Here is a 71,340-nt window from a genome sequence, read left to right as displayed (position 1 = left end):
CACAAGCAGTACGTTATAATTAATATAAGCTAAAGGAATCAATTCCACAAGACAAATACTAAATTATAAGCCAAAATCTGAAATAGGCTCGACCAAGCACCCGGTCCCACGCCTAGAAATCCGACAAAAATCATAAAACCCGAAAGACCATTCACTCACGAGTCTAACGATACCAAATTTATCAAAATCCGACACCATTTGGTCATCCAAATCCCCAAAATCCACTTTCCAATTCTCAAGCCCTAAACCCCCAAATTTCACTTCAAAATCTCCCTAATTAGGTGGGGAAATCAGTGGGGAAACAAGTTTTAAAATCCAAAACGAGTACAAGAACCTAGTATAATCCCACTAGTGGGGTCTGGGAAGGGTAGTGTGTACGGAGACCTTACCCCTACCATGAGGTAGAGAGGCTGTTTCCAATAGACCCCCGGCATCCTTCCCTCCAAGAACTCTCCGCCTTACTCTTGGGGTGACTCGAACTCACAACCTCTTGGTTGGAAGTGGAGGTTGCTTACCATCAGAGCAACCCCTCTTGTCAGAGTCCAAAATGCTGAAATAAGACTAAAATCTCTTTAGCTGCTTCATCAACTCAAAATTCAAGTCTGTTAACCACCCGAAATCTATTTGAAGCCCCCGGAACCTCAACCAAACATACCAATAAGTCATATAACCAAATACGAACTTAGTCAAACCTTCGAATCACTCAAAACAACACCAAACACCGATTACACCCGGATTCAAGCCTAAAGAACTTCCAAACTTTTGAATTCTACAAACGATGTTGAATCATACCAAAACACACCTGATTGACCTCAAATTTTGCACACAAGTCATAATTGATATTATGGACCTACTCAAGCTTCGGGAATCAGAATCCGACCCCGATAGCAAAAAGTCCACTCCCGGTCAAACTTTTCAAAAACCTTCAAATTTTTATTTTTCGCCAAATGACCCCGAAATGACCTACGTACCTCCAAATCTACTTCCGGATGCACTCCCAATAAAAGAATCACCATACGGAGCTATTCGCAGACTCGGAATCCCAAACAAACATTGATAACATTTGAAATACACCTCAACCCAATTTTTTTGAAATTCTTCCAAAATGCCAATTTCCAATATAGGCGCTGAAACGCTCCCGAGTTATCCAAAACTCGATCCGGACATACGATCAAGTCCAAAATTATCATACGAACCTGTTGGAACCTTCAATTCTCGATTCCGAGATCGTTTACTAAAAAATCCTAGTTTGGTCGATTCCTCTAACTTAAGACTTCCGAAATTTGAATTTTCTTACCAAATCAACTGTGAACTTTCCGAAATTAAATTCCGACCACGCGTACAAGTCATAATACCTGAAGTAAAACTGCTCGGGGACTCAAACCACTGAACGACGCGCTAAAGCACAAAATGACCGGTCGGGTCATTACATTGTGATGAGTATGTACTCGGGTTTATTTGTGGAAATTTGACCGTTTAGGGCTCTTAGGTTCTTATGTCCATTAGATGTAAAGGTGTTTTAGCATGTTAAATCCTTCATTTACGAAATTTTCCCTTACGCGTCTTATTTGGAATTGATTGATTAATGTTCTACCCTTGTTGCCAATTAAACCCTTATGTGACTTAATTAAAGTTATTGCTTCTTTATTGCCTTGTTGTCTTTTTTGTAGTTGTTTAACCTTAATTGAAGTTATTATTATTTCTTCCGTAATCACTTAACCTTAATTGAAGTTATTATTATTTCTTTCATAATCGCTTAACCTTAATTAAAGTTATTATTATTTTTTCAGTAATTGCTTAACCTTAATTGAAGTTTTGTTATCCCGTTTATTGTTGACATATTCTTATTTGGGGTCATTGATTCATGCTATCTCTCTTATCATCGAATTGCACCTTTTGTGGAATTATTTTTACACATTATCTCTCTCTTGTTGAGCTATTCATGTTGAGACTATTATTCCATGTTGTGTCTTTCTTTGTGAACTCGTTCTTCCATTTCGTTGTGTTCTGAAGTTCTTGTGGTGGTTTACTTGTCGTACTCTTGTGTTATCATAGTAGTTGTTATTGTACTCAATGTTGTTGAGCCGATGGCTATGCATGGTTGTAGTATTGAAACTGTTTTGTGGAAATATTGTGACATATGGGCACATGTTGTGAAAGTCATTTTTTTGTTTTGTTATGTTTTAGCACACATGGTATTGTTGAGAGAATTTTGTCGAGGTGTTCGTACGTGAGTTGTCCGTACTATTATTTATTATTAATATTTGCACATGTGGCATGACAAGACAGGCTGTATATGTGGGTTTGCACATGTGGCGAGACAATGTGAGAATATTATTATGCATGTGTGGCGATACAAGGCGGGCATTTACTTTATTGTTGCGCACGTGGCGAGACAAGGTGGGCTATGTCAAAAAATAATTTGTGATGACTTGTGATGGCCTGGGGGCATTGTTATTGTTGATATTTGTATAGGGGTGTGCCTATCTTGTGTGAGTTATACCTTGTACATTTTGTGGTGATCGTTTCTTATGTGCCATTTATTGTCTCTACTCTTACTTATTGACTTGAATTGGGATAGAACACTTGCACATGCAAACACATAGTTAATCACCCATATCAATTTAAGAAGATGAATCCTGATGGTATTGACCATTTATATGTACTCATGTTTACTTCCCTACTATGCGAGAGTTATTCTATTGGCACGTGAGTTGTCCGTGTGGTTATGAATCGTTATTATTGTTGGCACTTGAATTGTCCGTGCATATATTTGATATGTCACTCCCTTGTCACGTGAGTCGTTCGTACAGTTATGAATTGTAATGTGGGCACTAAATGCCAAGTGATTAGGGTTCATGAGTTGGGACCCGTAAAATGTGACTATGAGGTGAAGTATCTTGGGAAAGTCCTTGAATAAATCTTGTGAGAAAGTGGTTGCTCTTATTGAGTGTTACTTGTTTTTCCTTACTTGGTTTCATCGGACTTAAACCGTATTCAACTTACTCCACGACATTATTACCTGTTGTGTCTTGTTGATAATTTTTGCTTTTAGTTTCCTATTACGAGCATTGTTTCAATATTGTTATCATGCTTATCTTTAGATTAATATTGTTCACTATTAGGTTCACATTCATACTTGTACAGGTTATTAAGTCTAGTAGGTATCTTGATTGTCCCTCGTCACTACTCTACTGAAATTAGTCTTGATACTGACTGGGTACCACCGTGGTATACTTATGCTACACATTATGCACATTTCTGTGCATATCCAGGTACTCGGAGTTTGTTGATCATTAGCTAGCTGATCGTGCATTGTTGTGGAGACTCAAGGTATACCTGTTGATGCGTTCGCAGACCTCAGAGTTACCTTCTGAAATTTTACTTTGTACTGTTTATTTCTATTCCGAAATAATTGTACATAAAGATCTTCTAGTAAACTCAGTAGAGCTTATGACTTGTACTACCGGTTTTGGGATTGTAAGCTTTGTATACAAAAAATTTATGTTCATGTTTAATAGTTTTAAGTTGAGCTTGCCATTAATTCAGTAAGTGTTAGGCTTACCTAGTCCCAAAGACTAGGTGTATCACGACATCCTATGGAGGGAATTGGAGTCGTGACACACATGTAATTTGTGATCGCACATCTTTTAAAAATTAACTTTACTAGTAAATTTAGAAGTTTTTATCCTTTCCACTCCACTTCTTCCCCTTCACCGCAGCTACCTCCACCGACACCCTCCCTACTGATTCATCTACACAATCTCCCTCAACTGTAAATTCTCAATAGACACACATCACATAATACCATCTTACTACCACTTTTCTCTATAAAACTGTTCTACGAAGAGGAATAAAAAGATAAACTAGCAAAAAATTTGTGGCCGATAAAAAGGACCACCGATAAAAAACAGACTAAAATATTCTCATCTATGATTTTTTATGAATAGAGATGGGTTTTTTGGATATTTTCTTGGTGAGCATTGTAAGACGAAAGTGGCAATCTTGTATTTTTTCCTGAAGCTTTGTGAAAACATGAATGGTAATTTTTTGTATGTGAGACGAAAATGATTTAACAAGTGCAGTTTTGCATGAAGGGTGAAGGATTTGAAATAGAGCATTTTCTGGGTTTGATTTAATAGATAGGAAAAAAGGGGGAAAAGCAAGAATTAGCGAAATGAAGGGGTTGAGAGTGGTCTCCGGACAAGAAGAAAGGAGAAGATGAAGAAAGTCAATTGTTTCTTTCTTCTTTTTTGGACCTTTTTCTTTTAATTTTTTTTTATTTCAATCCTTTCTTTATAAATGAATATTACCACTTTCACGCTCTTTAGAAATTTGGACTACACGCACTTTAGCCACATCATCTAAGTAAAGGCCACGTAAGCATGATCAACGGTCAAAGGGATTTATTAGTATTCAATTCATCAAGTATAGGTGTTAAACTGGGAAAAGTTTATATACCGGGATGACAAACAAGTGCAAGTATAAGTGGCCCTTAGGCCATTTCGCCATAAACAAAGGCAAAAAGTACAAAGGCCACCTAAGCTTGCATCCATTTGTTAAGCCGGTAAATAAACTCTTGGGTTTTTTATTTTAACACCTCAACTTAACAAATTAAATACTAATAAACACTTTGGACCTAACGTGTGTCTTAATTGCGGTGACTTGGATAATATGTCAGATGCTCAGCTTTTTATTATTTGACACATGTAATTTGTAGTCCCACATCTTTCAAAAATTAATTTTACTAGTAAATTTAGAAGTTTTTGTCTTTTCCACTCCACTCCTTCCCCTTCACCGCAGCTACCTCTACCAACACCCCATTTACTGCCTCATCTCCACCGTTTTCCTTAACATTAAATTCTCAATAGACACTCGACACATAATACCATCTTACTACCACTTTCCTCTGTAAAACTGCTCGACGAAGAGGAATAAAAAAATAAACTAGCAAAAAATTAGTGGCCGATAAAAAGGACCCAAATCAGAAACAGACTAAAATATTCTCATCAAATACAAGTTAGATACAATTATAATACAAGTATGATGCATTTATGATATAGTTATGTTTTAGGTATTGATGTATGAGTTATAATTATGATATAGTTATTATACAAGTATCATACAATTCCTACAACGTCTTCTTTTTCGAGTTTCAATATGAATTTTCACCTAAAACCAACTATATACTTAACCAATCTCCTTCAAAATTGAGATATAAATTCCAAAGTATATTCTCAATCACTTGCAAGAACATCCAATCCGAACAAATCATAAAATCTTAAAACCCAGAATTGTATGTATGTATGCTCGAGAATCATATGTATTTTTGATTTTGGAATGGACTAATTTATGGATTAGTGTGTTAGGCACAAACTGAGGAAATTAGGGAAAGAAAAAAAGGAGAGGGGAGAGGGAAGGGGGAAAAAGGAAGAGATTTAATTAAATTCCTTAATTGAATGCACTACTAATGAGGTGTGAGTCTTTTAAGGGGAAATATATACTATTTGTAAGAAAAATCTAGGTACTTATTGAAAACTACAAAACTTAAAGAAAATAGGTAAATAAATTTCTATTATTGTATATTTAAAAAAAATTCAAAACCAATCATCAGAGGTAACTAGAGCTTACATGAATGTATGTGGGCCGAGAGTCTCCCAAGAATACAATGGAGATTTTGCATCTATATCCGACTTTGGAGTCACAATTGAACCTATACCCACTTTGCAAAAATATTTACAAGACTACTCACTTTACAATCAACTTCAGACTTATGGGGTCTGAAGTTAAAAAAAATTAGTCTGAAGTGAAAAAATTGCACTTCAAATACACTTAAGGCCAAATAGGTTTGAAGTGCAACCAATGGTTTCATGCACTTAAGGCCAATAAGTTTGAAGTAAAAAAATTACACTTCAGATGCACTTAAGGCCCAAAAGTTCGAAGTGCAGCCAACATTTTCATGCACTTAAGGCCAAATAAACCTCAAGTACAAATTTTTACGAAATAGAAATTTGTTCTTCGAATTTTAACAATCCAATATACGATGTAATACCTAAATCTACTCCAAATAATTTCAAATTTGAAACATAACCTCCAAATATCATCAAGAACAAAAGCCAGTCATTAATTTGTTAAAACAACAATAAATCTAACGAACCCATTTTACAATTAAGAAAAAGAAAAAGAAGAAACCCGAAGCAATAGTAAAAAAATAAAGCGTCACAACAGCTCACCACTGTAAAACATCATAAACTATCTTAAAATATGTTCACATATACCATATAAAATCATTGTTACCCAAAGAAGAAGAAGAAAGAAAAAAAAACCCTGAAGTTGTGGGTACAAGTTAAAAAAAAATTAAAAAGTGAGTACATGATAAATGGGGCGACCAAATAGAGCGCCCGTGCAATTTTTAGGAAGGGATTTTTATCTTACTATACACTATTTGAAACCTTATTATCCTCCCTACTCAAGTTTTAATTTAATTACATGGTCATATATAATTTACCAATTATATACAAATAAGTTTTAAATTAGTATCACTTTATATTAGGAATGGAATAAGGAATATAAGTTATTTCCTTATCCCTTTATACTTGCCCACTCCGTCTCTCCCTCTCTCTCTCTCTCTCTCTCTCTCTCTCTCTCTCTCTCTCTCTCTCTCTCTCTCTCTCTCTCTCTATCTCCGTCTCTCTACTCTCTTTCTCTATTTTTTCCCTATTTTTCTTCATTTGATATTCTCTGTTTTTTATGCCGTCTTGTTGTTTTAATGGAATTCATCATTGGAGATTTCAATCGTTTTAACTTAGCAATTTTCTTTCATGTTGCACAATTGGTGTTTAAATTGAAATTGTCAATCAATAAATTTTTAAGGCGTTTGACTCTCCACCATTGACAACAATTAAAAAGTTTTGAAGTTTTGAAATCGAATTTGGGTTTTTAAAAACCATTATTTATTTGGATTGGTTGTTGTTGCAAATAATAGGGCATATTTTTTGGAGTTTCTATCTCAATTTTGAGAGTGTTTTGGTGAAAATTAGACTTGATTTTGACTAAATTTCAGATTGAAACTAAAAGAAGAATAAGAAGAAGAATAAGAAGACATGTCATACAATATGTAACGACTCGGCCGGTCGTTTAGAGAATTTAAGTCCCGATTGGCGGCATAAGGTCCTAAGCAGCTTCGTATTATATGTATTGATTTACGTGCATGATTGAATTCAGTTACCGGATGATTCAGAGTCAAATCAGAAGAAGGATGCAAGTTTCAGAAGCTTAAGTCTTAGGATTTTGACCCTAATTGGAACTGCATGAAAAGGAATCCAAAATGGAGTTCCAGCTATTCCGTTAGATCCGTTGAGTGATATTGGACTTAGGAGCGTGTCCGGACTGTGAATTTGAAGTCTGTAGCTGATTTAGGCTTGAAATGACAAAAGTCGAATTTTTGGAGATTTTGACCTGTAGTGGACTTTTTGATATCGGGGTCGGAATCCGATTACAGAAGTTGGAGTAGGTCCATAATGTTGAATATGACTTGTGTGCAAAAGTTGGGGTTAATCAGACATGGTTTGATAGGTTTCGGCATTAGTTGTAGAAATTTGAAGTTTCAAGTTCTTTAAGTTTGAATCAAAGGATGATTCGTGATTTTAGCGTTGTTTGATGTGGTTTGAGGGCTCGACTAAGTTCGTATGGTGTTTTAGGATTGGTTGGTATGTTTGGTTGAGGTCCCGGTGTTTTAGGATTGGTTGGTATATTTGGTTGAGGTCCCGGGGGCCTCGGGTGTGTTTCGGAAACTTAACGGATGAGTAAGCGCAGAAGCGGATTTGGAGGGAGTGGTCAGGGGTCGCAGGTGCGAGGTGAGTTCTGCATCTGCGATGCACGCAGATGCGCTTGAGAGATCACAGGAGCAGTGGAGGACCGTAGAAGCGGACATAGGTCCGCAGGTGTGCACACGCAGGTGCGGCCTTTTGATCGCAGAAGCGGGCGATGAGTTTTAAATGAAAAACCGCACCTACGATGTAATTTCCACAGGTGCGGAACCGCAGATGCGGTTGAAGACCCACATAAGCGGTTTAACTGGCAAAAAAGGGGCAAGTGCGAGGTTTTGATTTCATTCTTCATTTTTGGACTTGAGAGCACGAAATTTGGCGATTTTTCGAGGGATTTTCAGAGAAAATTTTTGGGTAACGATTCTCAACTCCTTTACGGTTATATTCCACTAATCTATGGTTGATTTCATCAATTAATTTTGGATTTGGATTGAAATTTGGGGAAGAGTTGAGAAAAATTCTTAGGCCGAATTTTGGGATTTTGATCTAAATTTTAGTATCGAATTTGAGTAATTTTGGTACGAGTGAACTCGTGGTTGATTGGGTGTTCATATTTGTGACTTTTACTCGATTCCGAGACGTGGGCCCAGGTTAACTTTTTGGGCCGAATTTTTGATTCTTTGTTAAAGTTATAGATTTATTATTTAAATTAGTTTCTCATAATTTTATTCATGATATGTAATTTTGTTTGGCTAGATTTGGGTTATTCAGAGTCGGATAATCGAGGAAGGGGCATTCTTACTGATTGATTGAGCTTGGTTCGAGGTAAGTATCTTGTCTTCGTGTGGGGGAACTACCCCTTAGGATTTGAGTCTTCTATGCTAATTGTAGTCCGTGTACGCGAGGTGACGAGTACGTGCTCGGACTTAGTTGTGGAAAGTTGGCCTTTTAGGGTCCTTAGGTCCTTGTATTCGCTAAGTATGCAGTTGTTCTCGTTATGATTACGTTTCTTAATTACTAGTTTCACTTCTACCTTCTTTAATTAGAATTAATTGCTTCATGATCCGCCCTTGTTGCTTATTTGAGCCATATGTGCCCTAACTGAAATTGTTATCTCTTCTATCGCTATGTTGTCTTTTCCCTAGCTGTTTATCTTCATTTGAAGTTATAATTATTTCTTCTGTAATTGTTCATCCTTAACTAAGGCTATGATTTTCTTCATTCTGCTTATCCTTAATTGAAGTTGTTGTGTCTCTTTCGTACTTGCCCAACCTTAAAAGAAGTTTAGATATGTTATATCTTAGTTGACTTATCCTTATTAGAATTAATGACTCGTGATATCTCCCTCGTTGTTGAACTGTACTTTGTTGGACCGTTGTTATATATTATTTTCTCCTTTGTTGAGATGTTCTTATTATGACTAGCATTCTCTATTGTGGCTACTCCTTGTGAATTAGTTCCTTCATTCCTTTGAGTTCTGGAATTTCTGAGTTGATTTATTTTGTCGTACCCTTGTATTAGTGTTAGTGTTAGTGTTGTACTTGTTGTTCAGGCATATTTACTTTGGAACTACGAGGCGATACCTCGAGAGATCCCCCTATATTGCATATTTACTTTGGGACTACGAGGAGGTACCTCGGAAGATCCCCCCGTCTTGCATATTTACTTTGGGACTACGAGGAGGTACCTCGGGAGATCCCTCGGTCGTGCATGATACTACGAGGAGGTACCTCGGGAGATCCTTTGTTGAGCATTTACTTTTGGGACTACGAGACGGTATCTCGGAAGTGCCCTTTGTTGACATCTCTTTGTTATGGTGTTGCACGAGATTTCTATCATGCTATTATCACTATTGATATGGCACATGCGGCGTGACAAGGCGAGATATATATATGTGTGTGTGGGTTGCGCATGTGGCGATACAAGATGGGAACATTATTGTGCACGTATGACGAGACAAGGAAGGCATTTACTTTACTATTGCACACATGGCGAGACAAGGTGGGTTATGTCAGGGATTGATTTGTGATGATTTGTGATGGCCTAGGGGCATTCTTGTTGTTGATATTTGTGTAGTGGTACACTTATCTGTGTGAACTTTATCTTGTGAAAGTTGTGAGAAAATATTTTACGTCTTGCCCGTTCTTTTCCTTATGCTCACTAGCTAGTATGAACTTTGTTAGGACACTTGCACAAGTATACACATAGTTAAGAACTCTTATCGGATAAGAGGTTTCCTTGATATAGTTGAGTATAGATACACACCCTTGCTTGCTTGCCTTTTATGTGAGGATGGTTCTATTTGGCACGCGAGTCGTTAGTGCGGTTATGAGGTGTAATGAGGGCACATGATGCCAAGTGTTAGAATTCAGGTATTGAGACCCATGAGTTGTGATTTGTCCGAGGTTCGGTACCTCATGGAGTTTATTGACTAAAATCCGGCGTAAAAGCTATCTATTGTTGAGTTGTTACTTGTCCTTTCTTTATCTGTGATTATCGGACTTAGACTGTGTTCTCGTTCATTCTTCTATGTCATTATTATAGTGTTCCACTGATAGTTGTTATTTTTCTTCCTTATTGCAATTACCGTATTAATTGCCACTTCGCATGGTCTTTATATAGATATCATACTCTGTTGTTTCTATACTTATACTTGTTAAGGTTATTTAGTCTAGTAGGTGTCTTGACTGTACTTTGTCACTACTCCACTGAGGTTAGTCTTGATACTTGATGGGTACCGCCGTGGTGTACTCATACTACACTTTTGCACATTTTTGTACATATTCAGGTATCTCGAAGTCAGTTGATCATTATCTAGCTGTGTGGATTGTTGCTGTGGAGACTCAAGGTAAACTTGATGTTGCATTCGCAAGCTTCGGAGTCACCTTCTTATTTTGTATTCACACTATTTTACCTATTTCCAAACAGTTGTATTTAGAAATTTGTAGCAAGCTTTGTAGAGCTTATGACTTGTACTACCGGTTTGGCGAATTATAAATTTTATAGAGATTTCTATTTCAAAAGTTATTAGATATTATTATTATTGTTGTTATTTAGTAAATGTTAGGCATACCTAGTCCCTAAGACTCGGTGCCATCACGATACCCAGCGGAGGGAAAATTGGGTCGTGACAAGTGGTATCAGAGCTCTAGGTTCATAGTTGCTACGAGTCATAAGCGAGTTTAGTAGAGTCTTGTGGATCGGTACAGAGATGTCTGTACCTATCTTCGAGAGGCTACGGAACTATTAGGACAGCTTCACTCCCTTCATTTCTATCGTGCAAGTTCATTGATCTCGTAGTTTGAACTTTTATCATTCCATTCTCTCACAGATGGTGAGGACACGAGCTGCAGTTACTGATGACGTTACCCCCAGAGCTGATGTCGCTAGGGGCAGAGGCAGAGGCCGACGAGGAGCACATGCAGCAGCTAGGGCACCTACCAGAGCAGCAATTGAGAAGCCGCCAGTAGTTCCAGTTGGAAGGCAGGTACCGGAGGCGCCTGCTATTACCCCCGGACTTCATGAGACCTTAGCACACTTCCTAAGCATGTTTGGTACATTGGCTCAGACGGGGTTGATTCCGGTTGCACCAGCTATTTCACATACCGGGAGAGTATCTCATACTCTCGCTGCTCACACTCCAGAACAACGAGTTCATGTTGATCAGGTTCCAGGTGTCATGGCGACACAACCTGTGGTCCCAGTTCATCCCGTGGTTAGGGCAGCAGCATCTGAGGAAGAACATCTTAGACTTGAGAGGTATAAGAAGACCGCCCTCATACCTTCAGTGGATTGGTGAAAGACAATGCCTAGGGTTTCCTAGAGGAGTGTCACCGTATTCTTCATACTATGGGTATTGTGAAGACGAGCGGGGTTGCTTTTTTTACGTTCCAGCTCAGGGGAGCGGCTTATCAGTGGTGGCGGGCATATGAGTTGGGTAGCCCGGCCGATGCAGCTTCATTTAGATGGGTTCAGTTTTCAAAGATATTCATGAGAGAGTTTGTACCTCAGTCCCTTCGAGATGCATGGCGCGTAGAGTTTGAGCAGCTGCGCCAGGGCACTATGTTAGTGTCAGAATATGTCGTTAGATTTAGTGATTTGGCCAGACATGCGCCTGCTTTGGTCCCTATAGTTAGAGAGAGTGTCTGTAGATTCATTGAGGGGCTCATGCATGATATTCGGTTCAGCATGGCTCGGGAGTTAGAGTCGGATGTTTTATTTCAGTAGTGGTAGGGATCGCTCGCCGGATAGAGGACATGTGGGATCAGGAGGGATGAGACAGGAGAGAGAGAACATGCGAGGTCAGGAGAGAGAAGACAGGGAGGTGAGGAGGCCTCGTAGACCAGAGAGATCTACTGGTCCTTATTTTAGAGGCATGGTACGGCATGGTATAGGTTTTGTGGGTCAGCCAGTTCAGTTTCCACTTCAGGCTTCACATAGTATTTCAGGTGCTCATGGCTCTCAGAGTACTCGTACCGCACAGTTCCCATAGTCACTTCAGTAGAAAGGTTGCTTCGAGTGTGGATATACGAGCCACAAGGTGAGAGATTGTCCTAGACTCCGGACAAGTGTGTCATATCGGAGTATTCAAGCGAGTAGAGGGCGCCCAAGAGGGGAAGGCCCGGCCCGTTAATGTGTTTCGTATAGTAGGTTTGAGGCCACTGCGCCAGATGGTGTCATAAAGGTATGCTTTTGATTTGTTACAGAGAGGCACCATTCGTATTTTGATTCGGTTCTGCTTATCGGGGCAAGTTCCTCTATTTGTTGTCGCACCTATGGATGAGTTCATGACCTAGTATTATGTTTATATGTTTTCCCCTGTTGGGAGATTCTATGAGTGATAGCCGTGTCTATCGTTTGTTTTTACTGATTATTGAGAGTTACGAGGCTAGAAGTGAATTCTTGTTGTCTATTATGGTCAGTTTGATGTGATTCCTGAGTAATTTGGTTACGATTTGTGATTTGATACTCTATCAAGGTGAGAGTTTAGTAAGTGTTGTGATTTTATTAGCAGAATTGAGTTAGTGGAATATTTCCATTGGTATGATGTGTATTCGACTTGTGATTCCGAGTTGAGGGTGAGACCCTCGCGATTTCATGTGATTTGATATGTTTGAGCCGGGTTGCGTGCTGCGATGAAAGTTATATCAGGATGAGATCCTTGTGATTTGTTTATATACCTTGATTCTTCCTTTTTATATTGATTCGTAGTATGGTACTGATAGAGAGTTTTGCCTGTCGAGCTTGTTTGATATTTCTCGTATGTATTTCTCTTTACATATTCAGTCATTTTCATTCTGTTCTTCTTGAGTTTTAGCTTGCGGGGTATGTGCCCGATGGTGTTAGTTGTGACTTGTTGATTTGGGTATATAATTAAGAGGTATTCATGTTTCTTGCATCGTTGTCAATGTTGTGGAGCTTTGAAACAGGGTTCTAATGGATATGAGGCTAATTGTCGGTGCTAGTTTTGATTGCGGGCAACTATTGTGATCAGAAATGTTATTATGGGCCTATGTGTGGCGTGTCATGTTGAGTGGTCATACCTTGTGGGCGTAGGCATGAGTTGTTATAGCTGGTTGAGACTGATACTGGGTATGGATTTAGAATCGGTCTTTTGGAGATGAATGTAAGGTGAGAATTTTGACTCTAAGGCTTATCGGTGTTGGTAGAAAGGATAAATTACAGTTGAGATGGTGTCGTCAGGATTATATGGATTGGGGTGACGTGGGGTCACCCGCGGGTGTATGTTGGATATGTGCTTCTAGTGATTTAAAGACTTCAAGGCGATTCTTGGCACGTTCGAGGACGCACGTTTGTTTGAGAGGGGAAGGATGTAACGACCCGGCCGGTCGTTTTGAGAATTTATGTCCCGATCGGCGGCATAAGGTCTTGAGCAGCTTCGTATTAGGTGTATTGATTTGTGTGCGCAGTTGAATTCAGTTACCGGATGATTCAGAGTCAAATCGGAAAAATGATGCAAGTTTCGGAAGCTTAAGTCTTAAGATTTTGATCATAGTTGGAACAGTGTGAAGATAACTCCAGAATGGAGTTTCAGCGGTTCTGTTAGCTCTGTTGGGTATTTTGGACTGAAGAGCATGTTCAGACTGTGAATTTGAGGTCTATAGCTGATTTAGCCTTGAAATGGCAAAAGTCGAATTTTTGGGCATTTTGACCAGTAGTGGACTTTTTGATATCGGGTCGAAATCTGATTCCGGAAATTGGAGTAGGTCTGTAATGTTGAATATGACTTGTGTGCAAAATTTGGGGTCAATCGAACATGGTTTGATAAGTTTCAGCATCGGTTGTAGAAATTTGAAGTTTCAAGTTCTTTAAGTTTGAATCGAAGGATGGTTCATGATTTTAGCATTGTTTGATGTGGTTTGAGGGCTCGACTAAGTTTGCATGGTATTTTAGGATTGGTTGGTACGTTTGGTTGAGGTCCCGGGGGCCTCAGTGTGTTTTGGATGCTTAACAGAGGAACTATTGGACTTAGGAAATTTCTGAAGTTTGCTGGTTTCAGGTGTTTCGCACTTGCGGTGGGGGAACCGCAAGTGCGGGGCCGCACGTGCGGATGAGTAAGCGCAGAAGCGGATCTGGAGAGAGTGGTCAGGGGCTGCATGTGTGAGGTGAGTTCCGCATCTGCGATGCCCGCAGATGCGCTGGAGAGATCGTAGGAGCGGTGGAGGACTGCAGAAGCGGACATAGATCCGCATGTGCGGCCTTTTGATTGCAGAAGCGGGCGATGAGTTTTAAGTAAAAAACCGCACCTATGATGTAATTTCCGCAGGTGCGGAACCGTAAATGCGGTTGAAGGCCCGCAAAAGCGATTTGACTGGCAGAAAAAGGGCCAAGTGCAATGGTTTGATTTCATTCTTCTTTTTTGCACTTGAGAGCTCGGAATTTGGCGATTTTTCGAGAGATTTTCAGAGAAAGCTTTTGGGTAACGATTCATAACTCTTTTAAGGTTATATTCCACTAATCTATGGTTGATTTCATCATTTAATTTCAGATTTGGATTGAAATTTGGGGAAAAGTTGAGAAAACTTCTTAGGCCGAATTTTGGGATTTTGATCTAGATTTTGGTATCGGATTTGAGTAATTTTGGTACGAGTGAACTCGTGGTTGATTGGGTGTTCGTATTTTGTGATTTTTACCTGATTCCGAGACGTGGGCCCGAGTCAACTTTTTGGGCCGAATTTTTGATTCTTTGTTAAAGTCGTAGATTTATTATTTAAATTAGTTTCTCCTAATTTTATTCATGATATGTAATTGTGATTGGCTAGATTTGGGTCATTCAGAGTCAAATAATCGAGGAAGGGGCATTCTTACTGATTGATTGAGCTTGGTTCGAGGTAAGTATCTTGTCTTCGTGTGGGGAAACTACCCCTTAGGATTTGAGTCTTCTATGCTAATTGTAGTCCGTGTACGCGAGGTGACGAGTACGTGCTCGGACTTAGTTGTGGAAAGTTGGCCTTTTAGGGTCCTTAGGTCCTTGTATTCGCTGAGTATGCAGTTGTTCTCGTTATGATTACGTTTCTTAATTACTAGTTTCACTTCTACCTTCTTTAATTAGAATTAATTGCTTCATGATCCGCCCTTAGTGCTTATTTGAGCCATATGTGCCCTAAGTGAAATTGTTTTCTCTTCTATCGCCATGTTGTCTTTTCCCTAACTGCTTATCTTCATTTGAAGTTATAATTATTTCTTCTGTAATTGTTCATCCTTAACCAAGGCTATGATTTTCTTCATTCTGCTTATCCTTAATTGAAGTTGTTGTGTCTCTTTCGTACTTGCCCAACCTTAAAAGAAGTTTAGGTATCCTATATCTTAGTTGACTTATCCTTATTGGAATTAATGACTCGTGATATCTCCCTCGTTGTTGAATTGTACTTTGTGGGACCGTTGTTACTGTAACGACCCGGCCAGTCGTTTTAAAAGTTGTAGCCCCATTCCCCTATTTACTGCTCATTCTTTGCTTTATAACTATTATGTGACTTGCTGGGGTAGTCGATTCAGGTCCGAAAAGCTTTTAAAGTGAATTGGAACATTTAGTTCCAAAGTTTAAAACTTAAGTTAAAAAGGTAGGCTGGATAGCGACCTATGTGTAAACTATCCCGGAATAGAATTTTGATGATTCCAACAACTCCGTATGGTAATTTTGGACTTAGGAGCGTGATCGAAATTTTATTTGGAAGTCCATAGTGAAATTAGGATTGAAATGGCTAAAATAGGAATTTAAGTTTGGAAGTTTGACTGGGGAGTTAACTTTTTGATATCGGGGTCGGAATCCAGTTCCGAAAATTTTCATAGCCCCGTTATATCATTTGAGATTTGTGTGCAAAATTTGAGGTCAATCGGACTTGATTTGATAGGTTTCGGCATCGAATGTAGATGTTGGAAATTCTTAAGTTTCATTAAGCTTGAATTGGGGTGTAATTTGTGATTTTAGCATTGTGTGATGTGATTTGAGGTTTCAAATAAGTTCGTATGATATTTTAGGACTTGTTGGTGTATTTGGTTGAGGTCCCGAGGGTTTCGGGTGAGTTTCGGATGGTTAACGGATCAAAAATTGGACTTAAACAAATGCTGCAAAAGTTGCTGCAAATTTTCTTCTGCCCAGAAATCGAGCCCAGAAAATCAAGCCATGATCGAAGGCAAAGCTCGAGGGACATGATCGAAGGCAAAGCTCGAGGGCCATGATCGAAGGCAGGCTCGAGGGCCATGATCGAAGGCAAGGCTCGAGGGCCATGATCGAAGCCACGATCGAGGCCCAGGATCGAGGGCTACCTGAGCAGAATTATAAAGGAGGGGACTTCGTCCCATTCGCCATTTTTGATAAATGGAGCTTGGGGAGAGGCGATTTTTGGGAGATTTTGAGAGAAAACATCAGGGTAAGTGTTCTTAACTCAATTTTGGATAGATTACCCGAATCCATCATTGTTTTCACCATTTAATTAGTGTTTTGGGATTGAAATTTAAGAAAATTTTAGAAATCTCATAAAAATGAATTTTTGAGATTTCGATGTCGATTCGGAGTCGGATTTGAGTGAAACTGGTATGGTTAGACTCATAATTGAATGTGTTGTCGGATTTTGTGAGTTTCGCCGGATTCTGAGACATGGACCCCACGAGCAATGTTTGAGCTAATTTCGGATTTTTATTGAAAAATATAGTATTTTCTTATGAAATTGATTTTTATAATTTTTGTTGACTGTATCGAATTATTTTGGCTAGATACTAGCCATTCAGAGTTGGAAAATCGAGGAAAAGACATACTACTTGATTAAATTGGAGCAAGTCGAGGTAAGTGTCTTGTCTAACCTTGCGTGAGGGAAATTTTTCCTAGGATTGGTATTAATGTGATAATTGTAATGTGATGAAAGTCGTGTACACGAGGTGACGAGTGTGTACACGGGCTAAATGTGAAATATTATGTTTTTAAATTTTATAGATCACCGTTGCATATTAATTAAATTATTAAATCTTATTATATTCTCCATCATTGATTTGATTTATATACTTTAAATTTGTTTGACCTTCTCATGCTAATTGTTTTTACCTGTTAGCTAAAACTTGGTTTCTTTTATTCGGTGTATTAATTAAAGGTGGAATTTCTTTAATTTCAATTATTATTAAAAATGAAGTGTTTTACATTAAAAAAATTATATTTAAAACAAGGTAGTAAATTTGCAAATTGTTATATTTGCTGAATATTTTGTGAGATTTTCGTACTAATTTTGATGGAGCCGTGAGCTCTTTATTGTGTAAAAATATTATCATGAATTATTTTTGCATGAGTCGTAACCTCTTTATTATGGAAAAATATTGTTGTTGATTTATTTTGGCAAATTGAAATATTTGGGCACTTGAGATGCAAATTGTGATATATTGTGATATTGATACGCATGCAGTGGTATAAGGTTTGGGTGTTGAAACGCATGTGGTGAGATAAGGGTAGCTTGATACGCGTGGCTAGTAGGGAAAACTACTAGAAGTCATGCAGTGTGATAAGGATGGCTAAAACGCAGGATGCTATTTCGGAAAAAATATTTTTTTTTAAATAAATTGTGAAGGCTCCCGCGGTGATATAAGGAAATGAGATATTGTGAATTTATTTATGATTTGGGACTATGAGGCGGTACCTCGGGAGTGCCCTTGTTGATATTGATTTATGGACGCATTTGCCTTTGATTATTGTTGTGATTTTCTTGAAGTTGAAAAGAATTATGTTTTGTTTCCACGAGGTATTAATTGCCATTCTTTGGTGTAATTAAATGGTGACATATTAGTTGATTCATTTCCATTATCATTTTATCTTGTTATATTGTTAAACATTTTATCATGCTATTATTTATTTTCCAATAGGGCCTAACCTGACCTCGTCGCTACTCTACCAAGGTTAGGCTTGGCATTTACTGGGTACCGTTGTGGTATACTCATACTACGCTTCTGTACATCTTTTTGTGTAGATCCAGGTACATCTTACCAGCCCAGACATCAGTGAGTTACCTGTGTACGGAGACTTCGAGGTATATTTGCCAGCGTCCGCAGACTCCGGAGTCCCCTTCTATCATTATCATGTTGCTTCTTTATTTTTCCTTAAACCTTGATATATAGAGACATTGAGGATAATTTATTAGAAGCTTGTGACTTATTTCTACCTGGTTTTGGTAGTTGTAATTATGTGAATTTGAAGATTTTTTTTTTTTAAAAAAATTCTATTGTTATTCCGCATTGATAGGTTTACCTAGTCTTAGAGACTAGGTGCCATCACGACATCCTACAGAGGGAATTTGGGATCGTGACAGTTACATATTATTTTCTCCCTTGTTGAGCTGTTCTTATTATGACTAGCATTCTCTATTGTGGCTACTCCTTGTGAATTAGTTCCTCCGTTTCTTTGAGTTCTGGAATTTCTGAGTTGATTTATTTGTCGTACCCTTGTATTAATGTTATTATTGATGTTGTACTTATTGTTCTTGCATATTTACTTTGGGACTACGAGGCGGTACCTCGGGAGATCCCCATGTCTTGCATATTTACTTTGGGACTACGAGGCGGCACCTCGGGAGATCCCCATGTCTTGCATATTTACTTTGGGACTACGGGGCGGTGCCTCGGAAGATCCCCATGTCTTGCATATTTACTTTTGGGACTACGAGGAGGTACCTCAGGAGATCCCTTGTTGAGCATTTACTTTTGGGACTATGGGACAGTATCTCGGGAGTGTCCTTTATTTAAATCTCTTTGTTATGGGATCGCACAAGGTTTCTGTCGTGCTATTATTGCTATTGATATTGCACATGCGGTGTGACAAGGCGGGATATATATATGTGGGTTGCGCATGTGGCGAGACAAGGTGGGAACATTATTATGCACGTGTGGTGAGACAAGGTAGGCATTTACTTTACTATTGCACACGTGGCGAGACAAGGTGGGCTATGTCAAGGATTGATTTGTGATGATTTGTGATGTCCTGGGGGCATTCTTGTTGTTGATATTTGTGTAGTGGTACACTTATCTGTGTGAGCTTTATCTTGTGAAAGTTGTGAGAAAATATTCTATATGTTGTTCGTTCTTTTCCTTTGCTCACTAGTTGGTATGAACTATGTTAGGACACTTGCACAAGCATACACGTAGTTAAGCACTCTTATCGGATAAGAGGTTTCCTTGATATTGTTGAGTATAGATGCACACCCTTGCTTACTTGCCTTCTATGTGAGAATGACTCTATTTGGCACGTGAGTCGTCAGTGCGGTTATAAGGTGTAATGAGGGCACAAGATGCCAAGTGTTAGGTTTAAGGTATTGAGACCCGTGAGTTGTGATTTGTCCGAGGTTCGGTACCTCGTGGAGTTTATTGTCTAAAACCCGGCGTAAAAGCTGTCTATTGTTGAGTTGTTACTTGTCCTTTCTTTATTTGTGATTATCGGACTTAGACTGTATTTCTGTTCATTCTCCTATGTCATTATTATGGCGTTCTGCTGATAGTTGTTGTTTTCCTTCCTTATTGCAATTGCCGTATTAATTGCCACTTCGCGTAATCTTTATGTAGATATCACACTCTATTGTTTCTATACTTATACTTGTTCAAGTTATTTAGTCTAATAGGTATCTTGACTGTACCTCGTCAATACTCCACTGAGGTTAGTCTTGATACTTGCTGGGTACCGTCGTGGTGTACTCATACTACACTTCTGTATATTTTTGTGCAGATCTAGGTATCTCGAAGTTAGTTGATCATTAGCTGTGCAGATTGTTGCTGTGGAGACTCAAGGTAAACCTGCTGCTGCGTTCGCAGGCTTCAGAGTCACCTTCTTATTTTGTATTCACATTATTTTACCTATTTTAAAACAATTGTATTTAGAAATTCGTAGCAATTTCTGTAGAGCTTATGACTTGTACTACCGATTTTGGGAATTGTAAATTTTATAGAAATTTCTATTTCAATAGTTATTAGATGTTATTTATTATTGTTGTTATTCAGTAAATGTTAGGCTTACCTAGTCCCTAAGACTAGGTGCCATCACGATACCCAACGGAGAAGAAATTGGGCCGTGACACAATATACTTACGAAATTATAGTAAAGTTGTAGTATAATTGTATGTAAAGTGTATTCTGTTGTAGTTATATATTATTTTTTATTTGAATACTGTATGAAAGTTAAAAAATAGTTGTATAATGTATGAATCGTTGTATAAAATTTGTATTTAAGTTATCAATACTATCTTTTTACATAAAGTTGTTGATATGTATCAAAATAATATCAAGAGAGTAAGTTTTGATTGGAATTTTAGAGAGGAAGAAGCACATACCACATATAAAATATATACAAATCAGATACAAAATATATACAAAATATATATTATATAAAATTTGTATAAAAATTATATTTAAGTTGTATGATATTGTAGTTGTATTTAAATGGGTAGAAATAATGTATGAAAGTTGTAGATAAGTTGTATAATATATAATTAGTTGTATGAAATTTATTTTTACTATGCATGTTATTGTAGATATTCAAATTTGCATTAAATTTGTACTAAATTTATTTTTAATTTGTATGTTGATGTATCTTATTGGTTCGTAATATCACCTGGAGGAAGCTAGAAGAGATTCATATCAGATTGGCTTCGGCAAAATACGTAAACATTATCTATGTTCAGAGAATATCCCATTCCTGAAATTTGCTCTCATTTCTCATAAATGATATGATCACTAGCCGAATATAGTTAGTTGTGCCTTCCTGTCCAAAGCATCAATCAATTTACCTAGAGGTGAAAATTCAGTATTTTCATCGATATGGCATTAGTTCAGTTAAACTAAGTTCGCTAGAGATGAATCATATTATTTCTTTAATCACAAAACAAAAGATATGAATTTTATTATTCAACAAACCAAAAGATATTCATCATGCAACAAATTTTATTTGTTGGGAGTATCTTTGGTCTCAATATTCTCGAGAGAAGAGGGGAGAAAGGAGAGAAAAAAGGAAAATGATATAACTAAATCCCTTGATTGAAGACACTAATAATAGATTGAGAGCCTTTTAAGGTGAAATATATATAATTTGTAAGTAATACTTGTTTAAGACGGATAATATACAAAATAAAAATAAATAATTTTAGTAAATAAGTTTCAAATTACAACTATTAATAAGTGGGAATAACAACGGCCTCCGGTGGAAGATTAAGGTGCATCCGGTTGCAATATGGGCCAGGAAGTGATATGCTGTTTGACTATTTTACCTTCTTGAGGTCATGACCACGTGTCTTCCAAAACATAATATATCCATGCGGGACCCGCCCTGTGCTATTTGGAGTTCATCTCCTTTTAGAGAATGTTTGGGTGGATGGGTGGGATATTTTAGAGAATGTAGTTCATGTGGCGCTCCTTCGGCATATTTAAGTGTGCAACCTTTTTGTCTCGGGTCATCGCTATCCTAACTTTTTATATTTTTGCTATAATAGTACTTTTATTTGATTTACTCCTATTTATACATTTCATTTTCAATTAACTAGAAAAGAACAAGTTTAACTATCTATTTCCAGATCCAAACAAACGGTCCGTGGAGCTTGGTTTGGAATCTTTAAGGATTGTTGGAAGAATTAGTTTTCATCGTCAGAAATTCTATTTGTTTTTGTAGTAATTTTTTTTTTTTTTTTTTTGTAAATGAGTTCTTGAAGAAGAAACTACTTAGGCATAAATTTTTTAAATTGCCAATTTTTACTCATAATTGAGGTAATATAAATTTTATTATGAACATCTGCTCTTAATTGATATACTGAATTGGGTGATTGTTGATATATCAAGGATAACCGAGATATATAAAAATTAATCATAAAACGTCAAACTCTAGCCACTTGAGTGATAAGTCAATACATACAATGCATAATTGAGAGACCATCAATAAGTAAAGAAGAATTAACCTAAATAGCCGCCCACCTGATCTTTTAAACAAATAATAGCCGATAAATGTATAATATATATATATATATATATATATATATATATATAATTCGTGTATAACACATGTATAACTGTGTATAAATAATGTATAATCTATATATACACATTGAATCTGACCGGCTATTTGTTTAACAATCCCATAAGTAAATCCCTTTTAGGAATAAAATCCAGTCTCTGTGAAGACCGAAGTAAGCCCAGTCCACTATCTAGCCCAAGCCCATGACTACATTATCCAATCTTCATCTTCTTAGCAAATTGCCACCTTCAAAATTTCTCAAACCGCTGCAACTCCGTCACTCCCCTCCCCCTTAGCAATGCTCCAAACTTCCACGCACCACCACTTTCCTCCTCAGCTCCTCCTTCATCTTCCTCTATGCAGCCGTACACTTATGCTCTCCGCTCACCGCCGGCCCTTACTCCGCCACCAATCTTGTACCCATGTGCGCCTACGAGTCTCCAGCTGTACAAAGAGTTCTAGCAAAAATACAGTGACTGAGCTAGTAAAAGAAGTTGACGGTCAAAAGGCTAATGAGCAACAGAAACAGCAAGTTAAAAGGTCTTACCCGTTTCACGAAATTGAACCAAAATGGCAACACTATTGGGAGGAGAACAAGACATTTCGAACCCCTGATGAGATTGATACTTCAAAGCCCAAATTCTATGTTCTTGATATGTTCCCCTATCCAAGGTTCATACTCTTATCCCACTCTTTCAACTTCAATTTGCTATGTGCCAAGGATTGACTATAGACTAGCTTTTTTTTAATACTCTCTCTATCAGTTTTGCAAAGTCGAACCTACAAAGTTATCTTGAATTTGGACATTGATCATCTTTGTTCAACTCTGTACAATTAGGTAGAAATTTAAATTAAAAAATTAGTGTCTTTACATATCTCAATGTCCGAAATCCTAGAAGTAACACTTTTCGACCAACCTCAAAATTTGAATATGAACATACTAAAATTGTAATATGTTTGAGTTATAAAATAGAAATACAAAGTTCACATAGGTTTAGAGATCCTTTCTTGTTTTCATACTTGTAATTTATAGCATTAATACAAGACAAAGACTGTAACTTTGACAGTGGACACGAAGCAACATTTAATTATATTGGAAGGAGTTATTTCAACTTAGCAAAATTTTAGCAACATGTTTACAATTCTGTACCTTGTTTTGGTTGTAAATAATCTTATTAACAAATATGACGTTGGTGTCGAGACCAGCTTTTGCGCACCTCGACCATTCCACCGGGTAACTGCCTATGTTTCATGGACTCTCCAAAATCCCTGTCGCACTCGTGTCGACACGACATGGGCGTGGGATCTAAACCGGATTTGGTCAAACTACCTTGGGTACGTTGACTACATTCTATGACTGAGAAATATAGATTGATGGGTATTGGGTTTGAAGTTTGGGTTTATGTCATATATATATATATATATATATATATATAGTTACATAAAGTATGAGAAAGCTTTTATATTATGCGAGATATCTTATGAATAAATATTGTTGTTGTTTATAGAGAATAAAGTTCTACTAGTTTTAGTTCAACAACTATAACTAATCGAAATACACTTTATATGTTGTAATATACATTTATTGGCCATATCCTAGCACCCGTATCCGCACTTGGATCCATACCCCCGAATCCTATTATACAGTTGGCGCTAGTGGTTATCAATGGTGGTGGTAGGTGGTGGTTGACAGGGATGGTGGTGGTGGCTGGCGGTGGTGAAATGTTATTTTCTCAAAAATGTTTTAACTGTATAGCTCTTAATTATTTTAAGACTCTATTCAAGATTTGGATGTTTTCTGATCTATTCAGAACCATCAAGTGGTTAAATCTTAAAAAAACAAATGCACTTAATAGTCTAAGGTCCAAACCTTTCAGATTCAGACTTCGATCAAGTGCAAACGAGGCTTAATCAACTTTAGGTATATGCATTACCAATTGCTTGACTTGGCTTAGATGAACTGGGCTTAATCAACTTTAAGTATATGCATTACCAATTGCTTGACTTGGCTTAGATGAACTGCTAACAACTTCGGTTATATCCTTTCCAAGTTCAAATGAAGTATAAAGTTGCTGCTGCTGTGCAGCTAATCTCTTATTTTTCTTATAGTATGACTCCCCTGCTTAATGGCAACATAGTTGTTTCCACTATGTTTATAATACCAACATTCATAGCATTTAATTTCCTTGAATCTGTTCAAAAATTTATTAATACTGAAGCCACAGAATAATCCATGGTCCACGATTGTCCAGATTAGATATAGTATGAGACCTGCCAATGGTGATCATACTCATTGAATTCAACCATATACTGACTGAATGCTCTAGTTCTCCTAGATCCAAGTGCACTTTCTGCACAAGTGCAAAATTTCCAGAGTCAATTACTGAAAGGAATATGTTGGTGTAGATAGTTGACAAGCAATTGTGAACTTGCCAATTGATCTTCTGTTCTTAGGACTTACAATTTTCAGTCATTAAGGTTGGCACTTGTAACTTTTGGCCATTGAGATAGGACAAACTTTTCCTTTTTCATGAGGATCTGTAGTCGTGGTCTATTAATGTTTAGTTTGATGCTATTTCTTATCCTTGCAGTGGAGCTGGTTTGCATGTTGGACATCCACTTGGATATACTGCAACAGATATCCTTGCTAGATTTAAACGCATGCAAGGTTTCAATGTATTGCATCCAATGGGATGGGATGCATTTGGTTTACCTGCTGAACAATACGCTATTGAGGTAAGTTTTCAAAAGTCATTGTTTTCAGTTTAATATTTGCAGGTATCTAACTTTCCCCTTCCCTTGGACAGACAGGCACACATCCAAAAATCACAACTTTGAGGAATATTAGTCGTTTCCGCTCGCAGGTAACTGCTGCTTTCCTTTGTTTGGAATTCTATGTTCGGTGTTTACTTTGAGGTTGTAAATCATATCTAAGAGCACCGAATTTTTACCCATGAAATCAAAACACTATTTTTTTTAATTTTTATTTTGCATTCCTAGTTCAAGAATCAAGTTTACTGTCGATGGCCATACCTTGGAGCTATTTTCGTGTACGTATGTGTGATATTCCAGTTTAAATGAGACTGGCAAATCCACAACTTATCTGTATTTAATTTGGAAGAGCACCATAGGGAATGATGCCTTTTCATGATCGTGTTTATGAGGTGCATGCTTTATAAGAAGACGGTCAGAAACAGTTAAAAGTCCTTTGTCCAAGTAGCTATGTGGGTGAACCATGATACATGAATTCAGGTCTTTGCAACTGGGCTGATTGCTACAATTATCTCGTACCCATCCATCCATGAGCCTGCTGTTATGCCTCACCATCTGTTAGTCCCGTTACTTTTCCTCCAATTCCTAATATTAGCTGGTTCGATTCAGCTGATATTATATGGCCATCTGCCCTAAGTGCCTGTAAGAAAAGGACGCTTTCCCTGCAAAATTCAGAGCATTTAAATTGTCATAGTTGGAGTTTATTTGCTAATCTATGTGACAAGAATGTTTCATTTTTCAGTTATTTAATGAGATTTTGATCTCTTGCTATCTTTCGTTGTATAAGATGATGCTTGAGAAAAGTCACTTTGCTAATATCTATATTGATTTCTAGCTTAAATCTCTAGGCTTCTCTTATGATTGGGATCGTGAAATTTCTACGACAGAACCTGATTACTACAAATGGACTCAGTGGATATTTCTTCAACTTATGAAGAGAGGACTAGCTTATCAGGTGAAATTTTCTGAACTTTATTTTTATAATTCTCAGTAGTAAGCTGAAGTAACCTTCTTCGACTTATCAAAGTTCTTTGAATCCAATATTTAGGCTGAAGTGCCTGTCAATTGGTGTCCAGCACTTGGCACTGTCTTGGCAAATGAAGAAGTGGTTGATGGTGTAAGTGAAAGAGGGGGGCATCCAGTCATCAGAAAGGTAGGCGTTCATATACCCTGTTACCTTTTGAGCTAGGAATTTCTCTAAAGTACCGCACTTTTGTTAATTCAATGTCTAGTCCTTATTTTCATGGCCTGGATGGTTTCATGATTTTACAGTACATTGTTTATTGCCAAGCAGCCTATGCGGCAGTGGATGTTGAGGATTACTGCCTATGCTGACCGTCTTCTTGAGGATTTGGATGACCTAGACTGGCCTGAAAGTATAAAGGAAATGCAGAGGAATTGGATTGGGAGGTCGGAAGGAGCAGAATTGGATTTTGTTGTCATAAATGGTAACGGTCAGGAAGAAGAGAAAAGGATAACAGTTTATACAACAAGGCCGGACACTATTTTTGGTGCAACGTATGCATTTTACTTTTTACATCGTGTCATCAACTCTCTTTTTTTCAGACTACATTTCACATATCGCTAATCCATCTTTTTGCTGTGCAGATATTTAGTCCTTGCACCTGAGCATCCTATTCTGTCATCAATTTTATCTGAAGCACAGAGTAAACATGTATGCTCTTCTGCCCCTTGATCTTATTAATCTCAAAATGCTGTTTGTTCTAGTTCTTTAAGAGACGACGGATGTGAGACAGGTAGAGGAGTACAGAGAACTTGCCATTAGAAAGAGTGACCTTGAGAGGACTGAGCTTCAAAAGGAAAAAACAGGTGTCTTTACCGGGTGTTATGCAAGAAATCCAGCCAATGGACAAGATATTCCTATTTGGGTTGCTGATTATGTCTTGGGAAGGTTGTCTGCCTTCTTTCTTTTTCTCTTCTCCTAAATTTAACTAGCAAGATATGTCCTATGAGTTTATGACTGCATTAATGCTCTTGTACTGAATGAGCACCTAATACCACACGTGACATAGTTTTTGGGGTTTTAAAGTAGTTTACCAATTCTGATGCAGCTACGGCACAGGAGCAATAATGGCTGTGCCTGCCCATGACACACGTGACTATGAATTTGCTATGAAGTACAGTATCCCAATTTCTTGGGTTGTAAAACCAGATGATGGCGATTGTGGCAATTTTGAGAGACCATATTCAGGTGAAGGAACTATGATAAATGCATCAAGTTCAGAGTCAGGGCTTGGCATTAATGGTTTGCCTAGCAAGGAAGCTGCTTCAAGAGTCATTCAATGGCTTGAGAAAAGCGGAAACGGGAAGCAAAAGGTAATTTTCTCTGATTTATGAAGGATACCTCTTTAGCTTGTATATCTCAGTTTTTTGGAGATGATCTTAAACAGAATTCTGAGGTCGAGTAAGAAGGAAGCAATTCTCATTTCTACTTCTTATAAGATTTGCTTATTGCCAGATTTATCTTGCTTCAGGTAAATTACAAGTTAAGGGACTGGCTTTTTGCTCGGCAACGCTATTGGGGGGAGCCTATTCCAGTTATCTTTTTGGATGACACTGGAGAAGGTATTCCAGTTTCAGAAACTGAGCTGCCCCTTACCCTTCCCGAGTTGGATGATTTCACTCCCACAGGGACAGGGGAGGCTCCTCTATCCAAAGCAGATTCTTGGGTATGTCTTGCCTAATGTGTGATGATTTCAACTGGATAAACATTGTTTCCTTGTCATCTGCTACTTTTCTTTTGCTTTTGGTTCTTCCCTATTAGGCTTACCATGCTTCATGTAATAACATTCACTATTTTGGCTGAACAATTTGTCAGGTTATAACCAAAGATCCTTTATCTGGAAAAGCTGCTAGACGAGAAACAAATACCATGCCCCAGTGGGCTGGTTCTTGCTGGTAATTAACTAGTATGTTTTTTCTTCAATACTGGGAGTTTAATTCTTTTGAAGGGGAGCCTTGGAGCAACGGTAAAGTTGTCTCCATGTGACCTATAGGTCACGGGTTCGAGCCGTGGAATCAGCCACTAATGCTTGCACAAGGGTAGGTTGCCTACATCACACTCTCTTGGGGTGCAGCCCTTCCCTCGACCCTGTGTAAACGCGGGATGCTTCGTGTACCGGGCTGCCCTTTTTTACCGGGAGTTTTATTATTTTCACGATTTCTCCACCTAAAGAGACTTTGTACTTTACTGCCTTTTTGTTCTTTTATTTGTATTTTTTTGTCATTTGTCAAAAGGGAGTAAACTATAGTTTTTTCTTGGGTGTTTTGGGGCAAGAGCATGATAATATGAACAAGAGCATGAAAGATTATATCAAGGCAAAGCAGACAGATGGGAAGGAACTTCACTCTGAACTTAAACAACTTATCACCCAAAAAATGGATAGGAAGGAACTTTACTCTGAACTTATCACCAAAAAGAAGAAAAGAAGAAGATAGGAAGTACTTTACTCTGAATTTCTTGTTCATTATCCATTGGTGGTTGGCTGGGTGCATAATTTGTCACCGGTAGTTATGGAGGTAAAAAAACATACGCTTATCTACTCCATTTCGAAGAGGAGAGTACCCGATTTTCAGTCTCAAAATCTCCCTTTTTACTACTGGATGGAAAGTAAAAATAAGGGAAGCAAATAATCGATGAGTTATTTATTATGATATGTAATTAAACTTATCTTAGATTCTATGCAAATTTCACCCTTCTAGGACCTGTGTTCTAAGGATGAAACCTTCTTTACTTTTAAGGTTCCTATGGACATGTCTGATATATATCTTGCTGCTTCTAGTTGAACCATGTCCTCCATTGATATCCAGGTACTATCTAAGATTTATGGACCCAAAGAACTCCAGTGCATTGGTTGACAAGGCAAAAGAACAGTGAGTGAGCAGTTTCTCTACGTACAGTCAGTAGTTCCATTTTTCTCCTGGCATTGATTTTGTTATACATAATATTGTGGAAAGTTAGAGTTTGGTGTTTCAAAGTTTTAAGCATCCATTGGCTTCTTTTTTCCTATAGGTACTGGAGCCCAGTTGACGTGTATGTTGGTGGTGCTGAGCATGCTGTTCTTCATTTACTTTATGCCAGGTTCTGGCACAAGGTTAGAGCTCCAAATACACTTATTACAAATAAAAAGAATTCTCCCAGTTTCAAGCTTTGGTTACCCTTCTTTAGCTACTGCAGATGTTGTCACTATTCCAGTTAATTCATGTGAGCCAAAAATTTCTTCTTCTTCCCTTTGTCACCTATTTATGGGCGGTGAATTCCTTCGCTAACCTAAATTGGACTTCAATAAATTGTTAGACAAGCTCTTCTAGTCTGAGTATACATGTGGAAAAATAGATGAGGTAGGACAGAGAAATCAAAGAAGGTTCTCAAAAAAAAAAAAAAAAAAAAAGGCTTAACAAGCAAGAGGAATGCCCTCTCTTTTGGTCCTTCAGAAGAGCAATTCAATTCACAAGAGCATGTTATATTTCTTCTCTAACGTTTCTATTAAAAATCATGACTACGTTCATTATTGCAGGTTCTCTATGACATAGGTGTTGTGTCAACAAAGGAACCATTTAAGTGTGTCATAAATCAGGGCATCATCCTTGGTGAAGTAAGTTGATTTGCTTGGTCTTGAAAGTCCATTTTTTCATTGCCTGTCTTTAATTATCAAGTTGGCAGGTTCAATATACAGCATGCAAAGATGACAAAGGAAATTTGATATCAGCAGACTCTGTCGCTGAGCTGGCTGAGTACAACCAAGAGAAAATACCTGAGGAAAAGGTTTATTTATATACTGATTATGTGCAATTACTTAAATAGCATCTTTTTGTGTTACTTTTAGCTTTCAGAATATAATTCATCGGTTTGAAACTGTATTTTGATGGTGAATAGGTCATGAAATCTGGTGACTTCTTTGTATTGAAAGATAACCCCAATCTTCGCTTGATTGCCCGAGCTCACAAGATGAGTAAAAGTAGGGGAAATGTCATCAATCCTGATGATGTTGTTTTGGAGTATGGTGCAGATTCTCTACGCTTATATGAAATGTTTATGGGTCCATTAAGGTAGCGTCTCCTGCCCTTCCTTATCATTTCTTTTGCTTTTCAAATTTTTTGTTTATTGTAATATATGTACCCAACCATTTCAAAGTTGTATCCAGGCGGTATTTCTTCTAGTGCATAATGTACATCTTTATTATGTCTGATAGAGACTCGAAAACATGGAATACAAGTGGTATTGAAGGCGTTCATCGTTTCCTAGCAAGATCTTGGAGATTGATTGTTGGTTCACCCTCGCCCGCTGGCTCATATCCGGATGGAACTTCCACAGTTGATGAGAAACCTTCAATTGAACAACTTCGTTCTTTACACAGATGCATTGATAAGGTAGTACTACTTATTGGTTATGGCTGGCATGTATTCTTTAGGATTGAATATTGTTGGAATGTTAATGCACTTCCTATTATTACACGGCAATCATTGATTTGCTAGTTGGTTTCACATAACAGGTAACTGAAGAAATTGAAGGAACTCGGTTCAACACTGGAATTTCTGCAATGATGGAGTTTATTAACGCAGCATATAAGGTTTCTTGTTCTCCTTTTACACTATCCTCATTTCTCCCTCACTGCTCAAAGAATAGGTAAAAAAGGAAAAAGAGGGGATATCCACACTTCGATATTTTTTTCTTCTTAACTTTTGTCAGTCTGTTGGAGCTGTTTTTAAGGAAGTAAAGGGAAAAGTCATATCACTTCAATCTTGTCAAAAATTTCAAAATTGTCAAACTTGGGCAGGTTGAGAGAGCAGCTTAGTCCAAATATCTAATGTCCTTGTAAGAGTTAATTGCATAAGGGAAGAGATTGCAGTCTCCTCTTCTAGGCAAAAATATAAAATTGATGAACTACTCCCAAGAGACTTCTCTAGCTCTTCTCCTTCCCTGTTAAATTACAATTTCCCATTGATTGCTTGTAGACTTCACTGACAAAAAAGGGTAGCCCGATGCACTGAGCTCCTTTTATGCACGCGCATTTCTACAAGAGGCTATTTAGTAGATTCAGTGGAATGAGATCAAATTTGACACTTGAATTTCTTCCACAGAAAAAATAACGAAAATGATAAAAAGGAAACAGAGAGTGATGTAGCTAGATGAAACTCCTTGCAAGTTACTAGTTTCTTATAGCATTTTAACGAATCCTTTGGATCACATGTTTTTAGTGGGACAAACTTCCGAGATCAATTATTGAAGCATTTGTTTTGCTGCTCTCACCATATGCACCTCACATGGCGGAGGAGCTCTGGTCTCGTCTGGGACACCCAAATTCCTTGGCATATGAGCCCTTTCCTAAGGTGAGGTTTTCCTTGATCCTAGATTTTTACTTTATTTATTCCTCTCTCCTCCATCCTACCGTTCGACAAACGATGGATCACTCATTATGTACATATTTAGTCGTCCAGTTTCCTTGACAAATAAAAAAAAAAAGTTTTCTTGTAGAACTGCAGGAGCCCATTTTCAGCAAATATTCCACTTAAGCAGGCTAAAACACATTTATTTTTGAAAGTTATGAATGCCTACTGTTGTCTATAGTGGCTCGCGAGACTAATTAAATTTGTGGGATTACTGAAAGCTCATGAACATCTTACTTTATCAAAAAGAAAAAAAAAAGCTCAAGAACATCTTGAATCATTGAATTGGGTGAAACGCTAAACTGATTTATGGTTATAATGACAGGCTGATGCTGCATATTTAAAAGAGAGCACTGTAGTCCTTCCAGTCCAAATAAATGGAAAGACTAGAGGTACCATACAGGTCGAAGAAACATGCACGGAAGAGGAGGCCTTTAGATTAGCTTCACTTGATACAAAACTATCCAAGTTTTTGGATGGAAAATCTATTAGGAAGAGAATTTACGTCCAAGGAAAAATTCTGAATATCGTGATAGATGCACAGAAGAAGGTTAAGGTAGCTCAACAGTAGCTGATACAATGCCTGGAATCCCTACACATTGTGTTATTTCATAACGGTTGATGGATTAACAACACCGGGGAGTAGCAGCAATGGCTTCTGTACCATACTTCATTTGTTGTACAATATTGTTAAGAGAACAATAAGCTTGCGAGCAGTGGAAGTGGAATAGGCTTTGTTGTATAGTAGAAGAGACAGGGAAGGGTACGCAACATTGGTTAATCTAATAGTTGTGTGTAACATATGTTCGTTATATGTACCCATTGTACTCAAATAAGCTGTTCTTGTATTTATATATGAAGATTTCTTCACAGAAATATCACAAGTCACAACTTCAATGAACATTGTTTCATTTTGCAAGGACTGTTAGTTGATCTCCAATGTTTTCAAGTGGCTTTGTACCCCTGCGCCCACTATTTTCACTTCTACCTGGGAATGGCAGATATAGCATTCCATAGCAGATGAATTATTCATTTATAGTCTAATAAAGTCTTTAAAAATACCCTTTATGCCCAAGTATGGCAAACTAAAATTGTTTAATTATTTGATGTTTCAGAAAAAAAAACAATAAGCATTATTAACTTTCTTCTAAATCCCCTTTATTTGTTCCAATTAGTGGAGTTTAAATTAATGGAGACATTTAAAAGACTGATAAGGTGTTGTCCTATGTGATCTTAAGTGGCCTTGGGAAATTAGGTAATATGTTTCAAACAGAAAAGTGTAACAACAAACTTTAGCTACAAGGGAAGAAGCCTTCATGTTCTCACGTCTCAATTTCCCCCATTTTAAATAATGGCATCGTCTTGTTTACTTCAATGGTCGGTGCCAAAACTCATCTAATTTTATATATTTGTTAGTGTTTGTGCATGTGCATCCATTCAACGCTTGACAGATTTCAGAATTTCTCCTAATTCTATGAAGGGGAAAGTACCTAGTCTTATATGCTTACTGTTTGGAATATCTTCAATTTGATATTTCTGATTCAGGATTTTTAAAGGAAATTTTACCTCCGTACACCCTATTTATTATAAATCAAAATTATTTTAAAATATTATTTTTTATAGCTACATTTTATATTTATAGCAAAATAAATATTTTATGGTATATACTACCATTGAGGCATAATATAAGGCATGAAATACACTATTTATATTTTTCTTCTCTCTTAGACAGCTGGACATACCTATTTTTAAGGAATTGTCGTTACTGTATTCATGAATACATAGCGCGAATACATGTGAATACATGCGCGTACAATTGTATTCATGAATTGAGCAACGCGAATACATGTAAATACATGCGCGTACAGGTGGACTGCTCTGATTTTAGGCACTTTTTGCTGAATACATGGCGCGAATACATGTGAATACATGCGCGTGGACTGCCCTGATTTTAGGCACTTTTTACTGTTGTATTCATGAATACATGGCGCAAATACATGTGAATACATGCGCGTACAGTTGGACCGCCCTGATTTTAGGCGTTTTTTGCTGCTGTATTCATGAATACATTAGCGTGAATACATGTGAATACACAACCGTAACAACTGAATAGTAACTATAGGAAGTAATTATGTATATGGTAGCTATAGTGTAACGACCCGACTTGTCATTTTGAGAATCTACGTTCCGTTCAGTGACTTAAGATCCCGAGCAGTTTTGTAATGTGTATTATGACTTGCGTGTATGGTCGAGTTTGGTTTTCGGATGATACAGGATTAAATTGAAAGAACAATTCTTATTTTTGAAGCTTAAATGAAAAGAGTTGATCGGAGTTTGACTTTTGAGTAAACGACCCAGGAATAGAATTTTGATAATTCCAACAGCTCCGTATGGTGATTTTGGACTTAGGAGCATTTTCGAAATTTTATTTGGAAGTCTGTAGTTAAATTAGGCTTGAAATGACTAAAATAGGAATTTAAACTTGAAAGTTTGACCGGGGAGTTGGCTTTTTGATATCGGAGTCAAAATTCAACTCTGAAAATTTTTATAGCTCCGTTATGTCATTTATGACTTGTGTGCAAAATTTGAGGTCAATCGAAATTGATTTGATAGGCTTCGGCATCGAATGTAGAAGTGAGAAATTCTTAAATTCCTTAAGCTTGAATTGGGGTATGATTCGTGGTTTTAGCGTTGTTTTATGTGATTTGAGATTTCAACTAAGTTCATGTGATATTTTAGGACTTGTTGGTGTATTTGGTTGAGGTCCCGAGGGTCTCGGGTGAGTTTCAGATGGTTAACGGATCAAAATTTGGACTTAAACAGCTGCTGGAATTTTTCTGCTGGAAATCGAGGCTGAAAAAAAATCGAGATTGGAAAATCGAGGTCAGGAAAATCGAGGCTGGAAATCGAGGGCAGCACCTGGAAAGAAACTTTAAGTTATAAAACGGGGGTTTCGCCCCATTTTCCATTTTTGACAAATTGGAGCTTGGGGAGAGGCGACTTTTGAGAGATTTTCAAGGAAAACATCGGGATTCGGGACGTTTGGAGACCAATTCACGAGGTAAGGGCATAGTAGAGTAAGAAATTACGCGGTTTTGAGGTAAGTATCTTGCTTAACCTTGATTGAGGGAATTACCCCTTAGGCATTGAGTCTTATGTGAAAATTGTGTAATTGAAAACCATATACGCGAGGTGGCGAGTACGTACTTGGTTTATATGTGCAAATTATATCGGTCAAAATTCATAGACGCCCTTATGTATTAAATTGAAAAATTGTGAAAACTTAGTAAATCCGTGATTTGTCATACCTCAATCTTTGTTTGTTGAGTTTGTATTTATATGATAAATTGGTGTGATTGCGACTTGAAATTTTATGTGAATTTCGTGTGTTTGTGGATTTGATAATTCCTGGAAATAATTATATTATGAATTTTTTCATATGCAAATAATTAATTAAATAAGTTTAAATTGAGGTATTAATATATTTATCAAGAAATTAGATTAATGAAGGCGTTGCCCTATACTGAGTATTTTCCATCTATGTTGATTGTTTTGACGTTTTATATACGTTGCGTGGAGCCTTAGGCTATTTTTGAGAAATTTATTGATTTTACTATATCATTAGAACTGGTTGTGATCATTTGGCAAATTGTGATAGGAATTGATTGTGTTTTGTTATCGTGATAATATTCCGTGTAAATTGTTGTGTGATTTGAATTATTATTATGAGGATACAAGGGTGGCATTTCACTATTGATATTATGTGGGTACAAGGGTGGCTATTATACGGAGCGATAAGGGTGGCTAGAATAGCGATAAGGGTGGCTATTGACATTGTAAGGGTGGGGGATAAGGGAGGCTATTATAGGAGTGATAAGGGTGGCTATATGAGAGATAAAAGTGACTATTGTCAGGGATGATACGTGATGATGTGGAGTTATTGTGTTGATAATTTTTATGTGATGATGTGGGGTATTGCGTTGGTAATTTTCATGTGATGTTGTGATTTTCCTTATGTTTATTTTTATATCTTGCGTAATTTGTCTTGTTGTTGGTAAATTGATAATAGTCTGATCTATGCTGAAATTGGGAGCCTGTGGCTATTGTCAGGCGGATTATGAAATAAAATGTGGGCACGAGATGCCGTGAGTGAACAAAATGATGATATTGACACGTGAATTATCCGTGCAGTTGTGATATGAAATGTGGGCACGAGTCGCCGTGAGTAAATGATGATGATATTGGCAAGTGAGTTGTCCATGAGGTTGTGATAAGGAAATTGGCACGAGATACAATAGAAATATGAAAGTGGGTTGAGACTCGTATTTTATGATTTTGAAATGAGGTGTCAGAAGATGACTTTTATTCGAAAGATATTTATTTGAAAGAATTATATTTGAAAGATATTTATTTGAAGGAATTATATTTGAAAGAATTATATTTGAAAGATATTTATTTGAAGGGAGTATATTCGAAATATATTTATTGGAAAGTATTATATCCTGAAGATTATTATTTGAAAAACATATAGGCGAAAGATGTGTATTTGAAGGGCTTGATTAATTGGTTGTACTTGTATTCATCATTTGTTGAGCAATGTAAATGCTGTTCTTGTTGCCCTGTTGTGTATATCACTAGTTGATTATTGTTGCCATTATTGTTATTTGTTTCCTATTATTTTTGTATACTATATTGCACATGTTATAAGACTAGTGAGTGTCTTGACTGTACCTCGTCACTACTCCACTGAGGTTAGTCTTGATACTTACTGGGTATCGATTGTGGTGTACTCATACTAAACTTCTTCACATTTTTGTGCAGAGTCAGGTATTGAAGATATCAGGCTCAGACAAAATTAATATGTGATCGCAATGATTCAAGGTAGAGCTGCTTGGTCGTCGCAGTCCCTTGGAGTCTTTCCATTTTATTGTACTGTTAATTATTAATCAAACAGTATTGAGTATTTGATCCTTGAGATCATTTCATGTATTCAGTTAGAGTTCGTGATTCAGTATTACCAGTCTTGGGAGGTAAATTTTTTTTAGCTTGAATTGTAATTTTAATCGGCTTACTTAGTTTTAGATACTAAGTGCTATTACGGTACTTGTGGTGAGATTTTGGGTCGTGACATATAGAAAGTTAATAGCCACCAAACAATAATGGTTTCATTCCTTTTATGCATATGGAATACATTATCTTTACCATTTTCTATACAGTGTTGTTTGTGGATTTATAAACGTTTCAATTATAGTAGTGTTGACGAATAAAAAAGGATACCTTTTATACCATTGTTATGCACCTTCTTACAACATTTAATTCTTGAAATATAAAAGTCCTAAATTATAATTTTATGATACATAATTACCGATTAAAAAGAATTAAATAGTCAGAAAATTGATATTGTCTAACTATAAAAGATTTCCAAATTACGATTGTTTGGAAATAACTCCACCTATATATGCTTCTCGAAAGTGAACCTAAGAGTAGTTTAATTAGAAATCTTTTAAGTATTATGTTAAGGAATTTTGTTTGATTGTGATATTAGCTCAATGTTATTTTTCCCCAGTTTTTAATCATCTAGAGCACATTAAACATATCATTTGAACACGAAATCACAATTCTGTGGGACATAAGACAGATGGGAGAATTGTAGGCCAAGGACCATATTCTTCTTGTATTTATGAAATGAAAGTTAGAAGGTGCGAGGAACGACGTCGTCAGTATCTCCCCCTTTTTTGGTTTCTGAACAGCTGTGCAACAAAGGAAGAAAACAAAAAGGCAAAGCACGGGAAGCAAGATACTTGTAATTTGGTTGTGAAAAAAGAAAGAAGGAAAGAGCAATTGGTGTCGTCTCTCCCTTCAACCGCCACCTCTTCAATGTACAGTTGTACACGCACATAAATATACGTATTTATACACACACAGCTAGAGAAAGTGCGATTCTGATGCAAATTTGAATTGTTTCAATTTCAGGAGGAGAAGGAAGAAGAGGAGGAAAGAGTATTCAAACCTATGAAGAAGAATTCGCCGGCGGCGACCGCCGGAATATCAGTGCGAAACGTGTTGTGGTTGTGGTGGAAACTTGTGGTTATAGTTTCTCTTACTCTTTGCGTGCTAGCTTTTTTGAAGCTCCAAAGCTACTCTCTTTCCGATTCGGAACTTTCTTCTTCTATTTCTACTTCTTCAATTTCTCGTAGATCTCGAGTTGTTGATTATAGCGGCAATCCTAAAGTTGCTTTCCTCTTTCTAGTCCGTCGCAATTTGCCTCTCGATTTCCTTTGGGGAAGTTTCTTCGAGGTCAGATGATTTTTCAAGTTATTTTTTAATTTACTAGTGCGTAATGGCTGTTTCAGAATCTGAATCAAGTTTTTTTCAATTTTTCCATAATCTCTTTGGTGTATGCAGAATGCAGAGACTGGTAATTTCTCGATATATATACATTCGGAGCCAGGTTTTGTGTTTGATGAGTCTACTACAAGATCGCCTTTCTTCTATAACCGCCAATTGACTAATAGCACCAAGGTACGCGGTGTTACTTGCTAACTCTGTTGCTACGTTTGTAATAGAAAAAGAAATTTATATCTTCATTGTGTTCTTTTTTAGTATTTTCTTGTAATTGAAGTGATTTCATTTCTTAGTGACATGAGCTTTTTCATGCAGGTTCACTAATTCTTCTAATATGTTGGTTTTTTAGATTTAAAACCTTAAGTTCTTTTAGATTATTCTTGCACCAACCTAGAAACTATTTTTGGTTTCTGGTTATCCGTCCACCCCTATTTTTATGACACTTTTTCTCTTTTTCGACGTACCAAATTGTTTGACATTATTCCCATATTCTGTTTGTATTTTGTACAACTTTCTTGACTCTTAAAAATTCAATATCATTTGCCTTTTAAAATTTTAAACTTTGATGTGATGTTTCCTGTATCAGATAATTTCTCATCTAACAGTGTAGTATTATTAATTCACTCCCCTTTGCTCTTTCTATCACTTTCATATCTTTACCAGATTGATATTAAGATTGACCTGCAGGTAGCCTGGGGAGAATCAAGTATGATCCAAGCCGAGAAATTATTACTTGGGGCAGCGCTTGATGATCCAGCTAATCAAAGATTCGTTCTCCTGTCGGACAGGTACTTTTTTTTACTTAACAAACACTGGATGTATGACATCTCTCAGATAAGTCTGTGTAGGTGGCTTCTTAGTGTGCATGCATGTGCGGCTATTGATGCATGACATGATCAGCAATTGCTTCAGTTATTGTTACCATCTGCACTCCAACTGGTTTTTTATACTTCCCTTTTCTCGTGCACCCCAATTTACTTGATTCTTTCCCTGAAATGGAAAAGTCTACTATCTTTCTAAACATCCTTCATATTATTTTGAAGTTTCTTTTGACGATCAATCTCTATACATGCATTCCTTTTGAGTATATATCTAACTAAGAGGAATTCTTTTATTGGTCATCTCAAACTCATTTACCTATTCATACTTCTGTTTTGTTAACTCACTACTCTAAACCGGGTCATCTGAATTGCATTGGAGGCAATATTAATACTTGTGTTAGATATCAAGACTCCAGTAGAGCTATACGAATTTGGGTTCCTATTGAATAAGAAACAGTTATACAACTTATCTAGACATGCGTAGCACAGATGCTTATCCATTAGCATGTTGATTAGACATGGATATGGTTGGATAAGAACAAGACACGTAGGGCAAATCGTCCAGCATGCAATTGCACTTGAGACTAGTGTCTATGCAACCTATCTTCTCGGCTTCTCCTTAATGAATCACGAGAGAGCATATGTCAAGATGTAGTGTCTTTCAGTTTTTTATCCATGCATTTTCCTTCTGTTTGTTTCACCCAATTATTGAGTTATGGTTGTGCCCTGTTGTTAAGATTCCTTTCTAATTGTGTAATGGTTGATATTGCAGCTGTGTTCCACTGTACAACTTTAGCTACATATACAACTACTTGATGGCTTCTCCAAGGAGCTTTGTTGACAGGTAGATTGGATATAGCTTTTTCTTTTTCTTTTCTTTCCTTCTGCAGTGAATCACCCCCTTAATTGCGTTCAGGATTTGAGGATCTGGTTGGATTACCGATGAATCATTTCACATTCTCATATTATTAGCGTTAACTGTGAATGAATGAGGTTCTACTTGTCTTCCAGTTTTCTTGATAAAAAGGAAGCCCGCTACAACCCAAAGATGTCACCCTATATACCAATGAGCAAATGGCGGAAAGGGTCACAGGTAATTGCCCTTCCATCTTAGTTAAATGGGGATTTACATATACTGATAGGACCACCTCAAATTGTTGTATAAGAACATCATTATTGCGCCAACCTTAACTGTGAAATTCATTAACCTATTTAGGTGCGCTCGTGGAGTAAACTTGTCCATTTATTTCCCGAAAAACAAAATTCTAGGCATATAATAGAGTGTAGGCGTTAGAAACTGTAATGTGGGCAATTACTGTTGCTGACATAAGAATTCACATCCACAACATCAAGAGCGGGCTTTATGTTCCTGTTTCAAACTGAAACTTAAACCTTTAGATTTACCTTATGGCAGTGTTGCCGAGGACAAGGTCATATATCCTGCTGTAGATGGAGGACTCTCCTTTTTCCAAGAGCATGCTGAAGAAGAAAGTCAATTTAATGAGCTTCGTTGTCTGATTGAGAGCATTCAAAGCACAGAAATCAGTTCCACTTCAGCTGCTGAGTTTTTCTCCAAATTATGTTCGCAAGCCGACTTAATCAGTTCCACTTCAGCTGCATAGCATCCAATAAAGTTATATTTTCCATCAGGAGAAATTTTGAAAATGCTCCCAGGCACCTTTACCGAGACACTTCTCTTTCCTACTTTCTAGGACTGAAGAATAACCTTTTCTGGTGTGATTCTCCACCGGAATTCACCCCCTCACCTACTGTGATTATTGTTTAAACCCCAATCGTGTTATTCTATTAATATGGATAGTGACAGGATTTATTATCATGCTGGTTTTAAATCCTTTGACATTACCAAAAATTGTTCTAGGTCTGAAGTTTGGTTCGACTGGGTTGAACGTGAACCTGATGAGGAAAGCAACTGTAAGCCTCAAGCCTCAAAGTCATGAAGTGGGTCGTAGAGGTATTTAATGTGGCCTCAAAGGAGCATGGCAGGGCAACAAGGAGGTGGAATATGAAAGATCACTATGTAGAATTTTATTGCACTCTTAAATACAATGAACATGGAAGGTACATCAGTTTCATTGCTGTACAGGGGCAGAGCAGGTCTGTAATTATTACACCAGAAGTTACATTAAAGGCAGGGTGGGGAATAATAGCTCAAAAGATACAAAGGTTCATAAATGTCCCAGAAGAAGAGAAGAATGTCCCTATTGTCAGAAATCCACAGTGGGAGTCGTCCTACAACGAAGTAATCAGAACCAGTAGATGGCCATCAGAAGGGACGAAATCTTCTCCGATCAAATCCAACAATTCCAAAGTCACCATCCCTGGGGGTTTAGAATTATCGGATAAAGATGTGCTGAGAAGGTGCATAGTTGGAAAAGTTATGACTCCTGCGAAGGAGACTCCAACGCTAAATGATATCAGGAGATGGGCCTGTAACACATGGAAATCTACCTTTGGTGTGAATGTGTACGAGATGAACGATTCTCAGTTCTTGTTTGAACTACCTTCAACGAAGGATGCCGAAAATGTTCTTAAAGGTGAATGACATTGGAAGAAGACCAAAGTGATCCTTGAATGGTGGAAACCTACTACTGGTTGTTGGCCTGAAGAAGTGGAGCGTAATTGGGTTTGAATTAGGCTCCTGGGTCTTCCCATTAACCTCTGGTCACAGAAAGTTTTCAAAGCAATAGGTGATCAATGTGGCGGTTGGATTGAAACGGAGGAGGAGACAACATTAAAAAACCATTTACACTGGGCTAGAATCAAAGTGAAGGGAGATGGAAGTAAGGTTCCGAGATATATACAGGTAGACAACGATGGGTATTTATACAAAATTCCTGTATGGTGTGAAGTTCCGGCGACGGTGATGGCTGCTCCGATTGCCAGTGTAGATGGGAGGAGAGAAGATCTATTGGTTAATAAGGGTAGCCTTGAAGATGGGACTTATTCGGCGCAGCAGTACCTAGGTCACGTGGGCACATCGAATGAAGGGGAGATTTTTAAAAAACTTACACATGTGCCTGAGTCACGTGAGGTGGATGCTGAATTCTTTAAACAAAAAGAAGTTCCGGACCACAAACAATTAATTCATGTGGGCCCAATTTTGACAGATCCATCATCTGATTGTAGGTGCAAAGACCCAACCCTAACAACCCAAGTTGAGGAATTAATTAGTGTGGGTCCCAATTCTTTTGACCCTTTATTTCAGATGCAGATCCAAGAATTTGAGGGACCACATGTGGCTATCTCTAAAGGCCCAGCTGATGAGGATTCTAATGGCCCAACTTCTAAAGACTCTAATGGGCCTATTATTAATTTAGACATTAGGCAAATTTCTGAATCTCAATTGCCATCTTTGGAAGCAGCGATGTTTCTGTCTTCGAATGAGCAGACGAAAGAGATGAAGGAAGACTATTATGATCCTATGCTTTTGGAACTCAATTCTTCTTCTCCTTCTAACGTCTCTACTCTGGGCATCGAAGAGGACTTGGCTCAGGTTCCTCTAATCTTGCACTCAGTCCAGGGAGGTCAACGCATCAAAGAATGGGATTCATTGCATGCAGATGATGGTAGCAAACAATTGGTTATTTTTGGGGATCCATCTGCATGTATTGATGAAGAAGCTATTCCAATTGACATGCAAATTCAAAGGGCGGAAGAAGAAGCTTCACTGTGGGTGCATATGAGTGTTCTCAAACTAAGTAAGCAATTTGGGGTTGATTTTGAAGGGTGTGAAGGGGATGCCATGTCTTTATTCATGAAGATTGACAGTAGAAGGCATAAGAAGATGGAAGATATCACTACCCAAAGCAACACTGCAATAAAACCAAAAGGTCAGAAGCAATTAGAGAGGTTAAAATCAGGCATTAAATATAAAGATGGACAATCTAGGGTCAGGGGGAGAGGCACCCTCAAAGTTGATTAATGAAGATCGACATACTATCATGGAACGTGTGGGGATTGAATGATGGGGAGACACAGGGACTTATTAAAACTGCTCTTAATGAATGGAGATGTGATGTAGTAGTTCTTCAAGAAACAAAGATACAAGGTGATATATCTCGTGTAGACATTTATGGGGGAGTAGATGGGTGGATTTTGTAAATCTTGAAGCCATTGGTACCAGTGGGGGAATTCTTATCATGTGGGATAAAAGGATATTAGAAGGGCAGTTGATTATTTCTGGAAGTCAGAGTATCTCTTGTAGATTGACTGCAATAGGCCAAGATTTCTCATGGTTCATCGCAGGGGTATATGCCTCAAATTCCAGAATTGAGAGGCAAGACTTATGGTGGGAGTTGGCAGCCTCAAGAGGACTTTGTAATGGGCCATGGGTGGTCTGTGGGGATTTCAACACAACCCGACACTCAAATGAAAGAAGCAACGATCATCGTCTCACCAGAGCTATGAGAGATTTCTCTGACGCAATCAATGATCTACAGTTAGTAGATCCACCACTTTTTGGGGGTTCTTTCACTTTGAACAAAGGGAACAATCAGGGAATTGCTTCGAGAATTGATAGATTTCTTTTTTCCATTGAATGGGATGAACACTTTAGAAATATTAGACAGTCTACTTTGCCAAGAATCACTTCTGATCATTGTCCTATTAAGCTAACTTGTGGTGATTGGGAACAAAGGAAACCATCATACTTTAAATTTGCAAATTGGTGGTTGGAGGTTGGCTTCAAAGATCTGGTTAAAGCTTGGTGGCTATCTTTTGCAGTACAAGGACACCCAGACTTTATTTTAGCAACAAAGCTAAAACTCCTGAAAGCTAAACTAAAGGAGTGGAATACTACTAACTTTGGGGATCTAGCAAAGAGGAAGACAGAGCTTTTGAACCAACTAACCATTCTTGATGTTTTGCAGGAACAAAGAAATCTCACTGATGATGAATTGATACAAAAAGCCAATATTACTTTGGATTTTGAGGAAATATCCAAATATGAAGAATCCTCCTGGAGGCAAAAATCTAGAATTCTATGGTTAAAGCAGGGGGATAAGAACACCAAATTCTTTCACAAGATGGCTAATGCACATAGGAGATTCAACACCATAGACAAGTTGGAGATTAATGTGATTGAAATCACTGAACCAGTAGAAATTAAAGGAGAAATCATCTCATTTTGTAAACAACTATACTCTGAGACAGAAGCATGGATGCCTAACTTTACTCCTCAGAACTTTGCTTCAATTACAGATGAGGAGCAAAGTTGGCTGGAGAGACCTTTTGAGGAACAAGAAGTTCTCCATAGTTTAAAGCTATGTGCTATAGAAAAGCGCCAGGTCCTGATGGTTTTTCGATGAGGTTTTTCATTGCATGCTGGGATTTTCTGAAGGTTGACATCCTACAAACTATGGCCAATTTTCACACTCTGGGAATTTTTGAGAAGAGTTTAAATGCCACCTACGTGGCGCTTATACCCAAGAAGAGTGGAGCTAAGGAATTAAGAGACTTCAGACCAGTCTGATTGGGGGCATCTACAAGATTATTTCCAAGACTCTAGCAGAAAGACTTAAGAATGTGATAGATAAAATTGTGAACAAGCATCAGGTGGCTTTTATCAAGGGAAGACAGATTATGGATGCTGCTCTCATAGCTAATGAATGTGTCGATAGTATACAGAAGGAGAAGAAACCAGTGATTATTTGCAAACTAGATATCGAAAAGGCATTTGATCATGTTAATTGGAGGTACCTGATCAATATTTTGAAAGTTATGGGTTTTGGGAATAAATGGCTTAAATGGATCTTCTTTTGTATCAGTACAGTGAAGTATTCTGTCTTGATTAATGGATTTCCTGAAAGCTTCTTCTCTTCAATGAGGGGTTTAAGGCAAGGAGACCCTCTATCTCCTTTCCTCTTTATTTTAGCCATGGAAGGGCTGAGTAGCATGATGAGAGCCTCTACTATCAGTGGTTGCTTGAAGGGATTTGAAGTACAGAACATAATTAATAGCATGAAGATTTCGCATCTTTTGTATGCAGATGATGCTCTGGTTCTTTGTGATGCTGAACCTGCCCAGCTAATGCATTTGAGGCTGCTTCTCACAGTCTTTGAAGGTATCTCAGGTCTTCATGTTAACTGGAGTAAGAGCATGTTGGTGCCTATTAATGTAGTTCCAAACAGTCCAATTCTAGCTGGCATTTTGGGTTGTGAAGTAGGAAATTTACCAACTAAGTATTTGGGATTATCTTTGGGTTCCAAGAACAAAGCTGCAGATATATGGGAAGGGGTACTTGATTAATGTGAAAAGAGACTTACAAGGTGGAAAGCACAATACTTATCCCTAGGGGGAAGGATCATTTTAGTGAGCTCTGTCCTGGACTCCCTACCCACCTACATCATGTCCTTATTTTCTATCCCAGCCAAAGTAAGGAGAAGAATTGACCAACTGAGAAGGAACTTTATTTGGGAAGGCAACAGGGAGTCCAAAGGCTCCCATCTTGTTAACCGGAACACTCTCATCTCCAGCAAGAGAGTTGGCGGTCTAGGCATTAGAAACTTAAGTTTGCATAACAAGAGTCTCTTAATGAAATAGTTATGGAGATTCAACACTGAGAAGCAAGCCTTATAGAGACAAGTTGCCAACTGCAGGTATGAGCAATCAGGACACTGGAGCACCAAACCAGTGAGAACTCCTTATGGAGTTGGCAATTGGAAAGCCATCAGGAATCTATGGGAGGAGCTTACAACAAACACAGGTTTTAGGATAGGAAATGGGAGGATGGTATCATTTTGGCATGATGATTGGATTGATGGAGCATTGAAAGATCTTTTTCCTGATCTGTTCAATCTCACCACTTCACCTAATGCCACAGTAGAAGAAACTTGGAGCTCCCAGGGCTGGAACCTAATTTTCAGAAGGCTTCTCAATGACTGGGAAGTCACTAGAGCTACTGAGATTCTCAAAATGCTAGAAGGTTTTGCAGGATTAAGTGAGGCGGAGGATTCTCTTACATGGAAAGGAGGCAAGGGCTCTAAATTTACAGTCAAGGCAGCATACAACTATCTATCATCCAGAGGACACCACAACTATCCTTGGCCTTGGAAAAAGATTTGGAAGATCAAAGCACCATTCAAAGTTATTTGCTTTTCATGGTTAGTGGTAAGAAAAGCCTGCCTCACTCTAGAAATTCTTCAAAGAAGAGGTATTCAGACCAGCTCTACATGCTTTCTATGTCAACAGGAAGAAGAAACCAATGAGCATCTTTTCTTATATTGTGTTATTACTAGACAACTTTGGCAGCTCTTTATAGCACTAGCTGGTATTGTTTGGGTAATGCCCAAAGACACCATTGGCCTGATATGCAGCTGGAACAGTATTAGGGGAAGAACCTGTCACAAGGAATGGTGGAAGATTGTTCCAGCTTGCATATGGTGGACAGTTTGGAAGGAGAGGAATGCAAGATGTTTTGAAGGCAAGAGCAGTTCAACACAGAAAATCAAGAGTTCTTGTATTTCTCTTTTTCACTTTTGGTGTAAAGAACAATTGATAGGTGATGTAGAATCACTACTAGACCTTTTTGATTCTCTGTAAGATTTTCAGGGGCTGTACTTGTAAATTAGATACCAGCCCCGTTTTATGGGTGCTGAAGAATATAATTGTTACCTTTTTCAAAAAAAAATAGAGTATAGGCGTGTAGACAAGCTGGGTATGGCAACTTGGTTCTCCTCTTGAAGGCAACAAGAGAAACATTCTTAGCCTAAAGCTTAGAGCGTTTTCTTTATTAGCTTTTTGGTGCAACTTGGCCTTTGTACAGGACATAGATGCCTTGTTAGATATGATTACGGAATTGCACAACTTGTAACTTTGTTTTGTTGCACTAGCTTAGTCCTGATCCTTTTCTAATAAAATTCCTTAATACTTATTAAAAAAAAGAAGAAGCAAAGACGAGAAGCACTTACCGACTCCTACAAAATGGAAAAGGATGTGCAGAAGTGAAAAGAATCAGGAATCAAAGAGGTCTGCAAAAAACTTATGCAGATACAAACGACAACAACAATTATGCTTTCGTCCCAAACAAGTGGGATTAGCTATTTGAATCCTGACTTCTCCATTTAAGCTCAACTAAAAGCACCTATAAATTTGAAATATGTCAACCTATATACTTAACTATTAAAAGTTTAAAGATTTTTCTCAGAAGGGAATACCCGCCAGCTTGATGGTCATTGTTGAACTTACATCTGTGGATAAAAGAATTAGTTAGCCTCTGCATGAACATACACCCCATAAAATTTCTTCTTGTTAGATCAAGGCTTGAATTCCTTAACTTATTGCATGACTGTCTATCAATGTGAGGGGGATTGATTACCTTATCCAAAAAAAAAAGGTGAGAGGCATTGATTGGTTTTTGCCTGATAAAATGTTTTAATCACCTATTAATTGTAAAGGTCGTTCTCAAATCTCAATGAGAAGAAATATTCTTTTGCTGATATTTATGGCGCCCAAGTTATTGTTACTCTTTAAAAGTCATCTTTAGATTCTGATAAATAAAAAAAAGCATCTTTAGTTTCATCCAGCAGTTCTTTCTCCTTTTAAAGTTAAAGTTGTTCTTGTACCTATAACCAATCTAGTCTTAAATTTTCGAAGCTCGGGTGTTTTCATAAAATTATATTATCTCAAATCAATACAATCTGCTGTCTGCTTTGTGGTGACATGATAGTATGATTCATTACTATATGCTTTTATGAGTTTTGACTTGACATTTTAGTCCAGTGGATCACTTTAATCAGGAAGCACGCGGAAGTGGTTGCAGATGATGATGCTGTCCTTCGAGTCTTCAAGATGTTCTGCAAGGTTCATATCGCATGCTCTTCCCTCTTTAATCTTCAAGTATATTTTAGTCAATAAATGCTGCAAAATTTGCAATCGTAGTGATTAGTGCTATAAGGTTTAAGGTATACATGCTTAATAAAGCATTGGTGCTTCAGGGTTATAAAAAGCACTAGTAAATTAGCTCGCGCTTTGCGCGATCTTAAAGGAATTTAAAATAAGATTAAATAATAGTATCATATAAAAGAAAGTCAATCTTTACTAACCAATTATTTATTCATAATCTTACCATGAACTATGATAATGGATAAACAACCTACTACAACTGGTAAAACTGCATTAACAGTTCAATCGATATCAAGGCAATAGCATTCTTTATCAACTCATGATTCATTGCTCCAATGTCTCCTTTTTTCTATAAAGAAACATGAAGAAGGGTGACGATGGATCAGGATGGTAGTAAGGTAGTCATAGTTAGCAAAAAATAGATATGAAGTGCTAGCTGGTTTTTCTTTTATTGATAACAATAGCTAATAGCAATCAAAACTTGCTGAAATATTGGCAGATGCATGAATATTATATTTTCACGTAATAAATTATAGACCTTTTGAAGGTAACGGAAATTCCTAACGTCCAAACTGAGCTGAAGTCTTGAAGGCAAAAAAGAAATCCTTTACATTTAAACTGAACATGAGTTAAGTTCTTACCACTTCTTCACCTATACTCACTCACAGCCTTTCCGAAGAACATTAAAATATACATGAGTATGTGTATTCTCATCCCACTTATAGGATTATTTTGAGTGTTAGAGGTCTAGCTCTTCAACAAAAATATGTCATGTTTTATTGCTCCAGGCCTCCCACTAACATGAAAGGAAAAATGTGGAAAAAAAGAGAGCTAATTCTTAACACATTCAACAACAACAAAAAAAAAACAAAAAAAATAGAGGATCAAACCAGCGGTAGATTGCTTGGGCTTTTGAGATTTTATGTGACGGTGGGACATTATGTTCCTTTGTCTCCCTTTAGCACGATTATCTATAAAAAGTGAAGCATTAAAGAGATATATAGTAAAAGAATTTATGTGAAATGTGATATGCTTTAGCATTATACAAGTGTTCTCTAGCTTGCAATTCTAGCTAATGGAGCTAGAATGTGAATTGAAACAAAGCGACGAAAATACAACACAAATATTGTACAGAGGAAAAAAAAACAAAAGAGAGAATAGGTTGGTTATTGGAAGATTTATATCAAGCAACAATACTTCTACTGAGGACCAGAATATATAAAACATATGTGTTTTCCTACTTTATTTATATGGTTTGTTGTCTATAAAGCCTCTTTGGATCCTATTCCACCCACCCCTTTCCATTCTTCCAACATCTCTATAATTAGTCACTCTTTGGATTTTTTGTCTCAGAAAAGGATCAGGGAAAAATGGTGATAGTTTTTGATTGCTAGTTTAAAACAACTATCTTTCTTTCTTTTCAACTACTCTGCTTATTCCTTTGTGCAGCGATGATACAAAATAAAGTTTCTATATAAAGGTTGAGCAAGCATCTCTGCTTGGTTTTTGCTTTTCTTGACTAATGTGATTTTCACAATTTTTCTTTTTTCACTATTCTATTTTTGCTAAAAAACGCACTCAGGACAAACACTACGTATAAGCCAAATAGAAAGCAAGAATAGAAGAGGAGGAAAATGTTTCCCCGAAATCTCCATACTCGGGCTCATTGTTCATTACTTTGGCAAAACATAATGATGCTACCGATCTCCAAGTATGGTGACGCAAAGACGTAAAAACTAATATAGGTCACTGGATGAAAAAAAGGAATTTAATAAAGTCAAACATCAACCAAAGTTGAACCGACGATTGTGACACCAAGATGGAAAAACGAATACAAGCCCGGGATGAGTAAGAGAAATTTAATTTAGACATACATGAAAACAATCACTAACCAAAGATGAAGTTTCCTACCTTCTATGTTGGTTTGCTTTGGTGCCTTTGAAATTGAAAACATGAAGATTTTAAACGACTGTTTCTAATCTTCACTGGCCTGCTTGTCGTCATTGAAATTGAGAACTTGTAAATTTTTGTTTGAGTTGTTTCTGGAGGATTCTAAAACACTGATATATCCCTCTTTATTTGGAGTATTAAAGAGGTGCAATTAAATTAAACCTTAATAGTTTGGATGAACTTAAACGTGAAAGTTTTGCTTTGTAACGGTTGGTTTGCCGAAAATTCTGAAACGGTGCTTTTCATTTGTAATAGCTTAACTGTTTAGATTTAATAATTGAGTATCCTATTAAAATGAGAGGAGAAAACTAAAAAAATGAGAAATTAGATAAATGTAATTCCTGGTCAATGAGGACTGCCACATCACCTGGCCAATGTCCCTCAATTATATATATATATATAGATTGCTTAGCCTCAACAGCCTAAAAGCCCATTTTTACTAAACCCATGATGATTCAACATGCTTTATGAATAATGCCTTCCTTAGTTTATAATTACTGCCAGTTACATTCTCTAAATGGAACTGTTAATGTGGATTTACGTTGATGCACCATATATCAATATCCAATATGCTTCATTTATCTGATAACTAATAGCTTCAGGATCTTAATCTTGCAGAGACGTCCATCGCTGGAAGCCAGTAAGGGGAAAAAGAATATGGTAAGTTAGTGTGCCTTCTGCAAAGTAGATGCATTTGGCTCTATTAATATGTGAGGAAAGGAGATCCACTGTACACATTTTTCGGGCTCTTTTGTCCACTTCCGTGGTTGCCTTGTCTTGCGCGTGCTCCTTTGCAGCACCATACTCTTATGCCAACACTACCACACGCCGGCATGGCTCCATGCCAATGATTTCTCGGTCGCCTCAGCTTAACGACATCCTTGACCACCTTGTGGCCCTCATGACGTGCAAAGTTGCGGACACCACCTTAGGCTATATATATATATATATATATATATATATATATATATATAACACACACACACACACACAACAACAACAACAACAACAACAACAACAACCCAGTAGAATCCCACTAGTTGGGTCTGGGGAGGGTAGAGTGTACGCAGACCTTACCCATATATATATATATATATATATATATATATATATATATATGGCAAATTAAAAAAAAAAAGGCCACACTGAAAACATCTTGTACGGACATACGGGATTATGACTTTGCCTCTATTCATTATATTTTTTAAATTCATGCTAGCTCACTCTTTTGTTTCCTCAAGCATTCATTTTTTAAGTTACATTTGTTTCTTCTAACCTTGCAATGAACCTTGCAGAAACTTCAAAAGCAGCACAACTGCATTCCAGATGAACACTATGTGCAGACATTATTGGCCGTAAGTAATAGACTTATCTATCTAGGCTACTTTCCATCTTTATTCTTCTTGTGTGTTCTCAGGATTCTGCGACACATCTTTTTTCCTGGAACTCCATTCTTGTAGATAACACACACAAAGTAGTCGTGTTCAATTTATATTCCAAGGAATTCTCTTCGTGGATTGCTTGTGAGACTAAAGGTTCTAGTTTTTAATTGTTTTACAGATGCATGGTTTTGAAGGAGAACTTGAACGTAGAACGATAACCTATACAGAGTGGAATGAATCTGTGACAAATATGGAGAAGAGGGGTTGGCATCCTATTACATTTAGCTATGCGGATGCTGGGCCTGTACAGATCAAGAGAATAAAGGTAGTATAGGATGTGTATAATATTCTGCTTTCTCTAGCTTAGGAATTTGGCTATGATCATCTCTGTTTAATTTTTCATCTTGGATTAGTTTCAACTTCTCTTTCTTCAACTTTCCTTTTTGGTTTTCCTTGTTGACTTTCACGTTGGTTTTCTTTTATCAGCTTTGCCTTTTGGTTCTTCTTTGACCTTCTCAGTTGGTTTTGTTGCTTCAACTTTGCTTTTCTTTTTTTCCCTTCTCTGACTTCCTTAGTTGTTTTCTTTCTTAATATTTTTTGTTAGTCATTTATTCAACTTCTCTAGTTGTTTTTGTTTCAACTCTAGTTATTATTGCATCAAGATATCTTGCCTACTGAACTGATTGCTTTGTACTTCTCCCTTCCAATTTTTACAGGATATCAACAATGTTTACTATGAAACTGAGTACAGAACAGAGTGGTGTCGGAATAATTCTACTCTGGTCCCCTGTTTTTTGTTTGCGAGGAAATTCTCACGAGGGGCTGCAATGCGCCTCTTGAGTGAAGGAGTAGTTTCTCAGTTCGATGCCTCCTCCATAATGAACTCAACACCGTGATTTCATGAGTCTCTTTTTAATAGTTTTGACCTTCACAGTATACTTCGATGAGGGGATTAGTTGCCCTTGATAGAATTACAACCTACGTGTGTTACAACACCTCTAGCTTACTGATATAGGAAATAGACAGGTGGAAGCTGATTGTAGTATGGTTCATGTAAGACTTAGTACTGTAGATAAAATCACATTACTTGGTATCTGCCTAATATGCTAGGAATTCTTTTCTTTCTTTATCATTCGGCACATAGTACATTATATTTCGAATGGGAAAAGCAAGGGTTGATTTTTGTATGATTGTCTCGAGACAGGAAATACCTCTGTTTCCAGTTTCTTCCCCAAAGATGCTTATAAAAGTTTGTCCATTCTTTGTCAATTTCAACGGAGCGAACTGCTCTCATTGGTTAGATTATAGTGCTCCAAGCAAAAATGGACATGATCTCATCACTTGGGGCTGTCGATAATTTAAAATTCAGGCGCGATAACTATTGATTTTTTTAATGATGGGGATCGGATTAGTTTGTCCAAACTTCGACTATTTAATTGGTACCTACTGCTGTCTGCTCTCTACCAGTACATGTAGATAACTAAATGAATGTTTTATCTTAATCCCAAAAGACTGCGACAGTTTCAACCCGATTTTGCTACAGAATGAATGAACGTACAGAGAAAGATATATTTCCTGAAGTGAATCCAAACCGATAAACCATGAACAGAAGGAGTTGTTTCAGTTTCTTGCTTCTCTATAATTATATACCATTGACTGGCTTTAAGAAAATAACTTGTATTGTTAGAGAAATTTCCTGAGTAGCTAGGCAGTAATACATTTGGATGAATATTATCAATAAGAAACTGGTGAAATGCCAGTTTACTTGCTTTATATCTAGACGCTATAAGAGTTAAACAAGGTCTTGTTTCCATCCTTGATGGCGTGCTCTGAGCTCCCACATAGCAGTGATTTGTCTCTGTGCTTCTAAAGCAATTTCAGCCTTTTCCCTAGCTTCTTCACAAGTTCCCATCCCTGAAGTGCATTTGTCTGCCTCCTTTTGATATTGAGACACCATCTTTTTTGCCTCCAGCAGTGCCATGTCTGCTCTTCTCTGATTTTCCGTTGTTTCATTCTCCATTTGCTTTAATTCCTCCGCCAACGACGCCGTGAAGTTTCTCTCTTCCTCCTCACTCACCCCCAGATCATGTTCCATGCAATCTGTGGGACAATGGAGAAAAAGAAAAGCTATCATTCAAGAAAAGGTGCTAGCAATAATAACTAGCAAATTAAAGGTTGAGAAAACTGACCTGTAAAAGAAGTCACATTCACACCTGAGAAAGAGAAATAAAGAGGTGATCCATATCAAACATACTATTGAAAACATCTCAACATCAAGGGAGTAACTATGAACTGTTTATATTTACTTAATGACTCCATAGCTTATGAATATTAGGTCAATTCCAAGACAAATGTTTTCTTTCATATGTGAATCAAAATTTTTGAAGTCGGTGGATTTACAGTGCATGCGGTTTATCATAAATTAACGTACATACTACCACAATGAAATTATGACTTTACTAGCCTAATCATCCCACCATTTGTTCTCAAATATAACAAAAAAAAAAAAAAAAAGATCCTGTGTAATTTCACAGATGGGATTTTGAGAGTGTAGTGTGTACGCAGCTTTATCTCTACCTTGAGAAGGTAAAAAAGCTGTTTCCACTTTCGGCTCAAGTCTTAGTTCTCAAATATCCGAAAATTTAAAATTTAGATTCAGTGAGTTCAAAGTGCATGCGGTTTATCATAAATAAGCATGTGATATATTAAAGGATATATGTTCACAACAAGAGAGGAAATTAATTAAAGAGGTACGTACCTTGTGGAAAAGAGAGAAGGGGCCGAGTAGCGCAATCACAAGGACAAGAGGGGCAAGAATAATGGGCAGAGGAAGAAATAGTTTGAGAGAGATGCCAATAGAGTGGTGGACCTGCTACATAACCAGTAATGCATAATCCCATAATTAACACTCCAAACATCACCATCTTCCCATTCCACCTGCTTCTTCCATGTTTATGTTGTGGATTCATTTCCCTCTCTCTCTTTATGTTTGGATCTTTTCTTCTCTTTCTTGAACTGTTATGTCTATGTTAAAGAGGTTTTTAAGGATCTATAATATAACTGTGACTGAGCTACTCTTGAACTTTTCTTTTTGATATCTAATCTTTAGGACTTGGTTTTTGCGAGACTTGGTGCATGGATTTTGGGAGATGTTAAAACTGGAAAACTCTATACGTGGTAAATTCTAAAATTAGGAAAATTAAAAGTATTATTTTTTTCTAGATTTTAGATGACATTACCATCGTATAATTAGGCGAAAAAAAACACTTACAATTATGTAAACAACACGTTCTACAAACCTTTTTATGTTAACCTGAATTTTCTTTTTTAAATAAAAATTGCCTGTGTCATGTTGTAGGAATATGAAACATCCCATAGTTTAATAGCTTCTGATTAGCAAAATTATGAATCTAATCGGATTACACATTTGCATCAAAGGTTAAGAAAAAGGGGGGAAATGAAAGTAAAAAGAAGAAAAACGTGAAAACAAAAAAGATTTTTTAATATATACACCCAAACGCCACACTGAATATGGTCTCGTGTAAATGCAAAGGATTGTGTGTGTGTATATAACATGATTTTATGTTTGTCTGCAAATGAGATATTATATAGGTCCCATCTCTAATGGTGGTAGAAGCAACTAAGATTTATGTAGAAGATTACAACGCTTTAGCAAGAACTCCGCAATGTCAAAACAACAAATTCAGTTATAAGTTACTTGCACATCTCAACGTTGTATTTAAGTTGCCCAAGCTATTATTCACTGATATTGGTTAGTGCAAGTTCACTAAAATTGAAACTACGAGTTGCATCAGCTTTAAGCTTATTAGATCTTGAACATAACCTCAATGCCAAGAATCAAAAGGAGTAAAAGCAAAAAAGGAAACGTAATCAAATTCACTAATTCAGTTCATTAGACCCTGCAAATACGTTTTTGCATCCATTGCCGTACATATAGAAATATCATATAACAAACTAATATTACCCGGCATCTTGAAAACAGAATTATTACCAAAATTATTCATTCTTGTGGTATCTGCACGACTAAAAATAGATAATATTGATGTCATCGAATGAAATTTTCTATGGAAAATAATCAGGGATAGTACCTCAAATTTATGCAGACCCTTGCAATTTTTAATATAAAATGGCCTCCGAGCCACTTAAACTTGTATCTATTTGTCAACCCGGTACATAAACTTTGAGTTTTCTAGTTTTGAACACTCCAACTCAACTATTTGCACATTAATAAACATATTTGACCGTTGACTATGCTTATATGGCAATATCGTGTGTGATATGGTAATGCACGATGTCCCCTTCTCTCTTCGCTGTTCTTCCCATCCCCCACCTCCCATTCCCACTTTCTGTTCTTCTTTTCTAGAATTCCCATCCCCCTTCTCCCCCAGTTTCTCTTTAATCTTCTTCTCCCTAATTAATTCCCTTCCAACTTTTGTGTTCTTTCCCCCTTCCTCTCCCCCCTCTTTTCTCCTCAATAAGTCAAGATTTAGATTATTCTTCACAAAATACGTTGAAAATAACTAATTAACTTACTTCTAAATCACCTTCTAATTTCAAGAAAGAATAAATGTGCCAAAAATCAGAGTATAAATATGAGCATTACAATTCTTTCCGGCCAAAAATATTTTCCGGTGAATTGACCCGGTCAAATTGACTCATTGTTTCTGATTTTACAGAGGACTAGAAAATACTTTGAAGATGAGAAAACTTGAAGCACAAGTGATTTTTCTTTTATCTTGACATTTGGGTTTCAAAATTTTATTAAGATTTTTTTCTTTCTTCTTCATGTTTTTCATTTCTGGATTTTAGTTTTGATGTTTAGAAAAGGGATTGTAGGTTTCTAATGGCAAAGATGGCGGCAGTGCTAGCGGCGGTATTGATGCTGGAATGCCGGATTGGAGTTCTGAAAACAAAGATGAGAAGCGGCATGTGGTATATGGTTGCAGTGGAGATGGTAGAACCCGTTGAGGATAGGGTATTTTGAAGAGCATTTGGTAAATTGGTTTATTAAAAAAAGGTAGGACCCACCAATTACACATGTCAAACTATAAAAGACTGATTAATTATGTCGTCGCGACGGAGAAACACGCTTAATTGGAGGTGTCTATTGACGTGCAAATAGTTGAGTTGGGGTGTTTAAACGGGAAAGCCCAAAGTTTCTGTACCGGGTTGACAAATGAGTACAAGTTTAAGTGGCCGAGAGGCTACTTTGCCAATTCTTAATATAAAATAAATTCAAGGTGATATGACAGTTGATGCTTTGAAGTTTCCTAAGGGGTCCTTTGTACAGAGTGAATAAGAACTTCCTGTTGTAAAGAAAAGATTTTGTGCTAATTCAACTCGCTCAAGAGGTAATGATTGACCAAGATCAAATAAAAATATGACAGTGAATTCCTTCATAGAATGTGCTATATTCTAACACCTATCCACTGTCACATGTTCGATTCAGTTCTCAACTTCATGGACATATATTGCGCTCTATAGTTGACTGAACAACTGAATGATGGATTTGCAATTGGCAGTTATAAACACTTTCTGGAATTCTGGCTCGCACAGATTAAACTGATATTCCTTGCTCAATTCCTAATAGCACAATAGTATCCTGAGCAACTTGACATTTACTCTCAGAAATCTCCTCCTGGGTTTCACCAAGCCTTTGACATCAGTGATCCCAATGGGAAAAATAGCACGGAGAAGATGTCGTACATAAGCGCCTATGGGATATTCTCTATGTTTGACTTGATTACCCTTTCACTAATCTCCTCACTCAGATTCTTGAGAACCGACATTATCTCCTCCTGCTGAGGATGAGAGGTTTGGCCCATGAAAAAGGTTGTTATTACTCCATGTAAGTCAATAAAACTCCAACCAGGAAGTTTTTTGAGCCCAAGATCCCTCATTTGGACCCATGCCTTACCAACGCCCTCCCACTGGGCCATTGAAGCGTAACTATGAGCCAATTGCACATACCTTCCAGCATCCCCATGATCTAACATTGAGATTTCTTTGCAAACAATATCCCTAAGTTTTACAAGGGCTTTCGTTTTGCAAGCATCAAGAATGATACCAAGTGCGTCAGCCATTGGTTCTGGAAATTTTGTCTTATAGAAGTTGTATGCATCTTTCACCCTACCAGCTCGACAAAGTAGATCAACTATGCAAGCACAGTGTTCGAGTTCAGGTGCAATCTTAAAATCCCTTTCCATGGAATCAAACAAGCTTATACCTTGGTCGACAAGTCCATTATGACTACAGGCAGAGAAAACAGATAAGAAAATAACACTATTTGGTGTAAGACCACTTTGCACAAGCTCCGAATACAACTCCAGGGCAGTTTCCGCTTTGCCATGACTGCCATATCCCGCAATAATTGTGCTCCATGAAATGAGATCATGTTCTACGATCCTGTCAAAACACTTCCTCGCACTGTCCAGGTCACCACATTTGCAGTACATATCAACCAAAGCCGTGCCTATCTTGACGCAAGGTTCAAAATAGCCCCTTACAACAAGATTATGAATCCACTTTCCTTGCTGATATGCTCCTACCGAGGCACAAATTTGAAGAAGAGAAACCACTGTAATTGAGTCAGGTCTTTGGTGGGCTATCCTCATTTCATTAAACAGATGCAAGGCCATTGCTAATTGCCCATTCTGAACATTCCCTGCAACAATTGCATTCCAGGAAACCACATCTCTGCTTTTTATCATATCGAAAACAGCAAGCGCTCGTTTCAAATAGCCACACTTTGAATACATGGTGACAAGTGAATTTTGGGCAGGAGTCTCTATGGAAATTCTTTGCCTCAACATGTAGCCATGTATAGAAGTTCCTACTTTCAATGAACCTAATTGAGCACAAGCTGCAAGGGCACTTGCTATAGTAGTTGTAGACGGTTCAATTCTACTACACAACATGCTTTGAAACACTTGAAGTGCTTTATCTGCACGTTCATTCTGAACAAGTCCTGAGATAATAGTCGTCCACAAAACTACATCTTTATCATTTGCTCGATCAAAAATCTTAAACGTATAATCCATGTTCCTACATTTTAAATACATAAACATAAGTGATGTCTCAAGATGCACATCTAATTCAAATCCAGCAGCAACTATCTGTCCATGCACCACTTTTCCCAATTCGGCACAACCCTCTTTTGCAATTGCAGAAACCAAGGACCCATATGTTTGATAATCAGGCCATGTATTTTCCAACCTCATTCTATACATTAGGCTCAATAATTCTTCTGTGTCCCCCACTAAAGAATACCCTGAAGCCAAAGAATTCCAGGAAACAATATCTTTTTCATCCATCCACTCAAATAACTTCCTAGCATACTCAATTTTTCCACATTTGCCATACACATTCAACATACAATTCAACAAAACAGTGTTACCCATGAATCCATATTTTATTACAGAAGCATGCAAACACTCCACATGAATGCTCTCTGATACCCCAGAAAGCATTGTCAACATGGTAACAGAAGTAGGCTTTATTCTATCATGTAACATAGAATTGTACATAACAAAAGCATGCTCAAAATCACCACTCCGTACATAACACCCTATAACAGCCGTCCAGGGGACAATGTTCCTGTCAGGCATTATATCAAACGCTTTGTGTGCACTCTCTGTAAGCCCAAAAGACGAATAAAAACTGATCAAAGAAGACCCAATATAAGGATCAGACGAGAACCCATTAACGACTACGTGTTGGTGTAGCAAAAGGCCGTGAGGGAGGAGGTTGAGGGAAATGCAGGCTTTGAAGAGAGTGGGAAAAGTGAAAGGGTCTGGAGGAACAGAGGATTTGAGCATGGAGTTGTATGTGAGTAAAGCATGATGGTGGGCACCTTCCGAGTAAAGGCGGTGGAGGGTGGCGTTGAAGGACTTGGTGGTGGCGGTGGCAGCGGCGGAGGAGCGCCGAAATGGCGCCTGTGTTAAAGCGCGGAAGAGGATGTTGAGTTTGAGCTTGTGCATTATTCATGGTCGCTTTCTTCCTGGATGAGTACGCTCAATGTCACGGACAGCTCTGCGCAGCTAAAATCCTCTTCATTCACCTTCCAACAAATGTTTCTACTTCCCAACTCTTTTTGAAGGTTTTTCAATTCTCGTTCCACTTCTTTCTGGGCCTTCGTCATTCAATTTGCTTTTATAACTGTCCGATGACTTCCACTTGGATAAAACATTTCTGCTCCTTTCATTTCATCTTTAAAATTACGATAAAAATCATTGTCACCAAAAATTGATGTGCATATAAAAATCGTCCTACTGAAATTGGAACAATTAGTATTCTCGTATATAGAACTGATATTCCTACAACTGATAATGCAAGAAATTGTATAACGGCTGTACTACCACTCATTAATATTGCGAGAAAGCATCTTTACCTTACATCAACGTTTAATATTATGTTAGTAGATAATGTCCGGTAACATGTAAATTGATTTCGTAAGACCGAACGATATATAGTCTAACGTTTGTCCGCACAAGTTATGACTGTTAGCTGCCATAAGTAGTTTAGCTGTTTTTCCCATAACAAGATCCAAGGGCAAGGCCATGAGACTGCATTCTACAAAGATACCATCAATCAGTACTGTTTGACGAGAATATATCAAATTCCATGACATTATTAAGAACATCTAGATCACAGCACAAGACAATGCCAGCAGTAATAATAAATGGAATACGAAGATGCTATAGGCCACATAGCAAATGAGGTTCATCGTTGCTCAGAGCACGCCAAAACGCTCCAGATTTCGCCATAAAGCAGCAATAATTTAAGGTACAAGTTTGCCTCAGTTTCTTTAACTAAAATGGGTTCATCGACCTAGTTTGTTTGCTTCTTTGGATACTCTCTTGCTCCAAATATTGTAGATCCAACTCGAACATTTGTACTGCCCATCTCGACCTGTAGCAATAAACTAAGCAATATCAGTATGTTGTGCTCAAACATATCTTAACATGAGGTCAGAATGGAGCATATGTATAATTCAGTACCATGCTGGCTAATTAATAAATGAAATTCTACTTTAACAACAATCTAAACTACTATTATACATGAAATTAGCCCCCCCCCCCCCCCCCCCCCCAAAAAAAAAAAAAGCATACAGAGGAAACCAATAAAGAACAGAGAAATATCAAGAGAAAAATTCAGACTAAAACTTGAGCTGCAGCAAACGGTTAAGGGGTGAAACTACTATGCTAGTCTGCAAAAGTGCCTTAATCGCATGGGTGTGCGCGGGAGCTGGGCGAGTTGATGGTCCAGATATTAGGAATTACAAATCAGACTCAAAAGCCTTCTAATAACAGAGACCATTAACGAAAACTGAGTCAGATGTCTAATTAATCATACTTGGTTTATAAAGAGAATATTGTATACATGGTCCAATCAGACTACCACATTGATCCCTAGAAGGAGAAGAATCGCGGAATTCAAGTTCTTTCTAAGCCTACTAATGGTTTGATAGGCTTAGTGACAAGTCAGGTCACTCACAGCGAGTTCAAAGTCGCCCGACATGCCCATTGACAGCTCACATTGATCTTCAGATATTTCAAGAGCCTTGCAAACCTCACTTCTACATCTTGCTAAAGTCTGAAACCAAAGCATGATGAATATCAGGATATTTGAGTTGAGATGGAATAATAGCAACCAGGACAAGAAGAAACAACTATAAAACCACAACCTTAAAGTTATCAGGAGTTGACGTATAATCTGGCATCCCAATAGTCATCAAGCCACAAAATTCAAGATTAGGGCAGTTTGAAGTAACATGTTTTACGAGTTCCAAACACCCCTCTGGTTCAACACCAGATTTAGCTGCAACAGAACCCAATCACAGTTACTTTTTCCTTCTTGAATATGAGCAGAACCTTCACAAAATTGGAGGAACTAAATGACTTTAATAAATCAGAGACATACTCCAGTTACCCACTTTCTTCCCCGCTTGTATTAACTTGGATAAAAACTTTCAATGGCTTTCTTCCAATGTTCCCAGCCACACGGTTGAGCTGATTTGCAATCTATTGAATGCAGAAAACAAAATATAAACTATGTCAGCCAAAGGAAGTCTGTCCTAGCTCACAATATTGAATGTCTGTCAATGTGTTCATACGCACAGTTATATTGCTACTGGTCCAAAGCTGATCCAACTAATTTGGGTTTGAGGCATAATTGTTATCGTTGTCATTGTGTTATAAAAGAATATAAGTTTATACTAGTCAGAATTGCTGGAAGGAGAAAAGTTTTTCATTTTATGAGGTGAAAGTTCTACGGAAGGACCAAAAGGGAAAGAAGGTTAATTTTTATGGGCACAAGAAGGGTATTCTATAAAAGTTGTTCTATCTTTTTCTTTTTGAATAAGGTAAAGTTAAAAAAAAATAGTTCTATCATGCCCTTGATCTAACATTATACAACAACAACAACAACGACGACCCAGTAAAATCCCACAAAGTGGGGTCTGGGGAGGGTAATGTGTACGCAAACCTTACCCCTACCCCAATGGGGCAGAGAGGTTGTTTCCGATAGACCCTCGGCTCAGGAAGACGGGAATAAAACAAGAGACAATCCATCAGTAACGTCAGCAGAAACCGTAGAAATAGTAGCAGAGCATAAAAACCAAAGAATAGATGCATGCAATAACAGTAACCAGTAATTAAGGCCTGGGGCTAAGAAAAACAGAAAGGATAGTGTGCGCTCAATAATAACCACAAGCCGTCTAAGATCAACCCTATCCAACCCCGCCTCACCCCCGGTATTAAGTAGGAAAAACTCGACTACCCCCTAGCCTACAACCCTAATGCTTGACCTCCAAACCTTCCTATCAAGGGCCATGTCCTCGGAAATCCGCAGTCGTGCCATGTCCTGCCTGATAACCTCTTTCCAATATTTCCTAAGCCGCCCTCTACCTCTTCTCGTACCCACCACAGTCAACCGCTCACACCTCCTCACCGGAGCATCAAGGCTTCTCCTCCGCACGTGCCCGAACCATTTGAGTCTCGCTTCCCACATCTTGTCATCCACAGGGACCACGCTCACCTTCTCCCAGGTAACTTCATTCCTAATCTTATCCATCCTAGTGTGCCCGCACATCCACCTCAATATCCTGATCTTTGCGACCTTCATCTTTTGATTATGAGAGTTTTTAACCGGCCAACACTCTGCCCTATACAACATGGCCGGTCTAATCACGGCTCTACAAAACTTACCTTTGAGTATCGGTGGCACTTTCTTGTCACACAAGACTCCAGATGCTAGCCTCCATTTCATCCAGCCCGCCCCTATACGGTTAGTAACGTCCTCGTTGATCTCTCTGTCCCCCCGAATAACTGATCTAACATTATCTGATTTTTTTTACATAGAGCCACTTTTGTAACTAGCACAAGTCTCGAGTATAGCTTTTTAGCATCTAATTGGTTAAGATACACACAGGTTTAGAGGCAGGATACTGCATTCTCAAGTCATCAATCGGCATTACATCCTTCAGAATTACTAACTAATTCATGAATTGGAAGACTTTCACATCTTACAAAATCAAAATTTTCATATAATAAGTTCTAATATCCTAATTCATGCACATCGAAGGTGTCCATCAGTGGCATGTTTAAGAAAGCAATAAAGAAGAGAAGAATCAAAGGATTAAAAATTCTCCAATATTAATTGGGACAGTCCAGAAGAAAGTATGCCTTCAGAGCTTTACAACCATTACAATCTCATATTCAATAGGCATTGAGGTTAAAAGGTATTCTTCGTAAAGTTGGTGATATCACATCAAGGTAATTTGGTGAACCCTGGACCCAGAACTCCCCCCACCTTTGGAACCAAGTTTTGTTCACATGCAGATTACACATATTTGTAGGGAATCTCCTCATCCATCAAGGAGTGCACAGATAAAATGTTTATCAAGATGAAAAATGTAGCAAATAAAACAAAGAAAGAAGGAACCTAGTCCTTCACCAATACGGAAAGAAAGAATAGACAGGAACATAGGCTGGGCTTCTTACCATTGCTTGGATGTCTTCCATTTACACAGACTCAAAGCGCCTTATAAAAAAAAGAGAAATTACGCAGACTCAAAGAGGCATAATAAAGAAACAGGTTAAAGAAACCAATTGTTATCAATTTATTCCTCAAAGCAGTTCCGAGAAACTTTGATATGAAGCAGACAAGATACTTCCACCTAATCCACTTCCTATCAGAAGGATATTCCTATATTCAGTGTTTTCAAAAGCGAAATGTGCAAAAAAAAAAAAAAAAAAAGGAGAAGGTCCCGTAGGGCTTGCAGCGGAAAGCGAGAAATCAGTGTGCAATTTACAGGACATTAAAAATATTAAATATATAAGGAGTTCATACAGTAAAATTAACTCCAATTAAAATAGCTAATTTTAACATCTAATATACAATAAGGTAGATATTATTTTTTTGATAAAAGGTAAATAATTTTATTAACAATTGGGGACTAACCCCGTATACAAGCCGTATACCCAAAAAAAAATAAAAAAAATAAAAAGAGAATAAACCAACTCCACAAAGTTGAGATTCATAGAAGCAATCAATTCTCCTTAAATTCACTTTCCATACCACTCTTTGAAGCGAACACTTCTCTAAAGCGCACAGCTTCAGTGTGAATTGATAACACCTCACTTTCGCATTGCTTCATCGCTTTAAGAAACAAAGGGATGGCTTTTAATAACACTGGTTAAATATTTTTTCCCCTCTGCTAGCTTATACTAGATGTGAATAACTTTAGGTAGCTTTTCAGGCATGGACAGAGAACTTTGGAATCCATACATATTTAATAACAACTCCACAAGTTCCCGAAATTTAAATTCACTTAAAATCCCAATTTTCTTCTTCTTACTAAAACTGGTTTTATTTCATTCTTTCTACAACTGGTATAATACGAGTAAGATAGCTCTAGCTCTTATGTTCAATCAAACTGCATAACATAATATTTCGAGCTGGGAGTATTAGTTAACCTGTAGACTATTTAGATGAGATAAACTACTAGTGGAGTCGGTGTTAATTACCTTTTCATCATCTACAGTTTCCACCATAGCAAGATTTGGCACTCCAGCTGAAAAAACAAAGATGAGGAGATTTGATTATAAGCTTTATATCAGTTGCACAATTGATTCAAACTCTTCATTACCGTTATTATGTCATGCATGCTAACTCAGAAAGGAGATAGAAACTTATTGTCCACTTGTCTGACTGATGTAAGTGAAGGCCAAATGTTCACTTGTCTAACTGATGCAAGTGCCAGCACGACCTCTAATGTTTTTTGAAATATTTGCAGTACTTAATGTAACCAAAATTTGATGAAGCAAGCATGTTACTATTCACCAAGATAAAATTTACAACTCTTGCAGCAACCCTGCTCTCCACCAGCATGCCAAAAGAAAAGATCTCCTCCCCTTATTTCTCTTACAGAATTTGTCCAGTAATCACATTTTTTTATGATTTCCTGCTTCATCCTCAACATATTTTCATAGAAATGTACATTTCACCTTACTGGTCCGAAGGGAAAAGGATAGGAGAAGGAATAGTGAAGGAAGAAAGGAGAACATACTTAATAGTGGCTTGACTTTATTGCTCTGCAAATTCCCTATGAAATGCCACTCTATATCATCTGGAAGCTGCAATTTACCAAACGAAAGCAGTATAACCACCTCATCTGAAACACAATACTTCACATTGTTCCCCACAGAAAATTACAATGGTCCACATCACAAATACATACAACTTGATGAATAAAAGATGTTCATATTATATACTTAATACACTATTTTAAATAAAGAATTTATATAATATATATTAATTCCCTGTATAATTCTAACAATGTTTTGCAGGAAAAAAAGACCATGAATAAAGCAAATAAAGGGGAAAAACAAGTTGGTTGTGATGCGTCATTCTCTTCTTCACGACGAATCGTGACCACTTCACGACACATCACTGTTGCGACGTGTCATGCTCCTCTTCACGACGGCAAAAGCCCCCAAAATTTTGTGACATCATGACCCCAAAGTCCTGTGATGCATCATCTTTACGACGCGTCATGATAGTTAATGTGGGCATGCACTTCTATAAATAAAGGCCACTCTTTGTGTTGAAGACCATCCTGGTAAAGAATAAATAGCCACTTTTCTCTCTAGCTTTGGTCTCTTCATCTTTCTATCTTTATTTCTTTTTTTCTATTAAATTTCGGATTTTCTTGAAGTATTGGCAATATAGGCAATATTCTAAAAGTCATTTCTTCGTTTCATTCAAGTACCCCTTTGATGGAGTAATATCTTTGTGTTGGGAATCTTGGGATAGTTGGCAGAGTTCTCACCTAGCGAGCTTTTGAAAGAGTTTTATGACACCTTAGGCGAACCCACACTGGAGCAGCAGGTCCATGTGACTTACTCAAGGGACAAATCAGTAAGGTCCATTGGACAAGCGGAGAATATGCATGAGCAAGATCAAGCAATTACAAAAATATCAAAGCAAACATCTCTTGGCGACATTCAGAAAGAAAATCAAAGCTACTGGTCAAAAGCTTCATGATCCAACATACAGAGTATCCCAAACAACAAATAGACAAAGATTCAAATTTTAATTTTAACCCCAACTAAAAAGACCTAAAACCATATGAAGGGCAGTTGTTCCAAAAAATCTAAAATCTCAATTTATCCATGCTTAGCTAAAAAAAGCACAATGGAAGCAAAATATTCCCACACGAGATACCAGTTACTTGAGATAAAACTAGTTAACAGTGTAGGATTAGATTTAGAGAACCCCTAATTTTCGTAAATTATTAGTATTGGACTGAAATAAACCCCAATAGGGCGATTCCTGTAGTCAAACTAGAACAATTAAATCAGGGAAACCAATCAATCATATAAACACAGGCTTAAACTATGTAGAGGCAATCGCACACGAGCATAGAACCTTTACCTGAGGAGCCTTATCAACGAGCTCTTGGACATAATTTTCACCGAAGGAACGGTGACCGGCGTCGTAAACTTGTTTGACAAGAGACACCGGCTTCGTCTTGCTTACAGCCACCAGCCGTACTTGGTCCGATCTGCGGCCAGAGCGTTCGGCGGCGTGTTGAATCCGATGAAGTACCGATCGTAGTGCCGTCGCAGCGACGCCGTCGGTGGCGGAAGCAGCAGCCATTCCTGAATCTGACGGGTCCGTCGCCTGCACTGCACTTGATAAATCTTCTTCCTCGTTTTTCCTCTTCTCCTCTTCCACAGATTTTTCTAGATTGTTCATCTTGGTTCGAAATTTATTAGTGGCTTTTACTAACTCCGTTCAAACAGAAGTATGTATTTTACAATTACAAAAAGTCTTTTTTTCAAATGATTTGAGTAATGAGTATTTAAGGATAAGAGTAAAATAAGAAAAAAATATTTATCTTTTTATTAAAAAATTAAAAATATAATTTTAATATAATAGATAAGTAAAGGTGAACCAAGGATTAATATGCAATTCTCCGAAATACACTGTTAGGATCGGAAATCCGGGTAGTGCAGAATTTTGCCAAACAACGGTATAATGACAATAACAAACAATGCAAGTTGATAATAACGACAATTAAAGTAGATAAAGAAGACACAAATTTAACGTGGTTCGGTCAGTGTGACCTACGTCCACAAGCGTAGATAAACAATTTTATTATACCAACAAGAGTACAAAAGAGAGTACAAAATTAGAGTAAACACTCTAATTAATCTCAATACCCTAAGAGAATAACCTCACAAATCACTTCAAAGAAAGGGTTCATACAAGTATTTTCCAACACTAACTCTCATACAAAACACTCTTAATAAAGGAGGAAAAGAAGAAACAAGAAATGAAGACTCAAGTCTTGTTGGTGTGTGTAAAATGAACTAATGACCTCCCCTTTTATAGGCAAAAAAGTCTTGGCCTCTTAGGTGTAAAAGAAGAGATACAACTTGTGCAAATGGTGTCAAACCATATAATACAATATTTTTGGGTCCCAAAGAATACTGCCAATAAAGTCTACACTTTGCAAAGATGCTTATGCTTATGTGAGATGGACTCCATTAGCCAAAATATTGACCATAATTACATATACATTTCAAGTTTTCAACCATATGCAGTCAAACCTCTACATAACAACATCCCTATATAACAACACTTCACTATAAAAGTCAAGCTTTTCCGAAACCAATTTTTATATTATGTTATAATATATGTTCTCTATAACAGTACTTCGCTATAACATCCAAAAATATTCGGAACAAACGAGGCTGTTAAAGAGAGGTTTGACCGTATACGTCTTTTACATATTTTTAGTGAAAAAGGGTCAAATATGTACTTGCACCATTTAAAATTGTTCAATTTTACTAATAGAATATTTTTAGGTCCGTTAAATCTTGATGTTAATCGTGTCCAATATGTTTCAATTTTTTTAAAAAAATTAAATTTATTCCTCCAAAATTTTATTATAATTTAAAATTACTTAATTAAATTGGAGCCCAGTTCTAAGGGGAAAATAAAACTTTTTTCTAGTATACCAAAAGATTAATGTAACAAAAAATCTCAACTCAAATAGTATATGGGCAATTTTAACACCTTCATCCATTCGATTTGGTACTTCTAAGCTTTAAAATGAAAAGGAAAAAAAAAAGGAGAATTTTTTGTTTTCTTCTTCCGAGTGTCAATGTTGATCCTTTATCTCGGGGAAAGGAAAATTTTTATTTATTTTTTACCTTGCATCAAATATGAATATTTTCGGAAAGAGTTTAGACGTTTAAATTTACTTTAGAGAACTGTGAATAATAACAACCAAAGTTACAAGGGGTGTAAATAGTTATGTTAGTGTGTCACAATCACATCAGTTGAAAAATAAAGATAAAGTTGGTATCATCCAAATATAGCCGAGCAAATTGACAAGCATTTTAGCACAAGGGCCTGAAGGCAAAGATGAACGTGTTACTCTAAAAGTCTGCATATTATAAGTGCACATGTAACTGATAAATTGGAAAAGAAAAACTCTCATTTTTGTCAGACGAAATAAGGTGCAAATTCTGGAAAAGAGAATTTGACTACTTGTTTCATATTCATCTAATATCCCTATAATTCTAGATATCACGCCATTGTCTTGTCAAATTCCTATTAGTGGTTTTAATTAGGCGTCTTGTAAAATACTTTTAATCACGACCACAATAGAAATTATACAAGAAAAGGCAATAACCAGAAGAAAAAAAAAGGGGAAAAAGAAGAAGAAAGAAACCAACTCTTTCTCCTTAAGTTTTTTCATTTCATATGGATTGAATGTCTTGATAATGTTGTTTATTATACGTTTATACCGTAGTGTATACAATCGAAACTGATTTCGACTTTCGTACGTCTGATCGAGATAGGAACATGATGAACCGAAGAAAGTATTCATAATATCAAGATGAGATCCGAAGAAGGCACAAACGAGCTTCAAATTTCAGGTACAGGTCAAATACCGAGCTCGAAGTCATTATCGAGCTCGGGTCCGAATCGAACTATGATGAGATGTGATGGAATCAAGCTTAAGGGTCAGAGGCCAACCAATACCGAGCCCAAGTCATTACCGGACCCCGAGTCAGCATCGACCTCAAACCCGCATCGAGCTCTAAAACTGGAAACTAACCAATACCAATTTCGATCAAGATCGAGCTCATAGACAAGAGCCGTTGCAGTCGCACTAAGGGAGAGAATCTCGGCGAGAATTAAAAAAAAACTGATTTGTCATGGGTTTTTCACTATATATTTTTAATTATATTTAAAGTAGAATCCCTCCCACTATAAAAAGGATGGCTATATTTCTGTAAGGACCAAGTTTGGCATACATTGTAACTCAGATATCATACACTCCTATATTGAACAATTATCATTTTTTAGCTTCGTAGATTGATTGATCTTGCTTAATCCATAAATCATCTTCTTTCCAACTTTACTTATTTTTCATTCTCTACGGTCAACACTCGATATTTCTATTCATTCTTACGATTTGTGTCAAGTTATACCACATACCCTTAGAACTACGTACAAATTTAACTCTATCCATTTTCGAATAAACAATTTGGCACCCACCGTAGGGCTAAGGATAACAGTGGCTATTTAACACGAATCTCTAAAATACTCACCGTGTCACGCTTATTTTGAAGCATCTCTGATTTCATACTAGCAACATCGAACTCCCGATTAATGGCCTTGCATATCGACAACGAAGCTGGCCTTCAAGATGAGAACAATAACTTGGCGCCCGGTGGAGAAAGGCCGCTCGTCAATGTCGTTGGAGCTCGAGTCGAAGTACCATTGGACGCTAACTCACATGTGGCCATCAAGGCAGACCAACGTTCTGAACCTAAAAATAACATTCATGGTGGTACTCGATCTGCAGTTCGAGATACCTATAACGTTGAAGAAAACGGAGTCAACTTGCATATGATTTTCAAAATGTTGCAAGCTCAACAGGTAACAATAGCTCAATTGCAGAGTCAAACCTAGATACCGAGCAGGCCAGAGCCTAATCCGCCCCGGGAAGTCACCCACAGAACGGAACCAGCTATAGTGAGGTCAAATGAGCAAGAATCGGGGACTAATCCCGAAGTTGTTAAGATGTTCGAAGAACTGACAAAACGAATAGAATCAGGAGAAAAAAGGATCGAAGAAAACAACAAAAAAATAGAAACGTACTACTCCAGGGTTGATCAGATCCCGGGGGCACCCATGTTATTGAAAGGCTTAGATTCCAAAAAATTCATACAAAAGCCTTTCCCCCCGAGTGCGGCCCCTAAACCAATCCCAAAGAAGTTTCGCATGCCCGAAATTCCTAAGTATAATAGGACGACCGACCCCAACGAACATGTCACCTCTTACACATGTGCCATTAAACGGAACAACGAGAGCATCTGGAGAGTCTCGATCCTGGGTGTTGTGCATGGAATTTCAGCACTTCGGCCATGGCACCTTCTAGAGGATGATGAGATCGAATCTGTATTATTGAAAAAATTCGGTGAAACCCTGTCGAAGGGGGCAATGATATGGTATCATACTTTACCATCTAACTTTATCGATTATTTGCTATGCTTACAGATTGTTTCGTAAAAGCACATGCCGGGGCCATAAAAGTCGAGACCCAGAAGTCGGACCTATTCAAGGTAAGACCAAAGGATAACGAGATGCTAAGAGAATTTGTATCTCGTTTCCAAATGGAGCGAATGGATCTACCACCAGTCACAAATGATTGGGCTATTCAAGCTTTCACTCAAGGTTTGAACGAACGAAGCTCGATGGCTTCACGACGGCTGAAGCATAACCTAATCGAATACCCAGCTATTACTTGGGTCGATGTGCACATTCGGTATCAATCTAAAATAAGGGTCGAAGATGACCAGTTGGGTTCTGGATCCGATTTTAAAAGGGATACCGATCGAGAACCAAGGTCAAGCAAGGATCTATATCGGTCGTACAATGGAGATCGTCGGGGTAGCAAACTTTCACGTAACCCCGTACGATGCGAAAAGAGAAATGATCGAAGCCAAGGGTCTTGGGGACTGATGAACAGAAATGGGTTCGATAGGCATACCGAACCTAAGGAAGCACCACGGTTATCGGAGTATAACTTCAGCATCGATGCATCCGCCATCGTGTCGGCTATCAGATGCATCAAAGACACAAAAAGACCCATGCAGACCTATCCTACCTAGAGGAACCCCAATCAAATGTGTGTATATCATGGCACCCATGGACATAGAACGGAAGATTGTAGGCAACTAAGAAAGGAGGTAGCCCGGTTATTCAATAAAGGGCACCTTCGAGAATTTTTAAGCGACAAAGCCAAAAACCATTTCAAAAATAGGGATTTCGGTAAACAAAACGAACAGGAAGAACCACAAAACATAATCCACATGATCATCGGTGGCGTTGATACCCCTCAGGGGCCGGTACTTAAACGCACTAAGACATCGATTATGAGAGAAAAGCGACCTCGAACTTGGGATTACGCACCCATAGGAACCTTATCCTTTAATGATGAAGATGCAAAAGGAGTCATGCAACCTCATAATGATGCACTGGTAATATCTGTACTTATGAATAAAACTAAAGTTAAGCGTGTGTTAATTGATCTAGGTAGCTCGGCCAACATTATTAGATCGAAGGTTGTAAAACAGCTCGGTCTACAGGACGAGGTCGTACTCGCAACCCTGGTTCTAAATAGATTCAATATGGCATGTGAAACTACCAAAGACGAGATAATTATGCCGATAAATGTGGCCGAAACTATCCAGGAAATGAAGTTCCACGTAATAGAATGCGATATGAGATACAACATCCTTTTTGGAAGGCCGTGGATCCACAATATGAGAGTTGTACCTTCGACTTTTTACCAGGTTATTAAATTCTCAACATCGGAGGGAATCAAAATAGTATATGGGGAACAACCGACCGCAAGGGAAATGTTTGCCGTCGAAGAAGCAATTTAGATATCCTCGCCTTCATCGACAAAAGGGTGGGGCTCGAAGGGGAAACGT

General features: G+C 37.6%; 5 protein-coding genes across 8 annotated transcripts; 2 read left to right on the top strand and 3 right to left on the bottom strand.

The window, feature by feature from the left end:
- The first annotated feature begins 22,498 nt into the window (after window positions 1–22,498).
- LOC104107373 (leucine--tRNA ligase, chloroplastic/mitochondrial) lies at window positions 22,499–32,335 on the top strand. Of its 2 annotated transcripts, XM_009616158.4 has the most exons (20): window positions 22,500–22,926; window positions 24,846–24,990; window positions 25,062–25,118; window positions 25,862–25,981; window positions 26,075–26,179; window positions 26,321–26,544; window positions 26,635–26,701; window positions 26,784–26,938; window positions 27,099–27,363; window positions 27,522–27,716; window positions 27,866–27,945; window positions 28,858–28,920; window positions 29,060–29,141; window positions 29,565–29,642; window positions 29,711–29,812; window positions 29,924–30,096; window positions 30,240–30,417; window positions 30,540–30,617; window positions 31,246–31,377; window positions 31,760–32,335. In XM_009616158.4, exons 1-20 carry the CDS (start codon window positions 22,553–22,555, stop codon window positions 32,003–32,005), a joined length of 2,919 nt encoding a protein of 972 aa, XP_009614453.1. In that variant the 5' UTR covers window positions 22,500–22,552; the 3' UTR covers window positions 32,006–32,335. The 2 variants fall into 2 exon arrangements, with proteins under 2 accessions (XP_033514871.1, XP_009614453.1); XM_033658980.2 differs by lacking the exons at window positions 31,246–31,377; window positions 31,760–32,335 and adding an exon at window positions 30,825–31,239 and having other exon boundaries at window positions 22,499–22,926.
- Window positions 32,336–37,143: 4,808 nt separating this feature from the next.
- On the top strand, window positions 37,144–51,981 carry LOC104107372 (glycosyltransferase BC10-like). Of its 2 annotated transcripts, none has more exons than XM_009616156.4 (11): window positions 37,144–37,313; window positions 37,408–37,731; window positions 37,840–37,956; window positions 38,455–38,567; window positions 39,373–39,444; window positions 39,612–39,693; window positions 47,340–47,420; window positions 50,031–50,072; window positions 50,708–50,767; window positions 50,973–51,119; window positions 51,511–51,981. In XM_009616156.4, exons 2-11 carry the CDS (start codon window positions 37,447–37,449, stop codon window positions 51,688–51,690), a joined length of 1,179 nt encoding a protein of 392 aa, XP_009614451.1. In that variant the 5' UTR covers window positions 37,144–37,313; window positions 37,408–37,446; the 3' UTR covers window positions 51,691–51,981. The 2 variants fall into 2 exon arrangements, with proteins under 2 accessions (XP_009614451.1, XP_009614452.1); XM_009616157.4 differs by having other exon boundaries at window positions 37,147–37,313; window positions 38,467–38,567.
- A 362-nt stretch (window positions 51,982–52,343) lies between these two features.
- On the bottom strand, window positions 52,344–53,919 carry LOC104107371 (uncharacterized). 2 transcript variants are annotated; one of them, XM_009616155.4, is made up of 3 exons: window positions 53,553–53,898; window positions 52,984–53,007; window positions 52,344–52,894 (listed from the first exon to the last, which is right to left on the bottom strand). In XM_009616155.4, exons 1-3 carry the CDS (start codon window positions 53,761–53,763, stop codon window positions 52,587–52,589), a joined length of 543 nt encoding a protein of 180 aa, XP_009614450.1. In that variant the 5' UTR covers window positions 53,764–53,898; the 3' UTR covers window positions 52,344–52,586. The 2 variants fall into 2 exon arrangements, with proteins under 2 accessions (XP_009614450.1, XP_070051769.1); XM_070195668.1 differs by lacking the exon at window positions 52,984–53,007 and having other exon boundaries at window positions 53,553–53,919.
- A 2,112-nt stretch (window positions 53,920–56,031) lies between these two features.
- LOC104107368 (pentatricopeptide repeat-containing protein At4g04370) lies at window positions 56,032–59,247 on the bottom strand. Its single transcript, XM_070195667.1, has one exon. It carries the CDS (start codon window positions 58,792–58,794, stop codon window positions 56,530–56,532), a length of 2,265 nt encoding a protein of 754 aa, XP_070051768.1. The 5' UTR covers window positions 58,795–59,247; the 3' UTR covers window positions 56,032–56,529.
- A 137-nt stretch (window positions 59,248–59,384) lies between these two features.
- LOC104107369 (uncharacterized) lies at window positions 59,385–66,164 on the bottom strand. The gene is made up of 7 exons (XM_009616154.4): window positions 65,753–66,164; window positions 64,386–64,452; window positions 63,844–63,890; window positions 60,750–60,837; window positions 60,501–60,634; window positions 60,311–60,409; window positions 59,385–59,725 (listed from the first exon to the last, which is right to left on the bottom strand). The coding sequence occupies exons 1-7, from the start codon at window positions 66,074–66,076 to the stop codon at window positions 59,645–59,647; spliced, it is 840 nt and encodes a 279-aa protein (XP_009614449.1). The 5' UTR covers window positions 66,077–66,164; the 3' UTR covers window positions 59,385–59,644.
- Between the last annotated feature and the right edge of the window lie 5,176 nt (window positions 66,165–71,340).

The sequence above is a fragment of the Nicotiana tomentosiformis genome, chromosome 2 (assembly GCF_000390325.3).
Source record: "Nicotiana tomentosiformis chromosome 2, ASM39032v3, whole genome shotgun sequence".
Taxonomy (NCBI): Eukaryota; Viridiplantae; Streptophyta; class Magnoliopsida; order Solanales; family Solanaceae; genus Nicotiana; species Nicotiana tomentosiformis.
This window is presented reverse-complemented; position numbering and strand designations above follow the sequence as displayed.

Bases quoted from the DNA above. Each gene is read 5' to 3' on its own strand.
- LOC104107373 (XM_009616158.4), top strand. From the start codon at position 22,553: ATGCTCCAAACTTCCACGCACCACCACTTTCCTCCTCAGCTCCTCCTT. The intron at 25,982-26,074 runs GTGAAATTTTCT...TCCAATATTTAG, and splicing joins AGAGAGGACTAGCTTATCAG to GCTGAAGTGCCTGTCAATTG. The intron at 28,921-29,059 runs GTGAGTGAGCAG...TTTTTCCTATAG, and splicing joins GTTGACAAGGCAAAAGAACA to GTACTGGAGCCCAGTTGACG.
- LOC104107372 (XM_009616156.4), top strand. From the start codon at position 37,447: ATGAAGAAGAATTCGCCGGCGGCGACCGCCGGAATATCAGTGCGAAAC. The intron at 39,445-39,611 runs GTAGATTGGATA...CTTGTCTTCCAG, and splicing joins CCAAGGAGCTTTGTTGACAG to TTTTCTTGATAAAAAGGAAG. The intron at 50,073-50,707 runs GTAAGTTAGTGT...TGAACCTTGCAG, and splicing joins GTAAGGGGAAAAAGAATATG to AAACTTCAAAAGCAGCACAA.
- LOC104107371 (XM_009616155.4), bottom strand. From the start codon at position 53,763: ATGAATCCACAACATAAACATGGAAGAAGCAGGTGGAATGGGAAGATG. The intron at 53,008-53,552 runs GTACGTACCTCT...TCTCTTTCTCAG, and splicing joins CCTTCTCTCTTTTCCACAAG to GTGTGAATGTGACTTCTTTT. The intron at 52,895-52,983 runs GTCAGTTTTCTC...ATTGTCCCACAG, and splicing joins GAATGTGACTTCTTTTACAG to ATTGCATGGAACATGATCTG.
- LOC104107368 (XM_070195667.1), bottom strand. From the start codon at position 58,794: ATGCACAAGCTCAAACTCAACATCCTCTTCCGCGCTTTAACACAGGCG.
- LOC104107369 (XM_009616154.4), bottom strand. From the start codon at position 66,076: ATGAACAATCTAGAAAAATCTGTGGAAGAGGAGAAGAGGAAAAACGAG. The intron at 60,838-63,843 runs GTAATTAACACC...TGCATTCAATAG, and splicing joins AAACTGTAGATGATGAAAAG to ATTGCAAATCAGCTCAACCG. The intron at 59,726-60,310 runs GTGAGTGACCTG...TTATTGCTACAG, and splicing joins CGGGCGACTTTGAACTCGCT to GTCGAGATGGGCAGTACAAA.